Source organism: Mustela lutreola, chromosome 1, assembly GCF_030435805.1.
Source record: "Mustela lutreola isolate mMusLut2 chromosome 1, mMusLut2.pri, whole genome shotgun sequence".
In the NCBI taxonomy this organism is placed as follows: Eukaryota; Metazoa; Chordata; class Mammalia; order Carnivora; family Mustelidae; genus Mustela; species Mustela lutreola.
In genome coordinates this window covers 95,415,874-95,487,962 of record NC_081290.1, presented here as the reverse complement: position 1 = coordinate 95,487,962, position 72,089 = coordinate 95,415,874, and the positions used below count along the sequence as shown (strand labels likewise).

At 36.4% G+C, this 72,089-nt stretch overlaps 1 long non-coding RNA gene across 1 annotated transcript; it reads right to left on the bottom strand.

The window, feature by feature from the left end:
- Positions 1–53,133: 53,133 nt before the first annotated feature.
- Positions 53,134–69,743, bottom strand: LOC131819568 (uncharacterized). Its single transcript, XR_009349241.1, has 3 exons — positions 69,660–69,743; positions 61,973–62,028; positions 53,134–53,553 (listed from the first exon to the last, which is right to left on the bottom strand). It is a non-coding gene; the product is annotated as an uncharacterized LOC131819568 (long non-coding RNA).
- Positions 69,744–72,089: the final 2,346 nt, after the last annotated feature.

The following is a 72,089-nucleotide window of genomic DNA, read 5'->3' as shown; positions in this document are numbered from 1 at the left end:
AGTTTTGGAAAAAGTTTCAACAATGATAAAGGGTGACCTAACCTTCCATAATGTAGATTTTTCTACTTAACCCTTAGCTAACCAAACAACTAAGTTGACACCATATTTTCCGAGCTTTCAAATTCTATACAATTTTATTGTACTTTTCAAGTTCAATAGTAGTGGATCTGAGACTCAGTGTGGAAAGGATCAATAGAACAAAGAACATAAAGTTGATTGTGCCTGCACCAATTAAGTTCGCACCTTACAAGGTAGGGTCATTCTTCACCCTTCAGACAGAATTCATTTAAATGGGCAGAAAAGTAGAATTATATACTTACTAAATATTTCTATGGGAGAAGAAACCAAGAATCCTCATTGTTATCATTGATAAACGATAACTCTGCCTGAAAGCCTCAATTGTCAGGAAAATTCTGTATTTTTCAGTGGAGTAGAATGACTCATGAACAGTAAATACCCTTGATACCTTAAAAAATAATTTCCTGTTATCCTCACTCTTTCACCCTTCAAAGGTCCCAACCCCCATAATTTTTTGTTGATATGTAATTGATATATATTAGTTTCAGGTGTGCAATATTCAATATTTATATATAGTGTGAAATGATCACAATAAATCTAGTTAACATCCATCACTACACAGTTATAGATCTTTTTCTTGTGATGAGAACATTTAAGTTCTACTTTCTTAGCTTTCAAATATACAATACAGTATTATTAATTATTGTCCCCATGCTGTGTATCATCAGGACTTCTCTGTTTTAGAACTGAAACTTCAAACCTTTGACCAGTTTCACACAATGGGTGTTTCTCAGTCATTTTCTTCACTTATAAGATTAAAAAGTCACAACCAGAGATGTCAGCCCAGCTATTTTCCATTCATCTCCTCTGTCCCATAATTATTTATTATATATACTGTACTTCTTGTTATTGTTTTTCCCCTAAGTGGAATACTTGTATTTTATAGATAGGGTTTCTTTTCCAATTTGTTCTTTAGTTTACTAAGGTGATTCAGAGTTTTAAAATGCTAACCACATCATAGAACAGAATGAGACTCACATCATAAAAATAGTGCCAAAAGCATCATGAGGACTCAAAGAATGGAAATGTCATTTCTATCTGTGTAGATCAGAGCAGGCTTTACAGAATAAAATCTGAGCCAGAGGAGATAAGATTTGTCAGGCAACAAAGACCCAGAGGAGAAAACATTATAGTAAGAATGTAGGCAAGTACAAAGGTATGAGAATGCTGGGTGTTTAGAAGAAAGATTAAGTTATTCAGTTTGCCTTAAATATAAAATGAATAGGTTAAGGAGGTTCAGTGGAAGATTATTGATTTTTTATCAAAAATATAAAAATATAATGATGTATTTCCCTCATTGCTCATCTGAAAGAAGAAAATACATAAAATGCAATTTCTGGTTAAGTTTCTGAGATGAGCCCTCAAGAAAATTGTATTCATTTTGAGATAATAAGTTCTGATTACATGGAATAAGGCAAATATTTTGACACTTTCTTTTAGAGTATACGGAAAAGTATATAGAATTCTTCAGTGACACGTAGGAAAGCAATAAAATATTTAGCAATCCACTTGTGTTTGGGTACCTACAGTATTCATATAATTTGCATCTCTTGCTGATAGTGGTTTATTCAGTTTAGGTATCTAGTTTAAGGATCAGAAGACAATTAACAATTAATAACAAGCTCAAATAGCTTACCTGATATCCTTCTATGGTATTAGCTGCTTGTTTCAGCCACTTTACATCAATACTGCTAAATCAAAACAAAGGTTACTAAACAAGTAAATTACAAGGGTACTTTTAAAAATCTGCAATATCTGGGGGTTTTCCTTGTTGTGTAATTCTTTTTAAGGTTACAGAATGAGTAATTCTTAAATACTCCAGTTCCATAAATGATGTGAATATCACTTGGATTAAGTTATTTTTAATAATTGGAAAGGGAAATGTTTATCAAGACATACTGAAATTAGTGCTTTACTTTACTATTTTAAAATTACTATCTTAATTTTGTCATTTTTTTGCTTGTTTTGACATATTTAGAAACACTGTGATAAATGATGGAAATGGTATCATTATGTTTAATATATCCTAGGACTTCCTTATCTAATTCCCCAAATGATTAATCATCTGGACTTAAATATATGTTCATTAATGTTTTTTCTTCCATTTTCCTATGCAAAATTTATTGCAAACAAACAAACAGAACTTGCTTTCACTGGGTTTTAAATTCCAAAGGAAGCAAAACACATGCTAATTCACAAATGAAAATGTGCTCATATTAAGATAATGTGTGCCAAACAATCAAGTAAAAAACCTCTAAAACAAAAGATGTCTTCAAGTTCTGTTTCTGCTACTCTTTTTTTAGAGATGATGCAAGAAGAGCATGTGCCAGCTATACTGTATATAAGAGCTTTCTTACAGAACACCATTGCAGGGGCCCCTGGGTGGCTCAGTCAGTTGAGCGTCTGCCTTCAGCTCAGCTCATGACCCCAGGGTTCGGAGATCAAGCCCCATGTCAGACTGCTTGCTCAGTGTGGGGCCTGCTTTTCATTCTCCCTCTGCAGCTTCCCCCTGCTTGTGCTTGCCCCCTCTCTGTCGAATTGGTAGATAGATGAGAGATAGAGAAGAATACCATTACAGTTGGGTTGATATCATCTTGACAATTCATCAGTATCTGAGTTTTGAGTATAACATGAATTAGAGATAATTTTGGCTTAAAGAGAACTGGCCATAAGAATATTTTAGTTTGGAATATTGCTATTGTTTTCACTTACCGTAATATAAAAAAAATGAGCCAACAATAATTAAGCAGCTGCCTTTCTGAATGAATCTTAGTAATAAATGTTCTACTGAAAAGGAAGTGCCCGGTTTTGATGCAACAAACTTTAGGTATTTTTATGGAAATGAGAAAATAATGAAAACAAAAAATCTGAACCATTCATTTATTTATTTACTTCAAAATATTAAGCATCTACTATGTACCTAGCATTGTGCTAGGTTACAAGCTGTAAATTTAAGACCATGCTGACTTTGGGGGCTCTTGGGTGGCTCAGTTCATTAAGCATCTGCCTCTTGGTTTCAGCTCTGGTCATGCTCTCACGGGTTGTGGGATGGAGCTCCCTGGTCATGCTCCTTGCTCAGAGGGGAATGTGCTTCAAAGATTCTCTCCCCCTGCCTCTCTGGCTCTCCCCAGCTCATGCGTGCCTCTAAAAAAATAAATAAATTTTGAAAAAAAAGAGAACATGCCAACTTTGTTTTATGAAATAGTAACTATTGTTATCTTTTTACTTATAGGATGGAATACTTAAGAAAAATAGCCTGTAAGTAAAAATGGTTGACCTATAATCAAATTTCTCTTAGGCATTTAAATTCATTAACTTAATTTAGTTACAATCAAAATCATCACTTTGGTCTACATGTTTGATCATTTCAAAGAGCAAAAAATGGTTGTTTCATGTCAGAGATATTCTTGTTAAAAAAAAGTTATCATTAATAAAATGCTGTCAATTGAATAATGCCTAAAATCTTAACATTTCAGCAAATAGATCATAAGTACCCTAAAAATAAAGTAGTTACAGATAAATATGTCTAAAAGAAATAGTTGATCAGAGTTCACCTTCTTCTGCATACTCAAGCATTGTTTAAAGTAAAATAGATGTTTGTCGGGACGCCTGGGTGGCTCAGTTGGTTGGGCAGCTGTCTTCGGCTCAGGTCATGATCCCGGCGTCCTGGGATCGAGTCCCGCATCGGGCTCCTTGCTCCGCAGGGAGCCTGCTTCTCCCTCTGACTCTGCCTTCCACTCTGTCTGCCTGTGCTTGCTCTCGCTCGCTCTCTCTCTGACAAATAAATAAATAAAATTAAAAAAAAAAAAATAGATGTTTGTCTATACAGATGAGATGTCACCTCTAATTTGTGACAAGTAAGACTGAGAGCCATATTAATTTTTAAAGCCAAATTAAAAGAACAAATATGGACCACCTAATCAAATCAAATCAAATAGGAAATTTCTTTATAAAAGAATTGATTACCTATGAAACAAGTTAAATAGCTTTTTGTATAAATAAATGCTAATAAATGTAGATTAATAACTCAATATGATTTTGAAGAATGAGTTAAGAGATTGGACTTTTAGACCGTTTTGGCGCATATTCTTATGATTCCACTTAATTCCTGTATGTCCTCAGGTACGTTATTTACCCTCTTATGCCTTAGTTTTATGAACACCCCAGCAGCCTAGATTCAAGCATTCTGAAGGAGGAAATGGCACTTACATACGTACTGGTTGCTGGTTTAGGACCTATATTGCATCCTGTAGGAGCATATCTCAAGTTTATAGAGAATATTCCTCCACATATATTTAACAGAGCCTTCCTTGTTACCAATATTATATTATTCTTTCCATTTTCCTGTCTCCCAGCTGAGTGAAATTGCTGAACATAAGTAGGCCATTCTGTCTAATCCAGTAAGTTAATACTAGGTATGGGAAATATAGCAAGTCTACCAAATTCTATGGATATGAGCCCATTGCTACATTTTGCTATAAAAGGTTGGTTTAGCTCTATCTGATGTTGAGACACCATGGCAAATGGATGAGGCTTTCTGTAAGCAGATGGTGTTGCTGGCAGAAGGTCTATGGATAGAGATTGCCTATTAAAGCTAGAATCCATGCCTGTCTCAGTAAAGGCAATTTTATGTCCCTTCTGTATTAGAAAAGATCCCATAAAATCCATCTGCCATCAGAGGTCTAGCTGGTTCCCGTGGGAAATGGTGATACTCAAAGCTCTCAGGGGTAGTCTCTGCTGTTTGCAGGCTGTGCGCTTAGCCCCAACTGTAGTCACATCAACTTTGGAAAAGGAGAGTGCACGTTCTTGAGCCTATGAACAGCATCCGTCTCTGTAACGATAAGCACTTCTTCCCTAATGTTAGAGCTCATTAAGCAAGTAAAAGGGTGGCTGGGGGAAAGAGACTGACAAACATTCAAGATAGATCATTGAGATCTTCAGACCCATGCATTTTTCAGAACTCAAGACTTAATGGGGTTCTTCAGCAGCTCTCTATAGCTCTCTCTCTGCCACTTCCTACTCTCCTGTCTCCTTCTAAGTGAATTCTAGACTTCTTGCCTCCTCTCCTGCCTGACTCCCAGCTTTTTCAACTCAGAGAGGTTTCCAGGAGTCTCCTCCTGGCTTCACATGGTCTCTTCTGTGGTCTCGAAATTCTCTCTAGGCAGTTATCTAGAGTGATTAACTACTTGCCACTGAAAGAAGGAAGGAAGGAAGGAAGGAAGGAAGGAAGGAAGGAAGGATTAATTCTTGGATCAAAGAGAAAATTATAAAAGTCACAAACTATGACAAAATAATAATTAAAATATTGTGTATCCAAACAATAATGTGATCTAAGCTCTAGTTAGAGGTAAATTATTAGCTCTAAATTGCTTTTCTATCAATGATGAAAAAATAAAATGAATAAATTTTATGTTTAATATAAGAAATCAGAAAGGAAATAATAATAAAACCTAATAGAGAAAAAATATAAATAATGATTAAAATAGAAATGAAATAAATAAATACAGTTCTTAAATTAAAAAAAAATACAACTCAGGATTTAAAAACCATGCATTAACAAAATGAAAAATAATTACTAAAAAAAATTTTTTTTGGCTAGTGGCCTGGCATTTTACTAATTTCCCATATTTTGTAGTTCTGTCTTTTCTTAGTAAGTTCACAAATGCAATCAACTACTTTTTAGTAGTGAACTTTTTTATCTGTCCCTGTTATTAATTTCTAAATATTTATTTTTTTAACCTTGAATATTTACTATAGTACATTTCTATAACAGAGACCATGTCATTTTTTAATCCCACCAATATGTTATTTTTTGTTCTCCATTTGACTTTTTGCCCTACAAGTCAAGTCTCCATCTTAAAGTCAGACTTTGAAGTAGACTGGTTAGAGTTTGTGCTTTAGTGTGACTGATTGTAGCTAGGACTTTGGTTCTGACAATCATTGCCAACTTGAACAAGACCCTTTATATTTTTGAGACTTAGTTTTCTGACAGTTTAAGTAGAAGTGCTAATACTTATCAACCAACCTTGTAATTAGGTCTAAATAAAACAGGCTCTACCAAAGAGCCTGACTCACAGTAAATTGGGATTAAATATTAGTTTCTTTTTTCTTTACCTTTATTTACCTTGGTGATTTTTTTTTTTTGATGCCACTACTTTGAGTCCTTATTTATATTTTTTCTCCATATGAAACAGGTACTTGTACTATTAGTCCCTCTCTTCTGAACAAGCTTACCTCATATCTCAACTAACTAATGCATCTTTTTAACCTAGCTTTCCTCCCTCCCCCCATTATGGTTATCTCTCTATAAAATAGCACTTAGATTTTTTTGCTTTTTAAACCAGACCAGAGATCAGTATGCAGAATTAATACAATATGTAATCAAGCATGATTATGCATTTTTAAATAAAAATATATCCAGTGTTCACTTTACTTGTTAAAGATTAGAGTCATTGGATGACAAATTACATTCGGAAAGGCAATGATCAGAGAAATAAAGAAAACGAGATTTGCAGTCAAGTAGATTGTGATTTTAATATAAGCATAACCAAACCATCTTTTGCTGCATTATACCAATTATTTTACCTCTGTGATCCTCAGGCTTTTCTTTTAGAAGAAAAGGAAATACCACTTATCTTTTGAAGTTATTGGGAGGACTAAATAAGTTAATGCATGAGGAACATGATTATAATTCCTATAACAAAGACAAGATACTTTGATCCCCTTTATATTTATATGAACAGGAAAGCCAGGTTCAAGAGTTATTTATTCTTTCCTCACTCTTCCAACCAAGAATTTACTTGGAACTACCATGTGCCAGGCCTTGTAATCAAGCTCTTAGAATTCAGTTGTGAGTAATTTCTGTTTCAGAGCTTATAGTGCAGTGGTGGGAGGAAGGAGGCAAGAAACTAGTCATTTACAATTTAAACATACTCTAAGAATCTGTTGCCTGCCTAGTTAAGGAACTATCTTTTTTTTTTTTTTTTCCCCAAAGATTTCATTCATGGAGTGCCTGGGTGGCTCAGTCCTTAAGCGTCTGCCTTCAGCGCGGGTCATATCCTAGGGTCCTGGGATGGAGCCCTACATTAGGCTCCCTGATCAGCGGGAAACCTGCTTGTGTTCCCTCTCTCCCTGTCTCTCTCTCTCTCTGTCAAATAAATAAATAAATAAATAATCTTTAAAAAAGAGATTTTATTCATTCATTTGTCAGAGAGGGAGAGAGAGCACGAGCAGGGAGAGCAGCAGGCAGAGGGAGACCTAATATAGACGCTTAATCGACTGAGCCAGCCAGGTGTCCCTATGCGTCTATATTAATAGAAATATTAAGTAAGCCACATATAATTTCAGCTTTTCTATTAGCCATTTTGAAAAAATAAAGAAAAAATTGATTAAGTGTATTTGATTAAACCAAATAATCATTTGAGGTGTAATCAATACAAAAATCATTAATAAAATATTTTACATTTTTCTTTTACTACTAGGTCTATGTTTATTTTATATTTACATCACATATTAATTCTTGCAGCTACATTTCAACTGCCCAGTAATCACATATAGCCAGAGGCTACAGTATTAGCACAGTTCTAGAAAATACCAAGATATATGAGATATGCTTCTGGCCTTCAATAAGTTTACTATGTTGTAGGAAAAAATTAAGAGATTTACTTAAGTAGCTATAATACCATGTATGCAGTATGTTATATCAGTGGTACAAATCAAATCAATTTATTATTTGTATATGTCAATAATTTCTGGAGATGATAATAATGATAATTATTTACCACTTACTATATGCCAGGAACTGTGTTACATATAATGCTCTTATCCTCATAAAACCCCTATGATATGTACTAATTTTACAGAAGAGAGAACTGAGGTCCACAGAGGGTAGGGATCTTCTGTGGAAGATAGAGCTTTCAGTGGAAGAGCCAAGAATTTAACTTCAACATTCTGATTCCAAAGGTAATGTGCTTATTTGAGACAGTCAGCCTTCAAGTTGTATACCTGAAGCTAATTTAACACCGTACATTAATTATACTAGAATTAAAACAAAAACAAAAAAACCAAAGCCCAATTAGAAAATACAACCCGAGTACCTTACACTACTCAAAGAATTTGAATTTAATTGTTGTACTTTTTAAAATGGCTTGTAAACCCTACCATATCACATAGAGTTGTATCTACAAGGACTGAGTTCAGTTCAGAGTAACTGAAACTCCACTCAAAGAATGGTTTAAACCAATAATAAGATTATTTTTAATGTAACAAAAAAATCCAGAGAAAAGCAGGGCTAGAGCTGATAAAGTGGCCTAGAAATGTCCATAGAAATCCAGGCTCCTTGTATATTTCTTCCTGGTTAACCTGAATTTGTGGTGCTTATCCTGTGGTCTGAAAATGACGCTTGTATCTCAAAGCATGCTTCTGTGTTCTTCATGTGCAGAGAGAACAGCAGAGTGAAATGACTCAAGAATTAGGCCAAGAGAATTGGCTCATTGAACAGCTTTCCCTGAAGTTCCATAGTATGAATTCTGCTTATATTTCTACCTAGAAATCTGTCACAATGGACACTTGTAGTTTTAAGGAAAGCAGGAAAGTGTGTGTGTGTGTGTGTGTGTGTTTTCCACTAGGTACAATACTTCTTTGTCCAAGTGGGGAAGAAGGAAAGAAAACCCTAGTAATATCTCTACACAGTATTCAGCTAACTTACCCTTATTAAATTTTATCAACCATTTGTGAGAGTGTGTGGTTATCTGTACTATTGTTTTATTATCCCTTTTTAAATTGTGATCCATAGTAAATAGTGCATTTTATTTTGCAACAGTTTTTATTTCATTTTCAAAGACTGATGTCACTGATTTAATTAATTGAGATGGTGTGACTGAAGAGAAAACGTAGGTCTTAAACACTCTAAACCTTGACTGTGCTTAGATTATCCTATTGGCAGCTAAGCACTAGGATAGAAATAAGAAAAATCTGCGTTTAGGAAGTTAACAATTTAACATTAGATCTGAAACCTTTGCACAAAAGAAGCAATAATAATCACTAAAGCCAAACTAACAAGGAGTTAGTTTATCTGTCGCTCATTTCCCATCTGTCCACATTAAATCACTTTTCCTGAAATTATACTTCAGGTCCACCTGCTTTTAATACTTGACACCCAGTTTTTTGCCAGGTTTTCTCTCTCTGTCCAACATAGGAATTAATGCAGTGATGAGATTCACTTTAACATCATGAAACTAGCCATGTTTTATGATTCCATTTTCATGAAGCTTGTATTGATAAAGTAGAAGTCCTTGCATGTGATAGACTAAGGAAACTAGTTCTTACAGCTAGAGATAGATAGCTGTTACAGGTAAACACAGACATATTGATAATTGGGCCCCCATTTTTACCTAACCTTTCAAACTCATCAGAGAAAGCAAGGTATTTAAAACATTTACTCCAGAAAAACAAGCAAACAAATCCAAATAAAAGGGCATTCTACAAAAAAAAAAAAAAAAAAAATTTACTCCAGCTATAAGACTATTATTAACTAATAATATGTATCAAATAATTATTGACTAGTACTGATCTAGTTTGGAGGGCCTTGTTTTCCATTACTTTGGAAAGAAGTTTATGCATTATATTTTTTTAAGATTTTATTTTTATTTATTTGTCAGAGAGAGAGCACACAGGCAGGCAGAGTGGCAGGCAGAGGCAGAGGGAGAAGCAGGCTCCCTGCATGGCAGGGAGCCTGATGTGGGACTCAATCCCCAGACATTGGGATCATGACCGGAGCTGAAGGCAGCCGCTTAACTGACTGAGCCACCCAGGCATCCCAAGTTTATGCATTATTCTACAATGATAGAGTAGAAGCAGAAGGTAAAATTTTTGTTCGTCGGGTCTTGTCAGGATTCTCAGTTAACATAAAGTAATTGCTTCTTCCTCAAGATCAACACTACCAGAATAAAAAGACTGTCAGAAACCTATGGAATAAAGAAGAAAAGAGTAACTGCAGAGGAGAGAGTGCTTCTTAGAATGATGTGTGTAGGAAAAGCATGTGGAAAGCGTGATAGGAACTGTGGCCTGGAAAATAAGGAGGCTGTAGCTGGTAATAGAAAGATAATTTAGGAAAAAAGCAGTTGACTTCCAACTTTGACTGTTCACCAGGCCTTCCCACTTTCCTTGTGGTACCTTGACAGTTAAAAATGCATAACCCTCACCTCAAGAATTAGAGCCAGACGCTCAATCATTTGGTACTTCCTTTGGGGTAAAATCTGGCCAATGATCCAGACCCCATTGGGGAGGGGTGTGGCAGTGAAAAGTGATGAGGCCAGAGCATTCACAATCTGTCCCACCTCTCTTCGTCCAACTACCCAGTGGTGCTTTTTCACAATTAAGAGAATGCCTTCATTTGTGCTGCTTTTCCCAGAGAGAGGCTGGGGGTAAAGGTTCTGGCCCAAGAGTCAGTGGTAGGAAAGACTGATCAGCTGTGGTTTCCTGGTGCCTGGGCTCTCCACCCTAAATCTTTTCCCCATTTTTTCTTCAGCACATGTGGATTATAATAGACTTAGGTCTTTCATCTTTTCCAAATATGCATTGCTGGACAGAGTAGCCAGTATACCCAGGGGAATATGAGTTGACCATTTAAAACAAAGAGGTGTGTAAGGAGTGTATATATATAAAAAAATAAAATAGGGACACCTGGATGGTTCAGTTGGTTAAGCTTCTGACTCTTGGTTTCAGCTCAGGTCATGATCTCAGGACTGTGGGCCTGAGCCCCATGTCAGGCTCTGAGCTCAGTGGGGAGTCTGCTGAAGATTCTCTCCCTCTCTCCCTCTGCCTCTGCCCCTCCCCCACTTTTGCTCGCTTGCTTTCTCTCTCTCTCTCTCTCAAATAAATCGATCTTAAAAAAATAAAATAACTTTTTACAGATAACAACAGAAACAGGTGCTTTTAAATACACAGAATTTAAAAGAGGCATAATAAACACTTAAGAGAATAGGCAGTAATGATATGAAACAAGAATAAACTCTAAGAACATCAAGTAGAAATATTAGATATGAAAGTATTAGATGGGCAATATTAGATATTAAAAATAAAGAAGAGAATATTTAAAAAATGGAATAGTTGTAAAGAAGAAGTAAGAAAGCTAGGAGATCAGGTTGAGTAATTTTCCTAGAAGAAATCAGGCAAGGAGATAGAAATGTTAACAAATATAGATCCTATATAAAGAAATATCAATAACCATTTCATAAGGATCACAGAAAGGAGAAAGTAAATAAAAGCAGAGAAGATAAGATATTTTTAAAAATTTCTTTAAAAAGAAATATCTCAGCACTAAAGAAAAATAAAAGATCTTGGATAAAAAAAGGACTATTGTTTACCAAAAGGAAACATAAAGAAAAATCATATTTAGACATAATGAAAATTAAAAACATTGAAAAAGTTTAAAATTCTCTGTAGTGAAAGAACAAATAACATATAACGGAAAAGATGTAGATGTCATATAGTAATAAAGAAAACAATAGAATAATACCTTTAGAGTACTAAAAGAAACTTTCAACCTCAAATTTATATCTACTGTCATTTGAAAGTGACAGCATTTGTCAAAACCTTAAGTATAGGGACACCTGAGTGTCTTAGTTGGTTAAGCAGCTGCCTTCAGCTCCGGTCATGATCCCAGTGTCCTGTGATTGAGTCCCACATTGTGCTCCCTGGGAGCCTGCTTTTCCCTCTCCCTCTGCCTGCTGCTCCCTCTGCTTGAGCTCTCTCTCTTGCTCTCTGTCAAGTAAATAAATAAAAATAAATAAAAATCTAAGAAAAAAAAAACCTTAAGTATACAAGTATACAAGGACTAAGAAGCTTTGCTTCACAAAAATCCCCATTAAAACCCTTTTGGGAAAATGTTCCCAATAGAAAGGAGAGGAAAGTCCCAGGAATACTCTGAGAAGTATGTGATTGAATTGACTAAATAACTAGATGAAATTCATAATTTAAAAAAAATAGTTAAGACCAAAAGAAAAAATCAAAATTCTGGGCAGTGATGAGCATTGGGAAGTGAGAGAACAAAGGACACAGAGAATATTCTTATATTTTTAGAGAGGGAATTTAGATTTGGAATACAAACAAAGCAGTAAGAGTTCAAAAGGAAACATAAAAAGTGAGACAAATTAAATGATAAACACAGATTAGCAAAGCCAATCTGAATATTTCAAAAATCAAAATACATGTTATTTAAGTAAACTTGCAAGTTAAAAAAAAAAAAATAGTGATCAACAACAGGGAAAATTAATGCAGCTCTATGCAGGGTGTGAGGCTGCCTTGTGGCCTGCCATAACAAAGTCCAAATCTCAGTGGCTTAATATAAAAAAAATGTACTGCTGGCTCGTGATAAAATCCAGAGTTGGTCTTAACAGAGTGGAGGGAGGGATGTGAGGAGAAAGGAGGAAGTGGAGCAGGAGGGAAATCAGGCTTCGTACAGTTTATTCTGGGCTCAGGCTCCATTGAGTTGTGTGGAATTCTCCATTAATTCTTCTGGGTGTGGCCAGGAAGCGAGAGAAGGCTAAAAGCATGGAGGATATCAAGGGAGATTTTAGAGGCGTTTGCAGAGGTTCCCATCCTATCTGCTTCCGTTGTTCAGAATTCATTTTTGTAGGCCTCTAACTTCAGAGGAAATTGAAGCATGGTGACTTTTTATGTTAAAGAGTAAAAGAAAATGTCTGAACACCTGTTTTCTCTTCCTGATCTCTTCTGGCCACAAATATGTGCTTCTCTTTTCCTTCTACACAGAGAACACCCTTCAGCCAAAACAGAGAATCCTATGTTGTTCCCAGTCACTGCATCTGTCCTAAAGCTGGGATATCAGGATGATGAACAGTTTTCTCCCTCAGATGCATCTGTAGCTTTTCTGGGTCCAGAAGTTATGAACTACAGTGACTGCCACCAAAACACAGGGGAGGAGAATGGGCAGAAAGTCACGGTAAAATTCTCATTTGACAAGTGGAAAATGTGTAAAACAAATATCCTGAAAGAGTAGATATGGCTCTAGTAATATCAGCCCAACCGAACCATGAGGGATGGTTACTATAATTACTACATTAATAGACAATGGTCACTTTGCCAATGTGGTGTAATATCACCATCAGATATACAGCTAATAAAATAGTCTCAGAACATATAAGGAAAGAGGAAGCCATTGCAAATCCATTTTCATATTGGAAGATTTCAGATACCTCTCAATTATTGATAGGTTAAGTAGTTAAGACATTATCAAAGATACAGAATATCTCAACAAAACTACACAATAAGAAACTTGACCTAATGGATAGATATCAAAACCTATATCTAGCCTTGAAAGAATATACGTCCTTCTCAAGCACACATGAAATTTTTTTTTAAATCATATTCTCAGACCAAAAAACCCATAAAATCAGCAAATTTCAATGAATATATAACATGCAATAAAGGTAGAATTTAATGACTGGATAAATTAAAATTCCGTACATTTAGAAGTTTAATAACACTTGCAAATAGACTAAATCTCTCATTCTAGAAAATAACAGCAAGAACAGAATAATAAAATACTCAAAAGCAAAGTTGTGGAGTGCAGCAAAAGCAGTGTATTGAGGAAAATTTATTGGTTTGAATTAAAGGAAAAAGGCAAAAAGTCCAATTTAAGGTATTATGAAAGAATAAAGGAAGAAAACCAAAGTAGGTGAGCCAGATATGCTTATCCTAGTATATCTATGAATTCTTTAGCTAGACTATGGAAGTGTGAGAAAGCCGGGCAATGCCTTTCAAGAGGTATTACAGTGTAGCTAATTAACTTTAACACATTATAGTTGAGTTATTTACCTTGTGAATTATAAGGTCAAACAGTCCTCCTAGAATTGCAGGAGAAAAACCTAAAGGGAAAGATTTCTTTTGTTATGCTGTCATGTGGGAATAAACTGGTACAGAAACGTAAGAGAAAAGGGATTTTTTTTTCCACCAGATTTTCCTTGCACAGCCAAATAAAAGCAAAAATTTGAAAATAACCATTATAAAATTCAACTAATGTACTTAACTATTTTCTTATGTGTTTAGCACATAGTAAGTGGTCAAACCTACTACAGTCCTATTACCTGGCTTCACTTTATGCAAACTCAATATAGAATGGTTGTAAAGCTTCTCAAAACACCTCTGCACAAGCATGATTTGGTTATTACATTGCACTGTAAAAGTTTGTGCATCTCACGAATTGGCTGAAAGCTACTGAAAAAAAGTAATTGTCCTATTCATCCCATTAAAAAAAAAAGAAACTTGTGTTTACCCTAGTGCTTCTATATTAAGAAAATAATAAGTACATAAATATGAATTATGAGTGCATGACCTCTAACTACATAAATTTGAATGAACAACTTTTGCTTGTTAAAATCACTCTCAAATTTCAACATTCTCATTTTACTGAAATTAAAATAATATACCATGATTGTATCAATTCGATTAAATTTAGTTTAAATACTTCTTTCTTCAGTAAATTCTGAAAGTTAAAGATCATTTTAAGCCCAGCTGAATTCATTTTATAGAAGGTAAGGAAAAGAAGAAGTAAATAATTTGCAAATAATTATGTATCTGGACTGCCACACCTAGTGGTTGGCTTTAATTTAGAGATAATAAAAAAATCTTACATGGTTTATTCTCATTCTTTAAATATTAATAAATTTGGCCTATCTCATAGTAAAGTAAAATTTTAATTTCTAAGTTCTTGCTAGGAGTTAAGAAGGAGATAGATGTTTCTGGGTTTTAACAACTAGATGCTCCCTACTAGTTGTGGTATGAACCAGGAAATCTCTTAGACTGATCTAAAGAAGGGAGTAAAACTCATCTAGATAGTAATGTAAATTCTATCTTCATTGTGGTTAGGGAAAATCCCTAAAAGTAGTATTACCTGCGAAAGATATTTATCTTTCTTTTTGAGTATCACGGCTGTACCATCTCTAAAAATTAAATTAATGCTTATGGGAGAGAGGTATATATGTTTGTGTGCGTATGTTTGCTTATACCATTGTAAACACAACAAACCCACAATTCCGTGCTGTTGATACCACACCTGGGCTTTTCTGCTACTATGGACTACTGGAGGTTATCCTAGTGAGATCTGAAACCATGTATGTCATTATGACTTAGCCGTTTTGTTTGAGGGGGAGACTTTGCTCAGGAAAAGGTAAGACTAAACCAATAAATAATTTTACTCTTGGCTTTAAGAAACTCCAACAAATGATTTTATCAGAGATAACAGCCTACTGACCTGAGTAAAGAGATAATTTATCAAACAATTATTTATCACTTCAAAACCCTCAACTCCCTGTATCCACCAACCCTAAATTGTGCCAGTAATAATGCCAATCTTAATCAATTCCTTGCCTTGAACCATTCACACCTAGAGCCTATAAATGTCTTACTCCTGAGATACCACTAAGACTGTTTCCCTTACTACAGTGAATAAACTCCATTTGTCTTTATTACCAGGGTATTTGATGATACTTTGGAGAATTCAACATCGGGTATCTTGCCAAAGCCCTAGCTAATGTCATTTTATTTTCACCTAATCCTATGTACTGCTCTAATAAAGACAAGAAATAAAAGGCCCAAGGTAGATATCATTTATGTGGGTAATGGTGGTTATTTTCCTAAAATAATAAGAAAATTTATTCTCTGAAAATGAATTATCTGAGTTCTCTAATAAAAGAGGATCTTTTCTTCAGTGGCAGAACAGGGTGAACTTAAAATGGAAAAGGCTATGAATTGGCTTGCATCTACAGGTGGAAACATCATGATGCAGTTAGCCTTTTTTTTTTTTTAAGATTTTATTGATTTATTTGACAGAGATCACAGTTAGGCAGAGAGGCAGGAGAGAGAGAGAGAGAGAGTGAAGCAGGCTCCCTGCTGAGCAGAGAGTCCAATGTGGGGCTCGATCTCAGGACCCCGAGATCATGACCTGAGCGGAAGGCAGAGGGCTTAACCCACTGAGCCACCCAGGCGCCCCTGAGGAAGTCAGTTTCCTTTGTATGGTGATTTTCAAGTCCCTGTCAGCTCATACTCCTGCCCAAATACCATTTTATGTTTAGCCACTCCCTCCAGCAAACATTCCCCAGTGCCCAGATGCTTGGTTTTTATTTTTATTTTATTTTATTTTTTTTAAAAGATTTTATTTATTTATTTGACAGAAGGAGATCACAAGTAGGCAGAAAGGCGGGGGTAGGGGGGAGCAGGCTCCCCAATGAGCAGAGAGCCCCATGCGAAGCTCGATCCCAGGAAGCTGGGACCCTGACCTGAGCCAAAGGCAGAGGCTTTAACCCACTGAGCCACCCAGGCGCCCCCCGCTTTTTAAAAAATATTTTATTTATTTATTTGATGGCAGTGGTCGGGAGAGAGCATGAGCCAGGGGTAGAGGCAGAAGCAGAGTCCTCGATGAGTGGGGAGACTGCTGTCTGTGGGACTTCATTTCCTGAGTCAAAGGTAGATGTTTAACTGACTGAGCCACCCAGGTACCCCTGCAGTTACCCTTTTGCTTGGAATCTGGCAATAGTCATATTTTGTATACAGTTTTAAGTGGGGTTTCCTACTATATCCTAATCTTTTCACTTATGACCGTACCCTCAGGTCACAGCCACAGCTTGGCTTAGTGGTATTGTGAGGAATCCAGGGGACAGAGAGTAGGGGTAGTGTTGTCTCCCCTGTATACTGGCTGCTGAAGCCAAGGCAGCAATAACATCATAGCTTCCAAGGAGCTGGTGCCCAGGAATGCAGTGATCAGAGGTCCCGGGGCAAGCAGGGTTTGGGGGGGGGGGGGTGATGGGGAAGCAGCTGCCACAGTGTAGAGGCTCTGAAAAGGACAACAGATGACTCCTTCCCCTTTCTTAAATCTAATTGGGACAGGGTTTTCACCAAAGAAGAAACAGATATTTGGATTAGAGTCAGAAAGAGATAATTACAGATATTTCTTTTTCCCGTATCCAAAAAAAGAAGAAACAAAATTAGTGCAATCCCTGCTCTCAACCTCTGAGTCCCCACAGGTCTGTAGATGCCTGTAGGAGACCCATCAGCCACTCTCCTGCAAAGACAGAAGGAGGAGGTTAATGATTTTGGAAAGGCTGCTGGATGGCTCTAGAGTTTTAGCTACTAATGATAATTCATTAATTCCTCAGCCAGGGATAGATAGGCAGCTGCTATTTTGGCCAAACAATTATTTATTCTGATAACCGTGGAGCATGTGTGAAACATCTCAGCCCCAGAATTTATTTATTTTCTTCATTTCATAGCAAGATGATACATTATTCCAGAGAATTGTTCTCATTTTCTTTTAAGTGTAGATGTGCATATAAAGACGTGTGAAATGCAGTACTGTATTTTATTTATTTAGTTTTTAGTTTTTCATTTTATTTATGTATTTGACAGGGAGAGATCACAAGTAGGCAGGCAGAGAGAGGGGGGTGGGAAGCAGACTCCCTGCTGAGCAGACTCCTTATGCAGGGCTTGATCCCAGGATCCTGAGATTATGACCTGAGCTGAAGGCAGAGGCTTTAACCCACTGAGCCACCCAGGTGCCCTAGTACAGTAGTTTATTAATGCAACTCTGCCTGGCCAGAAATAACACTAATTAGACAAGATACACATAATTTTTGCTGCCAAATTAGTTATTCATTATGATAATCCTCGTTTCAGTAGTAATCTAAATGTTGATATCCTACATAGTGTCTTTTGTGACTGACATATTAGAAATGCAAGAGCTCTCGGGAGAAGTTGTATCCCCTTATTTTCAATTACAAGATTATTTATATATTTTGAATGGGAGAAATGCATATGATACAATGAAGAAAGTGCCAGTCAGTGAGGGAAGGAATCAAAGTCCCTGCCTTTGCTTAGCTATAAAGTCTAATGACTTTGGGAAAATCATTTAATTTCTGTGAACAATTATTCCCATTTTGAAACACTCAAGCATCTGATCTAGATCAAGGACTGGCAGACGTTTTCCAAAATAATATTTCTGGCTTTACAGGTCATTTGGTCTCTGTTGCAACTTCTCAACTCTGCTACTATAGTGCAAAATGTATGAATGGGCACAAAATTCCAATAAAACTTTATTTATGGACACTGAAATCTGAATTTCATATAATTTTCATATGTCATGAATTATTTTCTTCAGATTTTTTCAACCTTTTTAAAAATGTAAAAACCATTCCTAGCTTGTGTGCAAACAAAAACAGGCTACAGACTGGATTTGACCCATGTGTCGTGGTTTACTGCCCCGATCTAAATTCTTTTTAAGAACAAGATTCCCTTTGGCTTTCTTGAGATTGGTATGGAAAAGGGACAGGTCAATCCTGAGGTTAAGAATTAAGGTGAGAATAAAGAAGCTTTTGGAGAAGTTACAGAAGACAGCGTGATGAAGTATTATTTTTGCAAAGGTGTAGCAAGCTGTTGGCTGAAGGGAGAGGAGACAGAGAAATATTTGCAAGGGGAGGGTTGACAGAGAAAAGGGATAATCCAAAATAGTTAACTTGTCTGACTGGTGACCAGGATAACTATTATATCTCTGGCCTAAACTGAAACAGGAGTAAAGCTAGAAAAAAAATTAGTGGTAAATAGAAATGACAGTAGATAGTACATTATATTTGTATGCATGCATATTTGCATGTGTTAGCAGCCATGAATACACAGAGCTATATAGAAAACATGAGTGAGCATTGGGAAAATGTAACATGCCTCATACGTAACCATAAAGAGGAACAAGGACATGAACGTAAGATGAGTAAAAGTAGAAACGTTCTAAGTGAGCTTGTAAAGGAGTTGCCTTATTGTACTGTGATTTCACTGGCTTAAGAAATGTTACGTGGCGGGACACCTGGGTGGCTCAGTTGGTTGAGCAGCTGCCTTCAGCTCGGGTCATGGTCCCGGCGTCCTGGGATGGAGTCCCACATTGGGCTCCTTGCTCAGCGGGGAGCCTGCTTCTCCCTCTGCCTCTGCCTGCCATTCTGTCTGCCTGTGCTCGCTCTCTCTCCCTCTCTCTCTCTGATAAATAAATAAAATCTTAAAAAAAAAAAAAAAAAGAAAGAAAGAAATGTTACGTGGCAATAAAGAGTATGGCAAGAGTAGACTGGCCTATTGTATAATGATTTATGCATATGTCAATAGGAGGTAAAAAATAATAATAATATAGGGCACCTGGGTGGCTCAGTTGGTTAAGTATCCAACTCTTAACTGCAGCATTTCAGCTCAGGTCATGATCTCATGGTCATGAGACTGGGCCCCGCATCAGGCTCTGTACTGGGTGTGGAGCCTACTTAAGATTCTATCCCTCTTCCTCTGCCCCATCCCACTGATCTCTGTCCTCCATCCTTCAAAAAAAGAAAGAAAATGAAAAATAATATTATTTATATGTACAACACCAAAGCAGACATTGATTTCATCTACTGGTTATAAAGGAGTCAACTCCTATTACCACTATCTGGTCAAGGTATTACCGTATGCTTTTAACACAGTATGAATTTTTTTTAATAAACTTACTGGAATGGCATGAGTCTGTGACTTGGTGTATTCATCCTGGACAATGACTTCAAGGGCATCAGTCTGATCAGTGTGGATACAGATACTTATTTCTCTATCCAGTAGCAATCTGATGACATTCCAAATAGATGTCTTGCTTTGGCCACATACAAAAATAAATTATTTCACAAAGAACTGAAATAGTTCTAGCTAATTTAACAAAACTATGTTCACTATGACATTATTTTAAGGATGAAGAAAACATAAACATGTTAGAAAGATTTTTATAAACATGTTTCATAAATGGAGGTAATAAAGAGCATTGGAATGTGTACCCTGAAGGGAGTTGTTTAAAGTAATAAATAAGTAGGGTTTAACCAAGTGCTGATTCAATGATGAAATATTAGCAATCTGCATGAGAGTCATAAAATTAATTCAACCCTCTCTTTACTCATCAAATATACTCAAATGTGTAATAAGAATTAATAAGATGCCATTAAGAAAAAATAAATTTTTACAACTTCACGAGGAGAATTGCTGACATTAGGTTTGTCTTAATGTAGAATTCTAAAAACGGTCTCTTTAAAGTATTCATCAAGGAGAAGAGTCACTGACTAGACAATAACAGGTACTGTATTCAGTAAGGGCGTTTTCCCATTTTACAACTCGGCTAATAAGATTTAGTGGTATGATACACTGGGAGTCTGGCTTTTGTTCTTATCTCAGCCTCATCTGGATTTAAAATGTATGGAAGCTCAATTATGGGAATGCTTGCCAAGGCACACCTTGTTCTTTAGCTTGCACTGAGTAAAGGAGCACCTATTAAGCTGTCCAGACATTAATACTACAGTGTATACTGAAATCATTAAATTCCTGCCTGTGGTTTGTGTTACAACAATGGATGCCCCTAGAATTCTTGCTACCCTGTAACATAATGTTAATTATGTCTGGTCAACAGACAGAAACTCAGTTTGTTGTTGTTGTCATTGTTGTTGTTGTTAAAGATTTTCTTTATCTATTTGATGGAAAGAGACAGAGCCCGAGAGGGAATGAGAAAGGGAAGCAGCGGGAGTGGGAGATGGAGAAGTAGGCTTCCCGCTGAGCAGGACTCTGAGGTCATGACCAGAGCAGAGCCAAAGGCAGAGGCTTAACAACTGAGCCACCCAGGCACCCCAGACAGAAACTTGTATTTAAGTTTGTTTTCCCTCTTCTCATCTCTTAGGAATACCTATGGCAGGTATTGATGATTCCTGTGATATTCGATGAAAAACTATGTCACATTAGAGGAGAATGATTTAGAACATCTCAATCCTTAGAACATCTATCAAAAACTATCATACACTATATTTAATGTTAACTAACTTGAATTTAAATAAAACAAACAAGGGTCACCTGGGTGGCTCAGTGGGATAAGCCTCTGCCTTCCAGTCAGGTCAGGTCCTGGGATTGAGCCCCACATCGCGTCCAGCTTTCTGCTCAGCGGGGAGCCTGCTTACCTCTCTCTGCCTGCCTCTCTGCCTACTTGTGATCTATCAAATAAATAAATAAAATCTTCAAATAGGTAGATAGATAGATAGATAAAAAAGCAAACCAGTGTGATACTGCAGCTTCTTCATTTTACAGGTAACCAAGTTGGTCTATAATATCTCTGTCACATTTTAGTATCAGGGTTATGCCATATCTTCGTTAAAAAAAAAAAAAAATTCAGGATGCCTGGGTGGCTCAGTCAGTTAAGCAGCTGCCTTCAGCTCAGGTCATGATCTCAGGGTCCTGGGATCAAGTCCCGTATCGGGCTCCTTATTCAGCACGGAGCCTACTTCTCTCTCTCCCTCTGCCTGCCACTCTGCCTACTTGTGGTCTCTCTTCCTCTCTCTCTCTGTCTCTGTCAAATAAGTCAATAAAACCTTAAAAAAAATTTGCAATATGCTATCTCCACCTCTATTTTCTGAAAATGATTAATTAGCCACTATTTCTTCTTTAAATGATTTACAGATTTCAGCAACGAAGCCATATGAGCTAGTATTTTCTTTGTGGGAAGTTTCTGTAATGGATTCATTTCCTTTAAAAGATACAGAACTATTCATATTTTCTATTTCTTCTTTTGTTGGGTTTGGTAATTTGTATTTGTCAAGGAACTTCTTTATTCCAACTAAATTACCAAATTTGTTTGTTAAAGTTCTTTATAATATTCCCCTATCTTCTTAATATCTCTGAGCTCTGTAATGGTGTCACCTCTTTCATTCCTATATAGGTGATTTGTTCTTATTTCCTTTATTTCTTGATCAGTCCCTATAGGAGTTTATTAATTTTATTAATTACTCAAAGAAATGTTGTGACTTTGTTCACTTACTCTGCTATTGGTTAGTTTTCTATTTCTATTTGTATAACTTCTTCATATAAAGATGTGTTCCATTGATATTTTAAACTTTTTTTGGGGGGCGCCTGGGTGGCTCAGTGGGTTAAGCCGCTGCCTTCGGCTCAGGTCATGATCTCAGAGTCCTGGGATCGAGTCCCGCATCGGGCTCTCTGCTCAGCAGAGAGCCTGCTTCCCTCTCTCTCTCTGCCTGCCTCTCCATCTACTTGTGATTTCTCTCTGTCAAATAAATAAATAAAATCTTTAAAAAAAAAAAAAAAACTCTTCTTCAAAAAAAAAAAAGAACTTTTTTTTTGTTGTTGAGGTGAAATTCCTATAACAAAATAAAAAAATTTCTATAACAAAAAAATGATTCTGAAGTGTGTAGTTCAGTGGCATTTAGGGTATTATCAGTGTTGTGTGATCACCACCTTTCTCAAATTGAAGAATTGTTTCTTCACTCCAAAAGAAGCCCCTGTATCTATAAAGCAGTTGCTTTCCCGTTTCCTCTTTTCTCAAAGGCTCTGGCTACCACCATTCTGCTTTCTGTCTCTGTGGTTTTGCCTATTCTGGATATTTCATATAAATAAAACCATACACCTTTTGTGTCAGGCTTTTTATTTAGCATATAATTTTCAAGCTTCATCTACTTTTTGATCACATATTAATATTTTATTCCTTTTAATGGCTGAATAATATTCTATTATATATATAATAGATATATTTGCCCACTGACAGACATTTGGGTTGTTTCCACCCTGTAGCTATTGTGAATAATGCTGTTGTGGATAATGTCTTTCAGTTCTTTGGGGTATATACCTAGGAGTAGAATTGCTGGGTCATATGGTAATTCATGTTTATCTTTTTGAGGATCTACTACATTGTTTTCTACATTGACTGCATCCTTTGTATTCCTGCCAATAATACATAAAGATTCCAATTTCTCTACACCCTTACATTTCCTGTTCTCTGTTTTGTTGAGTAATAGTCATTCTAATGAGTGTGAAGTAGTATCTCTTTGTGGTTTTGATTTGCACTTACCTAATGACTAATGATGTTGAGCATCTTTTCATGTGTTGCTTAGCCATTTGTGTTTCCTCTTGGGAAAAATGTTTATTGAGATCCTTTGCCCATTTTTAAATTGAACTGTCTTTTATTGTTGAGTTGTAAGAGTTCTTTATTTTGGATACTAAACCCTTATTAGATATATGATTTACAAGTTTTTTTTCCACTCTGTAGGTCATCTTTTTACTATACTGTTAATATTCTTTGAGGTGCAAAAATTTATATGAAGTACAGTTTATCTATATTTTTTGTTTCTTTTGTTGTTATATCCAAAAATCTACTGGCAAATCTTGGGTCATGAAGATATACCCTTGTATCTAACTTTGAGAGTTTTATAACTTTAGTTCTTCTATTTAGGTGACTGATAAATTTTGGGTTGATTTTTGTGTGCTGTCAGGTAGCTGTCCAACTTAAATCTTTTTCAAGTGTATATCCAGTTGTCCCAGCAGCTGGAAAAACTACTTGTTGAAGAGACTATTAGTTCCCCATTTACACACATGTCAAAAATCAGTTTGCTATAGTTATATGACAATTTCTGGGCTCTCAGTTCTATTCCACTTGTCTATGCCTACTCTTATGTGAGTATCACACTGTTTTAATCACTGTAGCTTTGTAGTAAGATTTAAAATCAGAAGTGTGACCCCCTCTAACTTTGTTCTTCTTTTCAAGAGGTTTTGGCTATATAAGACCCCTTGCAATTCTTTAGGAATTTGAGAATCAACTTTTCCATTACTGGGAAAAAAGAAAAAAGCCATTGGAATTTTAACAGGAATTATATTGAATCTGTAGGTTGCTTAGGAAATATTACCATATTAACAATATTGAGTCTTAAAATCTATGAACACAGGAAGTCCATCTATTTGTTTATTTATTATCCATGTCTTTCATTTCTTTCAGCAATATTTTGTATTTTTCAGTATACAAGACTTGCTTGGTGAAATTTATCCCCTAGGTATTCTATTCTTTTTTATGCTATTGTAAATGGAATTGTCTTTATCATTTCTTTTGGATTATTCATTGTTAGTTTACAGAAATGCAAATGACTTTTGGGACAACTTTGGTAAGTTCATTTATAAGCTCTAACAATTTTTGAGTTTATGTATATATGTGGATTCTTTAGAATATCCTATGTATAAGATTATGTTATCTGTGAATAGTGATAGTTATACCAATTTGGATACCTTTTATCTCTTTTTCTCACATAATTAGTGTGGTTAGAACTTCCAGTACAATTCTGAAGAGAAGTGGTAAAAGCCGACATACTTGTCTAATTCCTGACCTTAGTGGGATGACTCTTAGTCTTTCACTATTAAGTATGATATTAGTGGGGCACCTGGGTGGCTCAGTGGGTTAAAGCCTCTGCCTTTGGCTCAGATCAGGGTCCCAGGGTCCTGGAATCAAGCCCCGCATCAGGCTCTCTGCTCAGCGGGGAGTCTGCTTCCTCCTCTCTCTGCCTGCCTCTCTACCTACTTATGGTCTTTGTCTGTCAAATAAATGAAAATAAAATCTTAAAAAAAAAATAACAAAACAGAGCTCTCCCTTTAAAAAAAGTATGATATTAGCTGTGAGTTCTTCACATGTTAACCTTTTTCACGTGCTTAACATTTTACATGTTAAGGAAGTTCCCTTTTACTCATGTATAAGTGTGTTTTAATTTGAAAGGATTGTTGGATCCTGTCAAATCCTTTTTCTGCATCAAGAAGATCATAGAGTTTCTTTCTTCATTATTTTAATGATGTTTACATTGGTTGATTTTTCATGATGAACTACCCTTGCTTTCCTGAGATAAAATCCTACTTGGTCATATTACATAATCTTCTTAATAATGCTGTTGTATTCAATTTGCTTAGTTTGGTAGTATTTTGTTAAGAATAGCTTTTTGTTATGAATATCCATAAGAATTATTTATAGTTTTTCTTTCCTTGTGGTATCTTTGTCTGGCTTTAGTATCAGGGTAGTGCTGTCCTCATAAAATGAGTTAGGACATATTCTGTTTTTAGAAGACTTTGGGTGGGATTGTTATTAATTTTTTTTTTAAATGATTGGTAGCTTCACTAGTAAACTATCTCGTCCTGGACTTGTTTTGTTGGAAAGTGTTTTGTTCTCTGATCCACTCTTGTTATTTGTTTTAGAATATTTAGAGTTCTATTTATTGTATTAGTTTTGGAGTTTGTGGGTTTGCAAAAATCTGTCCATTTCATCAGGGCTATCTCATTTGTTGTCATATAAATGTTCATAATATTCTCTCATAATTCTTTTTACTCCTATATTGTCAGGGGCAATATCCCCACTTTCATTTCTGATTTTAATAATTTGAGTCTTCTCTCTTTGTCAATCTAGCTTAGATTTTTATCAAATTTGTTAACTTAAAAAAAAACTTGATTTTGTTGGTTCTTTTTGCTTTTTTTCTATTCTCTATTTCATTCATCTGTTAATCTTACAAAGAATTGTTATTTATGATGAGCTGTTTTACCTGCTGGTTTCAAATATTTTTTCCTTCACCTTGATCTTTTGACACTTTGGTTACAGTTTATCTCAGTGCAGAGCTCTGCATTTATCTGTCTTAGAGTTTGTTGAGTTTCTTGGATGTATAGATATAGTTCTTTTATCAAATTTGATAACTTTTCAGCCACTATTTCTTCAAATATTCTTTCTGATCTTTTCTCTATTTCCTCTCCTCTGGCTCTCCCATTATTTGTATGTTGGTAAGCCCGATGTTGTCACATAGTTCTCTTAGACTGTGGGCATTTTTCTTCATTCTTTTCTCTTTTCTTTCTATTTCACAGATTGAATAATTTTAGTCTACTTATCTTTAAGTTCACTGATTTTCTTTTCCTCTTCATATTCAAATCTGCTATTGATGAATTTTTATTTTAGTGGTTGCACTGTAAGCTCCACAATTTGTTCATTTTATGATTTCTATCTTTATTGAAATTCTTTTATTTTGTTCAGTCATTCTCCTGGTTTCATTGACCTTACAGCTTCTTTTGGCATTTTGAGCATCTTTAAGACTGTTGATTTAAGGGCACCTGGGTGGTGCTGTTGGTTAAGTGTCAGACTCTTGGTTTTGGCCTAGGTCATCATCTCAAGGTTGTGAAATCGCACCCCAAGGTGGACTCTGCACTCAGTGTGGAGTCTGCCTGAGATTCTCTCTCCCTCTCCCTCTGCCCCTCTGGCTTGTTATCTCTCTCAAAATAAATAAATATATTTTTTTCAAAGACTGTTGATTTAAAGTATTTTCAAGTAACTTTAATTCTGTGCTTCCTCAGGGACAATTTTTGTTAATTTCCCCTAGGGATGATTCATATTTCCTGTTTCTGTGAATGCTTCACAGTTTTGTTGGTTGTTGAAAGCTGAACATTTGAGTATTATAGTTAAATCTAAAAGTCATATTTTTTATCATCCTCAGGGTTTATTTTTATTGCTTGCTATGGATTATAGTTGTTTACTTAGTGAATTTTCTGAACTGTTTTTGTAAACTAGTTTTGTTTTGTATGGTAAACTATTTTTTGGTTCCATATGGTCTCCAAAGTTTCTGTTCCTTAAGCTTCTGGTCAGCTAGTGTTTTGACAGAAATGTCCTTGAATGCCTGGATCCCCACTGCCACAAAAGAAGAAGGAGGTGGAGGACGAGGAGAAAGGAAAAGGGAAAGGGGAGAAGGGAAGAGAAAGAAAGGGAAGGGAAGGGGGGAAAAAAAAAGGAAAAAGAAAGGAAAGAAAGAAAGAAAGAAAAAACTCTACCAGTACTAGCAAATTGGCTCTATGCTGTGGCACTCCTTCAAATATTTTCCAGGTCATTTATAACTCTGCCTTAGCAGTTCTTGCTGTGCTAAGCATAAACATCTGTCAAAGATAAAAGCTTAGGGTCTTCTCAGATCTCTTCTGAGTATCTTACCCTGGACATGTGTATGACTTTCTAAATTACTTGTATGTATTTTTGGGTGCTCTAATTTCCCAAAGAATTTCTCTTCCCACCTTTTCTTCCACGCATATCAGCAGTTAGTCCCAGCTATAATTTTTTTGCCCCATACAGCACTGGTAAGTTTTCATTTACTTCACAATGTTTTTTAGGAAGGTCTTCTCTAAAGATACTTTACTGCATTGAAAGAAGTCCCAGTTAGGCAAAACAAAGCAAATGCCTTGCATCATCCTTCAGGGAGACCAAAGCTGGCAGGATTTGGCAATAAGGTCTACTCTCATCACTCTGGAACCAGGGGTAAAGGTCCCAAACTGGAAACGTGTGCTGCCATCTTCAAGACTGCTATTGATCTGGGGAAGGAGTGGAGCAGGGTCAAGCAAAAATGCTACAAAGCTTTCCTGCCATTTTAAAGCTGCCTTTTCCTGATCAACATTTGCTTTGTTGCTATAAATCCTTTGACTATTTCTCAAAGTTCGTCCTGTTGATTCTGGCAGTTTTTGCTCTATTACTCAGTCCTTTTGTAGAGGGACAGGCCCTTGGAGCCACCTCCTCTGTCCTGTTTGCTGGCATCATTCTGTCTTCACTGATTTTTACATTTTCTGTCTCATAATAATTTAATACTACAAATTTCCCTTTTAGCATTTCTTTCACTATTCCCAACAAAAATTGTTGCATTGTATTTTCTTTGTCAATCAATTAGAAATATTTTCTAATTTTTCTTGTGACTTACTGGTTGATCCTTGGGTTATTTAAAAGTATGTTGTAAATTTTCTAAATATTAGATGTTTTCCTAGAAATATTCTTACTGCTGATTTTTCATTTAATTCCTTGGGGAGGGGTTGGTATGGGAATATATTCTCTAGGATTTCAATCTTTGGAGGGGTTTTTTTTTGAGACTTATTTTATTGGCTAAGCTACTGTCTATTTCAGTAAACAGTCCACATATAAGCCAAAACCAGTGTGAATTCTGCAGTTGTTGTGCTGTGATCTAATTGAATGTTAATTAAATCAAATGGTTGCTAATGTTTATCAAATTTATGTCCTTACTTGTAATTTGTTTGTTTGATCTGTTACTGAGAGAAGGTTGCTAAAAAGTTCCCCTAGGTTTATGGGTTTGTATAAGTCTCCTTTTACTTCTGTCACTTTTGTTTCATGAGTTTAAAGATCTGGTATAGTGGTTATGTCTTTCTAACTAGATGGCCGTTTTATCATTATGAAATATTCTGCTTTATCTCTGGTGTCACTCTGGGTTCTGCAGCCTACTATTTTTGATGTCAGTATGTCTCTACCATCCTCTTTATGAATAGTGTTTACATTGGTATATCTTTTCCAGCCTTTCAGCTGTGTTTTCATGGGTACAATGTGTCTATTGCAGATAGATAGCATGGAGTGGGGTCAGCCTTTTCTTCTAGCTTCTCAATATTTGCCTTATAATTGGAGATTTAAATTATTTGCCCTACTGCATTTGTTGATGAGGTAAGGAGACCATCCTGCTGGGTTGATAAAGCTCAGTCCTGCTTGGAGAGCCCAGGCCTGCTTCCTCCCTTTATTTGCAGGTGTTGAACCCTTCGAATATTTTGTAGCTCCAACTCTATCTCAGGACATGCCAGATAAAACTTTCTAGTCTTGTTTCAATGCCTCCTTCATCACTGTATCTACGGTGACTAAAAGTGAGGTTACACGTTTTTCTTCTTTAAAATATGAATTAAAACAAAGCAAGCTATAGTGAAATGAAACTAGTATTTCTTGGGTATCTAGTAATATAGTTGGATTCGTTCCTTATAACAGCTGTCTTTGAACTTTACTTGAACCGCTTTTTAGATCACATATTGGAAAACATATAAAACAAAAATTAAGTTTGAGTAAACATTTGAGGTTATGCATTATAATATACAAGCTTATTTTAAATGCAGATATTGTTTAATGGAGTTCAAAACCTGCCACCTTCAGATATGACATCTTGGCATATTGAATATTTTAAGCAGAATGAATTTGAGAAAAAGGCTGAAGCAAGAAGGTCTCTCTGACCTTGAGGTTCTTTTACCCTGAAGTATGCAGGGTGAGAGAGTTGTACTCCTTATACCCAGAGGAAAGGAGCCACCTTATCTCCAAGACAGAGGGACACCAAGAAGAATCTAAATGAACAGGCCTTGCTAAGTTTCCCCCAGTTTACTACACTTAGCTCATATTCTTTGCCTTATCATACCTTTCCACAGCTTTGCACTTTTCATCAAACCTTGCATAGAAACATTTGGGTTTAGCTGTTACTTTGAGTCTTTATTTCCTTATCAGAATTTCCATGTCACATAAAATGTATATTAAATCAATTTCTGTGCTTTCTCCTGTTCATCTGTCTTTTCACTTTGATGTTCAGACCCAGTCAAGGACCCTAAGAGGTTCAAGGAAAAATTTTGTCTCCCCTACAGCTAATTAGTGGATACTTGATATAATAGAAAGAGCATGTGATTTCTGTTCTCACCTAGGCATTTATCTTTTTTGATCTTCAAGTTTTTCATCCATAAAGGAGACAAGATTAAAGAGTGATACTGTCTATCTAACTCTATAGAATTATTATTCCATTTTGATAAGATAACATTTGTGAGTGTTTTTGCAAAGTTCAAACACCATGGAAATGAGTATAATTTCTAATGATTCTTTATATAGAATGAGAAAGAAAACTAAGGGGAATTGTATTTCTTTTTTTTTTTTTTAAGATTTGTTTATTTTAAACAAAAAGAGAGAGCATGTGGAGGGGGAGGGACAGAAGGAGACAGAGAATCCCTGCAGACTCCCCACTGAGCACAGAGCCCAACATGGGTCTTGATCTCATGACCCTGAGATCATGACCTGAGCCAAAATCGAGTCAGATGCTTAACTGGCTGAGCCACTCAGGTACCCTAAGAGAGATTGTATTTCTACTGATCCCCCGGTTATGAGTTCCTTGAGGAAAAATACTACATTTTTTTCTTTTTCTTTATTCTAACAATGTGGAGGATTACATTTATTAATTTTGAATGTTAACATTGCATTTTAGAAATAAACTCAAGCTGGTAATAAGGACATAGTATTCTCCTTTTGTACGACTTGATTCAGTTTTCTAATTTTTTTTTTAAGATTTTATTTATTTATTTGACAGACAGAAATCACAAGTAGACAGAGAGGCAGGCAGAGAGAGAAGGGAAGCAGGCTCCCCGCTGAGCAGAGAGCCCGATGCGGGGCTCGATCCCACAACCCTGGGATCATGACCTGAGCTGAAGGCAGAGGCTTTAGCCCACTGAACCACCCAGGCGCCCCAGTTTTCTAATATTTTGTAAAATATTTTACACCAATATTAACAACTGACACTTGTCTGCAAATTTCCTTTTTTTTTTTTTAAAATACTACATTTTAAAATCTTTATACTTCTAGTACCTAGTAGAGTGCCTTACATTTAGTAAACACGAATTATATATTCTGAGTATTCAGGGAAAAATTATCTCATCCATTTAGAATTATTTGTTTCATAAATGAGAGAACATATGAAACAAACCTTAAACACTGGACAGAACTTTTTTGACAGGTAAAGTTGTAGGCAGGTCTGTCCAGAGTTAAGGAATAGCATCACAGAAGTAGGAAAGAAAAGACTAGGTGGATATGAAAGCTTAATGAAGAATTTACCATGATGCTCTGAGGCATTTCCTAACCATTTATTTCTTCATTATTAGAGTCAATATAAGTGGGTGTAGAGTTGTTTAGAAATCTTCATGACAAATCTCCACAGAACATTTAAGTTTTACCCCATTGAGGTCTCTTTATCGAGGACTCAGCTCTCCTGATTTATCTTTTCTTAGAATGTAGAGCATACAAAAAGTCAAGGGTGTTGAAAAAGATTCACCTTTCCAGCTAATGAAACAAATATGAAATAAAACAAGAGTTGTATTTTTTTGAGGGGGAAAGCTATCAGATTGGCAAAGATTTTAAGAAATTATAATACATGAAACCTAAAGTTGATGAAGGCATTGAGAAATGGATATTTGAAAATATTGCTAGTGAGAGCAATGTTGCAGTCTTTAAAAAGATTTTTTTTCATCTTGGTAGTATTTATCCAGAGCTTTTTAATTTTGCATACATCTAGGAAATTATCCTAAAGGAATACCTATGCAAATCTAAAAATAGTGATTACAGAATTATGTGTAACAGTAGAAATTTGGAAGCAACCTAAATGCTCCAAAAAAGGAGACGATCAAATAAATTGCGACATTCATAAGATATAATACTATGTAGATATTAGTGCAATTATGAAAAAAATTCTAATTAATACAGAAAGAAAAATATTCATTATAAATCATTAAAATGGTTCAAAAAATTAAAATAGTTTAGTTGTCACATTTCTTTATGCGGATTTGGGAAGTATAACCAAAATCTTAACAGTGGTATTCTCTGGGTAGTGGGGATATTTGTATCTCTGAAACTTCCTATAATAAACAGTTATTATTATATAGTAAAGTTATATAATAAGTTATTATATAATAAAATATAATTTTTAAAACTACATTGCATAATCATGTAGGTGACAAAGATCTTTTGCTTGGCCAAACTTTAGTCAGATTCCTGAACCTTCTCCTAGGCCCATCTGTACACTTACTTATAAAATCTAATTATAGCAAAAAACCTACTCAGTCATTTTAATCAGGACCCCTTGATATCACCCTCAATATGTAACCAGATTCTTCCTCCTCTACCACCATCCAGGTGATGTCTCATCATCCTGGCCTGTCTTTGGCAAGAATTCTGTTAATTAGGTTTCTATAGAATTCCCTTTATCCATGATGTTTCCTCTTAGTAATTTTCCATGACCCCCACCCTGCAAGGTGGTTAGAAATTCCCACTTGCCCATGCTACCTTTGGAGTTGAACCCAGTCTTCTCTCTTCCCTATACCTATTGTAAGGGTCCTCAATAAAGTCTGCCTTACCATCCTAATAAGTGTCATTGAATATTTTTTTCTTAGATGTCCCTATCTTCTTTTCCCAGTCTCTAATTTATGTCTTCTTTATTTATAAGCAAGGCTGAGAAGTTGAGAGATTACAGTTTTGCTAAAGAATGAGACTCTCGGGGAAGATCAATGGTGATAAAGGTGGAAAAGTAGGTGGAGTATTAAAAAATAAGCTGGCAGGTTAGAGTTGACTGGCTATATTGATTGGTAAATGAGAAACTGTTGTTCTCAAATAAAATGGGCACATTTTATCCTAAGAGCCAGGGAACGAAGTTGAGAGCACTTTCTGCATTGTAATGCCTTCTCACATATTTCCTCTCTTTGGCTTTACAGAGAACAAGCAGTACAATTCAGCAAGGTCTCTCCAGATGGGATCCTGTTAGCACTCAGCTACCATGCACCAGAGTTGGATAAAATAGTAAGGTCAGTCACACAATTGCAAAGTATGCTAGTCTATGAGGAACATAAAAACAACAAGAAGGTGGTACCAAGAGTGTAGTTAGAGCTTTGCCGAGAACTCTAGCTGTAACATGGAAACATGTAATTCAATTCTTCATCTGCCAAACTTGAAATGGCAATAATATTTATTAGTATTATGGTTTGATTTATAAAATCTCTTTTTAGGTACCAACTGTCTCCTTATTAAATTAACATGAAAGAAGCACTTACATATTATTAATTTAAAATGATGCCAAATTATTTTTCTGCCTAAGGGCAATGATAGGTTATAGTCTATTCTTTTAACCAATTATAGATCATAAAAGGCGATTTGACATTCTTCTAACTGGAAGAGAGTAAGGAAATTCAATGACAACTCATGATTCTGTTAGAAAATATCAGGTCTAAAAATGAGAAAACAACCAAAATGCTTTGACTTATTATCAATTTTTACAGAGGAATGGGACACCTGGGTGGCTCAGTCAGCTAAGTGTCTTCCTTGGGCTCAGGTCAAGATCCCAGCATCCTGGGATGGGGCCTCTCATTGGCCTCGCGGATCAGCAGGGAGCCTGCTTCTCTCTCTGCCTGCTGCTCCCCCTGCTTGTGCTCGCTCTCTCTCACACACAAATAAATAAATAAAATCTAAAAACAACAACAACAACAATTTTTATAGAGCAAGACAAAGGGAATAGCATATATCACTTAAGCAATGCAGACTTCTTAAATGACCTATCGGAGAAATCAAAATAAATTTTTAGAAACCATTTGGCAAATTTTTTTAAAAAGCGTGCTCTCTATAAAAGATGGGTAGGAAGTTAAAAAAAAAAAAAAAAAGAATATGAGATCCAAAGGGACTCTGTTTGGTAAAGAATAATTATAGAATTGTTAAATATGTAATTTTAATGAGAGTAATTAAAACTATATTGGATATAAAAAAGAGGAAAGTTAATAATTCATAGAAAAGAAACAATAAACATGATCAACCATTCCGCAACTGTAGGAAAAAAGTTAAGTAGTACAAAACATGAAAGCTATCAATGAGAAGATGGTGGGCGCCTGGGTGGCTCAGTGGGTTAAGCCGCTGCCTTCGGCTCAGGTCATGATCTCGGTGTCCTTGGATCGAGTCCCGCATCGGGCTCTCTGCTCAGCAGGGAGCCTGCTTCCTCCTCTCTCTCTCTGCCTGCCTCTCTGCCTACCTGTGATATCTCTCTGTCAAATAAATAAATAAAATCTTTTAAAAAAAAAGAGAGAGAAGATGGTTAGCTATGAGAAAAAGTAAAGAGAAATATGTTTCATGATTTATAGGTATTTCTGAAGAAGAATCAAGTCCGAAAATACAAATAGAAACAATAATCATATATGTAATTTAAGAAAACTTCTTTCTTGAAAAGAATGCATTGATTGAAAGAGAATTCACACAATAATGAAAGGGAAACCTATTTTCTAATTAAATATTTAAATGACAAGGATTTAAAATAATCAAGGAGATTTTTATGTATTTATCTGTCAGAGAGAAAGAGATAGACAGTCAGGGAGAGCAGCAGGCAGAGCAGGCAGAGGGAGAAGCAGGCTCCCTGATGAGCAAAGGAGCCCAACGCGGGGCTCAATCCCAGGACCCTAGGATCATGAGCTGAACAGAAGGCAGATGCTCAACTGACTGAGCCACCCAGGTTCCCCTCAAGGAGTAGACACAAAGGAATACATTCAGACCTTTTTCAGTTTTATTTGGATATTAAAAACCAGGAGAATTTTTGTACACTTTAATAGAGTTACAACCCTGAGAGACATGTTTGTTCTGTTTACTTCTGTAGCCTTGGAAACTGGGATAGAGTCTGGCACATAGTAGACACTCAATAACTATTTTAATGAGTGATGGTTGAATGAATAAATAAAGGTTAGCTAGTTGTCCATCATGTTTATGAAGGCAAAGCATTGTTAAAAATTTAATTTACAACCATACATCCTCCTTGGACAACAAAAGAGACTTTTAGCATTGTATTTTAGCAGATGAAAATATGTAGTGTGATTAATACTTCAAGAATTGAAAAGTCATAGTATCAAGCAAACCGACAGTGCAGATGGTTACAAGAGGGTTGGACAAAATCACCACTGTTGATAGCTACTCTAGTGAGACCAGAAGCTGGTGCAGAGGTTGCTTCCTTCTAGTTGAAATATCAAAAGAAATAATCTAATTATGAGTTTTTTTCACTCATTATAAGCCTAAACTGTAATTGTCACATACACACAAATTCTGTAAAACTGACTCTGACTTCTTATAAGAGTCAATTCCGCTCTTCCTAGAGGAGCACCCCCTCCTTTATCCCCAACACACAGAAGGAGAACACACTAAATTGTGGTTCTCTTGCATCTAAAATGTTTGGGGTAAATTATTTATATTTTTTGTCTGTGATTTTTACTTTTATTTTATCAGGTATTTATATTGAATTTTTTTTTCAAAAATGAATACAAAATTATCATTGTGGTAATTTCTAGTTGTTGGTCCCTAGTGGTTAAACATTGATGGAATGTGTAAATGAAAATAAGAATTCAGTTTTGTACTGTTGAAAGATAGTAGATACTTCACCTGAGAGTCCAGTCAATTACTGAGGAGACAAACCTCTTCTTTTTTGTATATGTTATGTTTGATTTTTTTTTTTAAAGATTTTATTTATTTATTTGAGAGAGAGAACACAAGTAGGCAGAGAGAAAGAAGAGGAAGCAGGCTCCCCACTGAGCAGAGAGCCTGAGGTGGGGCTGGATCCCAGGAGCCTGAGATCATGACCTGAGCCAAAGGCAGAGGCTTAACCCACAGAGCCACCCAGGCACCCCTGTGTTATGTTTGATTTTGACAACTTTTGAATCATACAACAGCTCTGAACAAATTTTCTCTAAAGTTGGCTCTTAAAGTCCTCATTGTATCTTTCTGACTAAATGAACAATTCAAATTAGATCTTGATTCTTCATATAAGCTCCTGTTTCTTCTCCATGCCTCAAAAAGCCATCACTGACTTTCACAATGCAGGACACTTTTTAGAGTCTTAACTTGATTCAGCAGATTTGCCTGAAGGTGAATGAAGCGTGGAGATTTAGATGGAACTGTCTAATATAAGAACATGTTATTCTATCATTAGTAAGAAGAATTAAACCATTGGTTCTGCTGTTCCCCAGGTTTCAAAGCCAATTTTCTTCCCCCTCCCCAGGTAACTTGCAAAAGTGAGGAGTCAAATTATTAATTCAGAACAGGAGACACCATATTGTTACACAATCAACTCTCTGTCTTCTAAATGATGGACTCAATGAGGATGGACCAAGAGAGGTCACCTTCAGATGTATTATTATAATGAAAATTACTGGCCTGGAATTAGTGGAACAAGATTATGCCAGAGACCCCTTCCTTTTTGAAATATGACTTTTTAAATACGACAAGAACTACAAAATAAGATAAATGTTTTTCAGTAGAGGAAAGTAGATTCTTCTGATCCACTATTTTGGGCTGTTTATCCCTGCTTCCTTAGACAGAGTTTTAACTCCGTGTAACAATGGAAAGCCTGAGAGGGCTGTAGGATATTATTGTAACTAAGTAGTTACTATATGGGACATGAAATAATTCTTTCTCTAGCAGCAATAATTAGCCACTCAGAGTTTGCATTCAGGCAACTAAGTTACCTGAAAATTTGGTCTGGTACAGAAAACAGCTAAGAGAATACAAACAACACCCATAAAGACGGCTAGCTATTATGGGAATAACATTGCAAGCTAAAAATAATTTGGATAGAAGATAAAATGGTTTCCGAAGTGGTTCATCAATCTCAATGCAAATTTTGCACATAGGAGAGTGCACTGTGAATCCATCAGACTCCAACAGTGCCTTTCACTAGACTTCACTTCACCTTGTCAAGGAAATAGTTAAAAAACATGTAAACCCTCAACTAAAATGCCAGGCTATTAAAGCCATTTAAAAAATTGTCAAGTTTGCATTGCGCAAGAATCAGAGTGAGTGGAAACGGGCCCTTGATGAACCATATTTCAGTCTTGAATAGTAAAATTCAGTGCTGTATCCTAATAACACATTTTAAAACTTTAGTAACTTGATATGATCATTAAGCAAATGAATACATGCTTTTCTAGTTTAGAAATTAGAGAAATTTCAGAAATTTTAGTTTACAAAGTAGAGTCCTCCACTTTGTTGATAATATGGTTCATCTATTTTTTCAAAATATATTTGAGTACCTATTAAATGCATTGTAAAGTTACCTAGGCAGACTGTGACATTTACTTGGAGTCAGATATTTAAGTCAAATGTTTATTTTGCTACTCAACAATTTTATTAAATGTTATTATCTCTAGTAATTTGTTCATAAGCTATTTGGGTTTTCTATGCAAAAAAAAAATAATAAAATGTGTACATAATGACAATTTCATTTATTTTCAATCATTTATTTTACTACTATTTGTTGTTTCATTTTACTATAATTTATTTGCAAAAATTGGCAGAAATGTCTTTGGCATCAATTTATTTCTTCATTTCCTTTTTGTCATTTTTGATATATTTTTTATTTTTTATTTTTTAAAGATTTTATTTATTTATTCAACAGAGAGAGATCACAAGTAGGCAGAGAGGCAGGCAAAGAGAGAGAGAGGAGGAAGCAGGCTCCCCACCAAGCAGAGAGTCCAATGTGGGACTCCATCCCAGGACCCCGAGACCATGACCGGAGCCAAAGGCAGAGGCCCAACCCACTGACCCACCTAGGTGCCCCTCATTTTTTATATTTTTAATGAAGTATAGAAACATATAAAAGTGCATGGAACTACATGTATAACTCAAATTACCACAAAGAGAATATCTGTGTAGCCATCATCATGATCAAGAAGTAGAACATTACAAGAACACTAGAAGCTCCCAATAGGTCTCCTCTCAGTTTTGACCTCTTCATTTCCTGAGATTTATTCTTCCATTTAATCCAATTTATTCTGTTTCATTTTACTGTTCTCTATTCTATGGATATAACATAATTGTTTTTCTGTTGATGGGCATTTGGATTGTTTCCAATTTTTACTTATACAAGAAAGATAGCTACATATGTGTTTTTTGGTGCACATGTGCAAGTATATATATATTTTAACATATACCTGTAAAGTGAAATGGCTGGCATTCACAGATACTGATACTCCATTTTCCAAAATGGCTGTACCAATTTACAGTTCCATCAGCAATGTAAAAGAATTCCTACTTCTTCATATTCATACCAGAATTTGGTATCATCAGTATTTTTAGCTTTTGCCATTTTGGTGATTAGATAGTTGTATCTAATTATTTTAAAAAATCATTTTCTGGGCACCTGGGTGGCTCAGTGGGTTAAGCCGCTGCCTTCGGCTCAGATCATGATCTTAGGGTCCTGGGATCGAGTCCTGCATCAAGCTCTCTGCTCAGCAGGGAGCCTGCTTCCTCCTCTCTCTCTGCCTGCCTCTCTGCCTACTTGTGATCTCTCTCTGTCAAAGAAATAAATAAAATCTTTTAAATAAATAAATAAATAAATAAATAGTCATTTTCCTGAATACTAATGAGGTTCGTCCTCTTTTCATATCTTTTTATGTCAGCTGAGTATCTTAAAGCTCTATTTTACCTTTCACATTTCAATTTGCAATCAACCTGTAATAGATTTTTATATATAATGTCAAGTAGAGGCAAGATTCTAATTATTTCAGCACTACATTCTTCAGTTCTACCTTTATATAAATCAAGTATGTTCAGTGACTGAGTTAATATCTAGATTCTATTATGGTTCATGGTCTTTTTTTCTGTTCTTGTACCAGTATCCATATTGTATTCCTTATATAGATTTACAAATAAGAATTGATACCATTAAATTCCTCCTACTATGTTCTGAAGTTTTTACATTCCTGTTTAAGTTTCATAGTCATATGACAATTTAAAAAAATGTCTTACTGGGCGCCTGGGTGGCTCAGTGGGTTAAGCCACTGCCTTCGGCTCAGGTCATGGTCTCAGGGTTCTGGGATCGAGTCCCGCATCAGGCTCTCTGCTCAGCGGGGAGCCTGCTTCCCTCTCTTTCTCTCTGCCTGCCTCTCTACCTACTTGTGATCTCTGTCAAATAAATAAAGAAATAATTTTTTAAAAATGTTTTACTGAGTTCCTGAGATTGTGTTGAATCTCTAGGTCAATTTGCAGTGAATTGATAACTTTAAGTTTGATTCTTCCAATCCATGAATATAGTATATTTTTCTATTTACTTAATTTTTCTGTTGTTTCTCTGAACATTTTATTGTTTTCTACTGTATTTTTGTATTTTCTATATATTTTCTTACACATCATTTTTTCCCAGTCTGTTCTTAAGTACCTGATGGCTTTATGATATTATTAATTTTTAAAATGTTTTCTGCATATGGAATGTAAGAATTGATTTTTGAATATTCATTGACCTTTATCCAGCAATCTTGCCAGGCTATTAATTTAACAGTTTTCTCTATACATTTTCTAAACTTCTAATTATATCATTTGCAAGTAATGGCAATTTTCTTTTTTCCAATGTTTTTATTTATATAAGTAGTTAGTGCCTTATTATATAATTAGGATCTCCAGGGCAATGTTGAAAAGCAAGGTGTTAGAAATTTTCATCTCTTCAAATGTTGCTTCCACCCATTCCCTCTTTCTACTCCTTTTGGAATTCCAATTTACCTGTAGAACTTCTCTATAATCTATTTATCTTACCTTCTCTTTTGTGTTTTTCTAAACTTTTGTCACTTTCTGATTCAATTTTAATGTTTTATTTTAACTTATATTAGAAGTCCATAACTTTCTCTCCAGTTGTGTCTGACTATTAACCCACCAATTGAGTTCTTAATTTTAATTATTACATTTTTTAGTTCCAAAATTTGTCCCTAATTCTTTCTTTTATAATTCTAGCTCTTTGCCAAAATTATCCACTTACATTTTTATCTGAGAACATATTAAGAATTATTTAAAAGTATGTATTTGAAAGCAACTGAAATTAGCACCCTGATCCTTGGAGTCTAACTCTTTTGGTATTTACTAAAACCTGTGAATTTAGTAGCACAATTCTCCCACTGACAGGATCTGAATATCAATTTTTTGGCCTCAGTCCCTTGGGGATGTTGATTTCTTGAGTTACTCATCCTCTCAGTTTTTTCTCCCAGGATTTGAAAATCCCCTCAGGGAAAAATTGGCCACATTTACTTTGCTACATTTCCTTCTTTCTCCTATACCTTATTTCCACAGTTTCTCATTGTTTCTTGATTGTCATTATTGTTGTTGTTTCATGTTTTCTTTTTTTTTTGCAGCTTTCGTTGTTGTTGTTGTTTTTATTTGTTCTTTTAGCTGTTCCAATGGCTTCAAACCTGTTTCTTGTGTTAGTCTACTTTGTCCAGTTCTTTTCAGTTCAAGGGTGGAGCCTAATTATTTAATAGTTCTCTGCTGAAATTTAAAATTTCTTTATTTTTCATTTCTATTCTAACTGTGAAAGAAAATTTTGAGAAACTTTCAACCAAAGAGAACATAGAGGAACATCTACTGAATATCTATTATGTACCCCACCATCAGTTTGTATTTTCATTAATCATCCCCAAATTCTACGAAATCATCACTTTTTATCTCTTTTCAAAGTTAAAAAAACAAACAAAACACAATAACCCTAAGAAAAAGTGGCTAGAAGATTTCCCCCATGAATTCTTATATATTAATGGGATTCAGGTTAAATGAAGAAGTTAATTCAGGTGGCATGGGCAGATATTGAACCAACTGAGCCACCTAGACACCACATGTATAACTTTTGACTCCCCCAAAATTTAACTACTAGTAACCTACTATTGACTGTAACCTTACTGATAACATAAACAGTCAATTAGCACATTTTTATGTTATATGTATTATATACCTCAATATCCATTCTTACAATAATCTCTAACTTTTTCTTAATTTTTTTTTTTGTATTTCTAGGCTAGGCACTTCATTTGCAAGTGTTTTTTCAAATTGTCAAAAATCTCAAAAAAATTTTTCCAACATATTTATTGAAAAATACCCACATAAATGTGGACCTGTGTAGTTCAAACTGTGTTGTTCCAGGGTCAACTGTATTTGCTTGCAGTCATATTCTAACTAGGTTCCCTTATTCCTCATTTTAAAAATCATCATTTTGAATTTTCTCATTCCTTAATCTCATTTCTTGCTTCCTGATGTTCATCCAGACTCTTAATATGCTTCCTTCCCTGCCACACTCCCATTTTTTTTTTTTTTTTCAAAATTTCATCAGCTGGGGACGCCTGGGTGGCTCAGTTGGTTGGACGACTGCCTTCGGCTCAGGTCATGATCCTGGAGTCCTGGGATCGAGTCCCGCATCAGGCTCCCAGCTCCACGGGGAGTCTGCTTCTCCCTTTGACTTTCTCCTCACTCATGCTCTCTCTCACTGTCTCTCTCTCAAATAAATAAATAAAATCTTTAAAAAAAATTTTTTCATCAGCTGGAATGATTGCAACCTTAAGTATAACTTAGTCAATAGTTTTTTAGCTTCATGCTTTCCAGCTTTCAGTTTTCAACTTCTGTATTTCTCTTCATTTTTTTAAAAGATTCATTTATGTATTTTAGAGAGAGAAAGTAAGTGTGAGTGAGGGGAGGAGAGGCAGAAGGAGAGAGAATCTCATGCTGATTCCATGCTGGATGTGAGCCCGATGCGGGCTGAGGGGGTGCCAGTCTCAGGACTCTGAGATCAGGACCGGAGCTGAAATCAAGAGTCAGATGCCTGACCAACTGAGCCACCGAGGCACCCCTTTCTCTTCATTATTAATTGCTGTCCAATAAATGGCGATTGTGTATTAGCATGCAAAACACAAATGAGGAAGAGCAGTCAGTCTTTCTGGGAAAAGAAACCAAAAAAAGAAATTCTAAACAGTATTTCCCAAAGTGAAGTTTAGAAACTTCTGTGCCCCACCTAGATAGGCTCATGGAAAAAGGGGGAATATAGAAATAGCTGTACCTAAGATAGAGAAAGACTAAGGAGAATGACATAGAGAGTAGAAGAAAAGGGGTACTAGATACTTATGTTAGAGAAGAGTCACTGTATGGGGCTTGTGACAGGGGAAATTATATTACCATCACCTCTAGATTAAGCACAATTTCTTAGTCTTCTTTCTGTCCTACCCTTCCTAACTAAACACATTTTAAAAATATAGTAAATGTTTATTTGAGTTATACAATAATAAATGAACAGGAAGAAAATTATATCAGTAGGAAAAAACAACTTCATATGATCTCATAGCAAATGCTTTCCATGTGCATTATCTAATCTTCTCTTCATTTAGCATTAAAAGTAATGGGAAGGTCAGTGTCCTGGGGGAAGGTTATTATTTAATATTTATTATTTAATATTATTATTTATATTTATTTAATATTAAGAATGTGTATCATTTTATTTTGCATAAATTTTAGTTTGAATGTTGACTGAATATTTAGGTGATTGTTAAATTCGATGCTAACTTACAGGGCTTTGATTATTCCAACACTTCTAAGACTTGTCTGGTGGTTTCTGAAACAAAAGAACAGCTGGACTTACAAGTTACCACTGAGTTTACTTGAGAATCTTATCAAAGAACACAATTTTACTAATAAAATTTCCAGCCCACTCAGTTAAAAACACCAGATGGCACTGTTAAAGAGATGTGTGGGAAGACTGAGAGCATAAGTGTGTTAAGGATAAAAAGGATAAAATGTTTAAACCTTGACTTCAATCCATGTCTTTGGGTAATCCTTTCTACTAGAAAAATCTAGAGCTCAGTAAAATATTACCTGACAAGTTATATATTAGCAACAGGCTCAATTTTTACTTTAAAAGCAGTTAATTTTAAAAAGGTTACTTTATTTTTATTGTATTTTCTGAATTCATATTATTTATATCTGTGCAACTATGAATAGTAGAGTGAGCTTAAATATTTTAATTGCCTTATTTTGATTAAGAAATAATGTGAATGGTGTTGGGGGGAATGCCTGAATGGCTCAGTTTGTTAAGCGACTGACTCTTGATTTCAGTCATGCTCTCAGGGTGGGGGGAATCAAGCCCCAGATCAGCTCCATGCTCCATGGGGAGTCTCTGGGGGATTCTCTCTCTCTCCCTCCCCCTCTAGCCCTCCCCCTGCTTTCTCTCTTTTCAATAAATATATTGTGTCTTTTTTTTTTTTTAAGATTTTATTTATTTATTTGTCAGAGAGACAGAGAGAGAGAGAAAGAGAGAGTACAGGCAGAGGGAGAAGCACGCTCCCCACTGAGCAGGAAACCCAGTGCAGGACTTGATCCCGGGACCCTGGGATCATGACTGGCAGACGCTTAACTGACTGAGCCACCCAGGCGTCCCTCAAATAAATTTATTTGAAATAAATAAGTCCTAAGAAAGAAAGGGAGGGAGGGAGGAAGGAAGGAAAAAACAAAGGATAGGAAAGGAAAAAGAAAAGGAAAGGACAGGAAGATGTGGGAGAAGTATTAAAGAAAGCAACTTAGGAGACAACAAACCAAATACAAATTTAAATATATAGTCACTGACTCATTTCTGATTCTAATCTTCATTAGAGTTAATTTTCGTTGTCTTCTGAATGACATTGCAACTTTTTTTTTTTAAAGATTTTATTTATTTATTTGACAGAGAGATCACAAGTAGGCAGAGAGGCAGGCAGAGAGAGAGGGAAGCAGGCTCCCCACTGAGCAGAGAGCCCGATGTGGGGCTTGATCCCAGGACACTGAGATCACAACCTGAGCTGAAGGCAGAGGCATAACCCACTGAACCACCCAGGTGCCCCAACATTCCAACTTTTCTAATAGGATGGACTTCTCATTTTTTTAAACATTCTCAAATATGGATTCTGATGGCTACTTCTGATTTAGAAAAGCATTAAGAGTAGTCATTCGTTTCCAGTGGTTATAAGTAGCCCATGATAACAAGAGGTTTATTCATTAATTAACTGGAAAATGTAGCTATACCTACATCTTAAAAAGGCAATATATATCAAATGTGTATATAATACAATATATATAAATAATAGGATAAGATATATATGATAATGAATAAATTATAGAGTAACAAAATGTAAAGCCTTTCCAGCTAAGCAAAATAAATAAACATAAATAGTGCTTTTATAGCCATCTTGATTAAAAAAGTATTGCTACTACTGGCCCACCCCAAACTCTAAGTTTACCTATCTTCTAGTCAGCTGTGTTTCAATGCATTTAAAGAGATTCAAGTGAGAATGTGTTTGGTATAGCAAAACCATTTCAATGATAGGAAAAACTAGCCAAATAAGCATCCTAGTGATGGCGTGTTGTCAAAAACCTAGTAAGTTAGGAAATCCAGCTGCTCAGTGGCAGTGGTAGAAGCATCATAGACAATGCGCAGCATTCAGAAGCAGTATGTTTTATTAGTAGGGAAATACCAGGAAATTACACGTTGCTGACTCTAAATGAGTTGGTAAAGACAGAAACAAGTCTATCTTCCTCTTCTCTGTGTTTTTCTCTCCTTCCCTCTTCAGACCAGAGGATGAATAAAAATTAGACAGCAATTGGACTAATTGCAGAAAGAGATGGAGGTAAGCCCCCAAACTCGCTGACTTTCAGACCTCTCCAGAAAGCTCCCACTCATTTTCAGAGTGCAAGAGCTGCTAATTTGGCAAATCAGATGAATCGCCCAGTTTTTGACTGTCCCTCAGCCTTTCTGAGTCTCTCGCCAACTTTTCCTTTGTGGCTTTACCTCCCTCTCTTCTTTCTCTTCAGATGGCGGAGGATCTAAAACCACAAAGACTGCATTTTACCCCTTTTTCCCAGCAAGCGAAATCACAACAAATGGTGGACACAGGGGTTATCAGTAAGGTCAAACTGATGAAAATTCACTGGAGGGTGTGATGGTCCGTTTCTGCCATCCTACAGCTATATTATTTCTACTCATCTCATTCTATTTTTTCCTACATACCTAGTTAACAAGAGACAAAATCACCATCCAAACCAAATAATTTCATTGCCTGATTTTCTCACTCTTGATAGTTGCAGAAGACTCTAAAAGCAATAAATGTGGTGGTGGTGGTGATGGTATTTGTACAAAGACTAGGCACAATAAACTGGGAAATTTGAAATTTTGAAATTTATGACAGGGTGGTTAAATATGAATAGGGATTTTACTCTGCCAAGTTGAGCAATTGTGAATTCTGTTTTATAGCCATTTACTCTAAGCAACAGATAAAACCAAAAAATATGTCCGAGACATTGCATAAATGAAGGACCTCATTGTATTAAAGACATTTCACTATATTAAAGGGACCTCACTATAATAAAGCACAGATTGACTCTTATTCAAGATGCAAAAATAAAATTCTCCTATTCAAAGAAAGTAACAGACAGGTCTTGGGGTATCCATATTTTATATGGTATCGAGGTATCGATAATAAATGCTATCCAAAAGGAATTTCACAAAGAATTAATTTACATTTCATTTTTCTTCAATATGTAAAACAATGAAGAAATTTTCAGGACATAAAAATAGAAATCCATTTATTTCCTAATTTGCTTGTTTATTCATTGGAACATGATATTTATGAGTCCTATTATGTTATTGGTAGCACCTGGTAGTTTAGATAGCCTGAGGGCTCATCTGAAGCTACCTCTTCACCCTTTCACTATGGAAACTAGATTTCTCTGTGCAAATCAACATAATATGGGAATATATAAACTAATGTCAAAGAGAAAAGTTCTTCCTCAGGCTTGTTACATTTTTTTGAAAGTTTAACAAATTTAAAGATTTGGAGTGCCTATCAAAGGACAGTTGGTTGTAAGTCATGGCATTATAGAAGGACGTGGACATGAAGGGAAACATCAGTCATTTACATCCAAAAACTGTCCAAAAAAATGGGTTCATGGTCTGAGAACTTGAGTTATCCAGTCTAGTAGTAGTAAATCTATCTTCTGTGGAAAAAGATGCACTGGCCCAATGCTTTTAAGCATTCATTTCAAATAACCAATTTCCCAAATTTCAAATAACCAAAATTCCCAATCATAAAGAACAATTTGTGATTTTTCTTTCAACATGCAGAAATTCTGTTTGCAATGTCACTATTTCGGTAATTTGCTAACGGGGATGAAATCCACTGGTTGTTGAACTTGATTTTTGGCTTTTAGACTTATCATGGTACATTAATAAAATTGACATTCTGATTTCTCTGTATTTGTCTCATAGACTTACTTCAGTTATTCAGACTGTTTAAGTCTGATCAAGTCTGGAATACCTAAAGTGCCATTTTTAGACTGCTTTGGGGAACACAACTGTCCCAAGAATTGTAAAGAGGTATTTCTAAAATTTAGATTCCATCCTCAAATACATTTGGAACTAGATTCATATTCACAGTTTACTTACTCACTAGCTATATGACCTGCTTCAAATTCTTAAACCTTTTATAATACGAAAAGAAATCCTTATTTTATATATTATATATATATATATATGGATAGATATATATTATATATCTATATATATTTTGTATATGAATTGGAAAACTATATTTTAAAAAAGGAAAGTACTGAGCCAGTGCATAGCACTTAGTAAGTGTTTAGTAGGTGGTAAATAGTGAGCATAGCAGCAGTTTCAGAAAATAGTCCCTAAATTTCTGTACTATTTATGTCATTATGTCATTATATCAGAAGTCATTGAAATTATCATCACATCAGCTTACGTAACATTTTATTCATTTGTACTTACAGTTCCTTATGTAAGCTGGAAACTAATATTAAACTAATTTCTAGAAAATTCTTCTAACAACAGGTTTAAATTCACCATCAAAAGACCTTCAGGCAATTCATCAGAGAAATGAATGATGGTGAATGTGATCTTACAAAGCATATTAATAAATATATGAAAGAAACATGACTCATCGAGAAGAGTAAACATAGCTCTATTGACTAAATTATAACAATCAACCAGATGATAATAAAACATTATGTGAATTCATATAATAGCTTTTATTGGAGCAACTGTACATTTAACCAGTGATGATAAAAGCAAAATATTTACAGAAAATATTGGCGATAGCAAGGATTATAGTTTCTTTTTTTCTTTCTTTCTTTTTTTGAGAATGAGGAGAGAGCACAAATGGGCAGGGCAGAGGGAGACTCTTTTATTTATTTATTTTTTAAAAGATTTTATTTATTTATTTGACAGAGAGAAATCACAAGTAGATGGAGAGGCAGGCAGAGAGAGGAAGGGAAGCAGGCTCCCTGCTGAGCAGAGAGCCTGATGCGGGGCTTGATCCCAGGACCCTGAGATCATGACCTGAGCCAAAGGCAGAGGTTTTAACCCACTGAGCCACCCAGGCGCCCCCAGAGGGAGACTCTTAAGCAGACTCTTCACTGAGAACAGAACCCAGCATGTGGGTCAATCTCCCAACTCTAAGGTCAAGATTCCAAGATTATGACCTGAGCCAAAAACCAAGAGCAGGTTGCACTTAGCCAATTGGGCCACCCAGGTGCTCCAGATTATAGATTCTATAAATTAGAGAAGTTCTAAAACATCCAATCAAAACATTTATTTTAAATTAAAATGCCCTAATAAAGAGCCCGTTTGGGTCCAAACGATGACTGATCACTCAAGATGTATCAATAGGCCCTATGACTTTTTACATGAATCATAAATACAGTTACACAGTTTAAACAAGAATGTTCAGCACAGAAGAAACTTCCTCACACCTTATGAGATTACCACTCATCTTATTTTTTTAATACCCTTCATTTTTTCACATCGATACGTATAAAGGTAGAGTGTAATGTGTTGAATTGATCTGAATTTTTAACTTTTGTAACTAAAGTTTAAAAACAACAATAAAATGTAACTTTACTTTAAACAAACTCTATAAAAAATGCTTTTTTTTATCTTGATCTGTATATTCTACAAGTTAGTTAGAAACCGTCAAAACCACCATTTAGTTACAAATGACTGAAGTACCTGAACAAACAATTGTCACACGAAGAAATAAAATTAGCAATCAGGAAAAATTGACAACTGTATTAGATATCAAAAGAACTGAAAATAGAGGAGGCTGGGTGGCTCAGTTGTTAAGTGTCTGCCTTCAGTTTGGGTCATGATCCCCAGGTCCTGGGACTGAGCCCGGAATCAGGCTCCCTGCTCAGTGGGAAGCCTGTTTCTCCCTCTCCAACTCCTCCCCGCTTGTGTTCCCTTTCTCGTTGTTTCTCTCTCTGTCAAATAAATAAATAAAATCTTAAAAAAAAAAAAAACCCACTGAAAATAAACATAATAAGATATTAACTTTGTTCATTAAATCAGCAAAAATAATAGAAACTCCTAGGGTAATAATATTCAATGCTGGTGAGGTAGACTAAAAAGAATATTGATTTTGGTGTCTGCCAGTTTGAATCCTAGATCGCTGGATCTTTCTATTGCTATGTGATCTTTAATACATTTTTTGCCTGTCTGAGCTTCTTTTTTCTTATCTTCAAATGTGGGGATAGAAATATTTTCTTCCTAGAGTTGTGGTAAGAAATTAAGAAGGATGATTTCTGTTCTTTTTCTCACGAGTGAATATCAATAGTATGTGCATATAATTGACACTCATTTGATATTTATTAAATGAGTAATTGGATAAACAAGCAAAGAAATAGGAATAGAAGCTATAAGCACAATAGGCAAAGAGATATCCTATAATTGTTTATTCCTTTTTTTTTTTTTTGCAGATGTTTCAACAAAACTTTTTATAATGCTGATGTCAACATAAACTGATTCAGTGCTTTTGGAAATTAACATGGAAACTTGTTATACATGACATACAATTTTTCAAATGCAACCATTTTTTTCTAGTAATTTATACTTCACATTTTTCCTAAATAAGATAAATGCTTTATGAAAAACATCTTCAAAATAGTGCTAAGTGTAATAGTGAAAAAATTTAAGCAACTTACAAGTTCATCAAATAAGAACTTGTTGACTAAAAGCTAAAACACACAATCACTAAAATATTTTATAGATCATTTAAAAGATATATGTGAAGATCCTATACCAAAATAGAGAATATATTTTATTGAGTTCTGTTTTCTTTTACCCTGGTAGCACCTTCATCATCTTTCTTCTAAGATTAATCCCTTTCAGGATCCTAGCATGGCTAACAGTTACAACTGAAGATACTTGGATATTTGTTCACAGCAAATGTAAAAGAGAGAGAGTACCTTCCAGAAGTTCTTCCAGAACAGTGAAGAAGAAATTTCCCCCAAACTCCTTGCCAATCACTGTTAGCATCTCAATATCGTGAATGTTGCTATTGCCTATCTCTGGGCCAAAAACTAAAAATGGGAGTGTGACTAATATTAGAACTGCCAGGCCCACTCTTAGAGCTTTCTAGGAGGCACTTAAACTTCAAGGCCAAGATGTAGTTAACTAAATAGTGGAAGTCACTTTGGAAGGAGATAGGTGATAATGGATTCTGACTCGTGAATAGCATGTCCACTATAACATCCCCAAAGGGAAAACATTTATATATTTTTAATGTCAGTGCACATATAAGAGAAAAAAGTATTAGCCAAAGAATACTTTCCAGTAACAATTTGTTTTCGGAAGTCATTGCTGCTGGATAGATAGGACTCAAGAAGTTCTAAGATATGCTTGTAAATGGGAATTTTCCTGCCTGGCACATCTCAGGGAGACCGTCAGGACCTCATTAGCTGTCCTTCAAGCTGTGCTTTCTTTGCCCTCCTGTTCTGTAAGAGGCGGGTCCATTTTCTCTGAGCAGAGTTTTCTCTCTGATGGCATGGCCTGGACACTCTCAAGCTTTTAACGGATGGAGTCTTTGAGCAGAAAGCTTACTAGATGATGTTCTTTCTTAAATTGAATTTGCTCCACCAAAAAATGTTCCCTGGCCTCATGTAGCAGCAGTACTGTGTGCTCTTCAAATTTTCAACACTCACCAAGCACGCAGGAGACAAGAACTTTCTCCAGCCTCCCATACATTCTGGCCATAATTAAGTGGACATTAGTTTCCAGGTCATTCAATAATTTTCATAAATCTATTTTAACTTTTTCATTAGTCTGTTCTATAATGTAATAGTTAAAAAACTAAGATCCCCCATTTTATCTAAAATTAAGTTTAAAACAATTGTTTTTAATAGGCAGAAAGGGTGTTAAGGTCTAGAGAATCTAAGAATAAAGTTTTTTGCCCTATATGTATTTCAGTTTTAGAGAAGTTTTACTCCTAGAATATAGGTATAAAGTTTAAATATCATTGATCAAGTCCAATTCAATTATAGTGCTTCCTACATATATCACTCTAAAATATTTTTACATTAAAGCAGAAAGTCCTCAAGTTATATAACTGTATTGTCTATACAACATTTTTTTTTCATGCTGATACAATGTCTTGTCCTAATCTGTAATTCTGGATCTTGTTTATTCATAACCAATAGAATTAGCATAAACTAATAAATAAGTACATGAAGTATAGGGCTCCCCCAACTTAATCACTTGAATGATATTCATTTCTAGTGATATAAAATGTCCTACTCTAGGGGTGCCTTGGTGGCTCAGTCATTGGGGGTCTGCCTTCGGCTTGGGTCATGATATCGGGTTCCTGGGACTGAGCCCTACATGGAGCTCCCTACTCAGAGGGAGGCCTGCTTCTCTCCCACTTCTCCTGCTTGTGCTCTCTCTTTCTGGCGGTCTCTCTCTCTGTGTCAAATAAATAAATAAAATCTTTAAAAAAATAAAATGAAAAAATAAAATGTCCTACTCTAGGGAAAAAAAAAAATGCCTCAAATGGATTTATACTAGGTTGCTATTTGTATCAGTTTATGGTGAAGACTATAGCAAAGTGGTAAAAAAAAAAAAAAAAAAAATTCAACAGCTCAGAGATAAATGTTTCCCTCTCACAGGTAGAAGTCCTGGGAGGGTCATTGGATTCCACTGCCTGACCTCACCCCAGAGACCCTGACAAGTGGGACTGCTCTCCTACCCTCCAGGGTATTGTCCTCTTCTGCAGGTAAGTCTGGTTATCACCACAGTTTCCCCGAGGGGAAGGAGGAAGAGCAGAAAGGCCACCCAGGTAGTATGATAAGGTATGGCCTGGAGGTGGCACACGGGCTTTCTTTTTGCATTTAATCACGAGCTTTGAGTCACATGTTTACTCAGGCTACTAGAGCCAGAGAGAAAGAGAAACTCTGCCTGAGGGATCTACTATGCTTTTAGTTCATTGTTCCTTTGAGACAACGGAATAGTAGCTGATACTATTTGTAAATATTGGTATTTCACATTCATTTTGTTATATATCTGAATATGAGGAATCAACCCAACTTGAACTTTGTAAGTCTAAAAGAAAAAAAAATGAACACTGGATTATTATTTATTAATTTATTGATCTTTTTCTTAGCTGTGAGAGTTTCTTTGAAGAATAAAACTGAGTTCTGAGGAAGGAAAATAAAATTATTTATTAAGAAATAATTCAAAATTTCTTTAAGTTTAAAAATGGAATCCCCTGAGTTTCGTGTGTGTGTGTGTGTATGTTTTAAGATTTTATTTATTTATTTGACAGATCATAAGTAGGCAAAGAGAAAGGCAGAGAGGTGGGGGAAGTAGACTCCCTGCCGAACAGAAAGCCCAATGCGGGGCTCAATCTCAGGACCTTGAGATCATGACACAAGCCAAAGGTAGGGGTTTAACACACTGAACCACCCAGGCACCTCAAATAAACTCCCGGGAGTTGTAAGCAGAGCTGAATGAGTAAGTTGTTGTATCGCTCAGATACCCACCACTACTCCTATGGGGACTGTGGATCCAGTCAGGTGCCCTGATAGCTTCAAGGCAAATACTTCGGACTCACAAAGCATTTCAGTTTTCCTGTTCTCCCAACTCATTGCTTTATAAGTCCCCATTCCTCAAATATAATTTAGTTGAGAAATTTAAATTACTGTGTCTGTGAAAAACACATTTTATTGAATTTATAATTCAACGTGAACTCTATCAGATGCTTTTGCTCACTAAAAGGCAAAACAGAAGGAATAAAAAAAGGAAAATATATTGAATGGAAAATTCTGAAGAAAAATTTTATTTGATTTTAAATTTGGTTGGGAAAGGGGATACATGCGTGCAGGAGAGTATTAGTAGAATCAGGGAGGGTGGCAACCACACCTCTGCAAGGTGAATATCTTTTTTTTTTCTTTTTAAAGATTTTATTTGAGAGAGAGCGTGAATGAGCGCGCAGGCACGGGCTGGGGGAGGGGCAGAGCGAGAAACAGAGACCTGGAGCCCTACCTGAGCTGGAGCCCAGGACCCTGAAATCATGACCTGAGCCCAAGGCAAATGCTTAATTAACTGAGCCACCCAGGCACCCTGAAGAATTATCTTTTTAAGCAATAGCAAACCGAGATTCAAATACCACTATAGTTAGCTGAAACCTTTTTAACCTTAGAGGAAAACTGTATGTAAATTTAGGGGGAAGACTGATTAATCAGGATTCTCTTGGCATAGATTTTCCAGTTATATAGATAAAGAGATTATCTAAAGGTGTATTGGACCTCTATCAGCAACTCTATCCTTTTTTAATGTGGCCTAAAAGTGTGGAAAAACTAAACACATTATATTTTATTTCCATAGTCCTTCACCTCATTAAGCTTTGCTAACATCATTTCATTGACAAAATATGTTGTTTTATTACAAAATACTAGGAAACAGTTCTTACTTTTGTAGTTCAGAAGGTCAATCAGGATCAAGTTAGTGAACTACCCTTCCAGAGGAAAATTACTGTCCTTCTAAGTCATAAACATGATCAAATCATGAGGAAAGGAAGCTGTAGTCATTCTCTGCTACTAGTGAAATGTTACATTTCACACAGTTCCTATACTGTGAATCTATTTCTCTGTAACTACAATGTAGGTAATGATTTGCTGCTGGTTTTTACGTTTATGATACCATCAAGTCACGGAGCTACTGTTATTAGGCCGCCCAGCTTTCATTAAGCCGATCAACCCTTTCACTGTATGATGCTTTTATTGTCCAATTCATTCGGGTGCATTTGTGGCCATACATACAAGCTAGGGGAAGTATGTAAGAACCCACAGTATCTTTTTTTTTTTTTTTTTTTAAGATTTTATTTATTTATTTGACAGAGATCATGAAATGCCAACTGAATATTACTCCCACCTTAAAAGACCACCAGAGACGTGAGTCAAAGCCAAGCAGCAAGGGTCGTTTATTGCAGGTTCGAACCTGGATCTCCGCCGCTCGCTGCCAATAACTCCGAGAGGTCCGGAGCTGGGTCGGTGCAGGATTTTTATAGACAGATACAAACAAGTTTCGGGTGGGGCTGAGCTGATTGATTGACAGTTTGAACAGGCATACTTGGTGTCAGGTCAGTGGATTGGGTCCGGGGACCCCGCGTGAAAGCAGACAAAGCAATCTTACAGAAGCAGAACTGGCCGGTTAGCCCACGCAGGCGGAAAAAAGCACTATCAGGATATTGAAGGCCTGGTTACTATCAAGTAAAGACAATTGTGAGTCTCCTGGTGGAATGTTACATTCCTGCTATCAAGCATCCTTGTTAATGAGATTTAGGTTTAGAAGAAATTTAACTTTATTTACTTTTCCTTCTACCTCCGCCTCCTTCGGTTTTTCGTGGAGGGGAGGGTGACATTAGGGCTATTGATAAAGTAACTTCTTTGTTGTAAATCTCAAGGACATTTGCAAACCAAGGGAGACTCCTACCTTGCTGGACTGTGATCTCTGCAAGTTAACTATCTTTTTATGGCAGTCAGGGAGCCTCCTGCTCCTTCAATCACAAGTAGGCAGAGAGGCAGGCGGCAGAGAGAGGAGGAAACAGGCTCCCTGCTGAGCAGAGAGCCCAATGCGGGGCTCAATCCCAGGACCCTGGGATCATGACCTAACCCGAAGGCAGAGGCTTTAACCCACTGAGCCACCCAGGCGCCCCAAGAACCCACAGTATCTTAACTGACCTTCAAAGAGTACATACTCATTTTAACAATCTATTTGGACAAAGGTATGGTGCAGTGCATTTCCTTTTCCAAGGCAAAGGAAAAAGAGGGAAGTTGTTCCCAGTCTGGAATGGCTTCTGAGAATCCAGGGTCTTCCTGATTGTAGGCCACATCATATGTTGTAAGGCCAACTGTCAAGTTCTGCTCAGAACCCCCATATCTTGATTGTGCTCCAAGCTGTTCCCCTGGGAAACACAGATAGTCCTAAGCAAAGTTTCAAAGTAAAATTGGTATGCATTTTTTTTTCATTTGTCACTTCTCTCATTCTCTCTTTCATAATATTTTATACCCCAGAAACTAAAAGGAGTAACAAACAAAGGCAGCTAATTTTGATGACTGTGTCATTCACTAGGACATTCTAAAGGCAACTGTGATGAACACAAATCTATTGGTTAGCTCAAAGTAATCAAATTTAGAGGCTAGATTTTAGACAGAAGTACAAGCAGGTAAGGAAACATCCCAGAGAAGGAGTCCTTTTCCTGATCTCTCAAATCCAGCCAGGCGAACAGACCCTGACTTCATCTAGGCATGCATTTGACCTTGTTGGGAGAGTTACTGACTGACTTAAGGTGTGCCTGCTACCTCATATCATTGCTATGTTATCTAATTTAAGCAAGCTACTGGGACAGAGAAACTCCATTAATCTCTGGAACATCTTCCTGAAGCGGTAGTCAGGGAAAGGATCCTGTTCTCCAAGAGAATTCTTTTGGTAAGTCTATTGAAATATTGACTTAGGGTCATGTTGAAATAGGCAATAGCCAAGGTGGCCAAAGCAATTGCCTGTTTATGGCTTTTATAATTAAGACATGTATTTAAGCAAGGGCTTGAATCTAAGGTGCACGTTTAGGCGCTGCGTACTTAACATCATTCTAAGATCATCACTTCTAAAAATACTGTTGATTAATAGAGCTCTTTTGGATCTTTTAAAGATAATGTTTATCAATGTAGTAGAGCTTAATGAGTAAGAGCTCAACTCTGATTTGGAGTCAGACTGCCTGGCCTCCAAGTTCACGTTCCCATTTACTTTGAGCAAGTTATTTCACTTTTCTGTGTCTGTTTCCTAATTGGCGAAATGCTGATAAAAGTAATACGGACCTTGTAGGATGGTGGGATAAAAGGGAGTACTTACCAAGTGTCTATCAATAGAATAAATATTTATTAATCATGGTTGCTATTATTATACTTTATGTAAAACCAACTTTTTGTTAGATTTCTGTAACTAAAACCCCGGGTTTCTGAGGTAATATGTTTATAAAATATGAACTATATCATCATTCCTTTTTTTTTTTTAATTTCCTTCCTTTATAGTCATAGTTAGTGCAGATGTACTATTTCAGAAATCTTTCAAGATTCTAATTGCTCTAGGGGCCATTCACCTTTGTGCTTGTCACTCTGTTTTCTGAAATTTTCCACTTTCTCTCTCACCAGCATTCTGCAAAGTTGTGAGATGGGTGAAGTCAGTAGACATCAACTCTAACCCCATTATCTCATATTCCAGCGGTAAGTGTTTCTCCTTGATGTCTTTGTTCTCTATTAAAGTATCCCACCCAAGAACCTTCTGGTTTTGTGTGGACTTTTCATTTTATTCTTTCAGTTATTATAAACATGTAGCTGGTAAGTATTTCTTAGAACCTGGAGCTGTCATGTTCAAAATTTCAACCCCTTTATATTCCAGAGGACCAGTTAAAGCTCCCAAAGAATTGAGACTGTCTCTTAAATTCTCAGATATTTTCTTGCTAGTACTATAATGAAATTAAACTTCAGATTCTGTGGTTTTGTTTGTTTCTCTTTTTAATGCACAACCTGTCTTTTGTTCCTGTCCTTGCAAAGAGTTCTTAGTGGCATTAACAAGTGAGAACTGACAGCATTCCTCTGTTATCTCTCCTAATAGATACAGTATTAGCCTAAAAGAATGCACATTAATTTCAACATCATGGTAGGCAAGAAAATGACAGGTTTGCACGCTAGGAGCATTTCAGGAGCATATATATTATTATATATAGGCACGACTTTTTCTGTCAATGTTGCTAAGCAAATTACTTATAAAGATAAAACATGTTCTTTTAGGTTAATTCTACCTGGCATGATATTTTACACACACTTTACAAAGACTCTGCTAAGACAGACTAGCTTTAACCTGCCATATTTTTTCGCTGTAATTAACTCTTATGAATGATGTTGCTAACAAATACTGTATGTTGAGAACAAATCATTTTATCATTTTAGAGTCACTTAACTTTTACATAAGCTTCTATAAAGACATAGTACCTAGATTCTTATTTCTCTTCACCTAACTTCCTGGCAACAGTAAACAATTACCTGAAAGGGGCAAAAAAAATGGAATGAGAAATATAATCACTTCTCCATTCTTCAGAAAGAACAAGGATTCCAATAAGCATGTATTGAGTGCCTATTTTTCTCTAACACCCGTGGGTGGAACTAGTAATACACATTTTAATAAATCATTGATAAATTCTCCTTATTTTGAAGCAGTTTGTAACCTATTAAGAGAAACAGAAAAATCAAAAAGTACAGATAGCCATATGTGGAAAGTACTTTTGTAATCATATAAGAATAGAAGTACATCCAAGGTATCATAAGAATTCAAATGAGGGGTGTTTAATTCAGACCCTAGGTGTTAGAGAAGATTTTCGAGAATGGGTGACTTTCACTAAATTTTTGTGTATGTGTGTTAAAAATTAGCTAGGCAGGAAAAGTGGGATCTCATTCCGGGAGCAGGAAAACAGAACATGAGTAATTGTCCAAGGGGTCGGGGGAAGGGTCCAGTGATTCCAATATCCTTTAGATGCTCTGAGATGGGTTGGGAAATGGAGACAGTAGAATGGGGACCAAAGATTTATCAGGCTTTTGTAGATCCATGGGTTGACTGTATAATAGTGTTTTCACCCATTGCACAAGATGAGCTGAACTGTGGGTCCTTTACTCCGTAATCTGTTCCCACTTCTGCCTTACTAACCTCCGTATCCATGAGCCTGAGTCTCTCCACAGCTCTTCACTTTCTAAAATGCCATCTCTCGTAAAATGTCCTCCTTTGGCCCTATTAGTGGCATTTTGGAATTATCTCAAGCTACGAAAAAAACCATAATCAACTTAGGGGTGAGGTAAATCCCCAAGATTTTTATCGTGTTTCTATTCTTTGCACTATGTGTATCTTTATAAATAACACTGTTCTTTCTTGTCATGTTGGAAATGTGAGCCCACTGTGACTAAGGTCATATTTACTACAGACCCCATATTTCGTTGGCTCTCCCTGGATGTTAAATATTAATGGAAGGAGATGAAGCAGTACAAGAACAAGAAAGTAATTCAAATAGATCCCAGCTGGTTCTAGCTGTGTTAGAAACATAAGGGAGAAAAGTGAACACTTCTTTTCAAAATACAAAACTGAAAATATTTCTAGGAGAGCATGGGCTATTTAAAATCATCAGATAGTGGGACGTGTGGGTGGCTCAGTGGGTTAAAGCCTCTGCCTTCAGCTCAGGTCATGATGTCAGGGTCCTGGGATTGAGCCCTACATCTGGCTCTCTGCTCAGCAGGGAGCCTGCTTCCTGGTCTTGCTCTGCCTGCCTCTCTGCCTACTTGTTTTTTTTTTTTTTTTTTTTTTTAAGATTTTATTTATTTATTTGTCAGAGAGAGCGAGCACAGGCAGACAGAGTGGCAGGCAGAGGCAGAGGCAGAGGGAGAAGCAGGCTCCCTGCTGAGCAAGGAGCCCGATGCGGGACTCGATCCACGGACTCCAGGATCACGACCCGAGCAGGCAGCTGTTCAGGCAGCTGTTCAGGCAGCTGTTCAACCAACTGAGCCACCCAGGCGTCCCATGCCTACTTGTGATCTCTGTCTGTCAAATAAATGAATAAAATCTTAAAAAAAAAAAAGGAGAGAGAGAAACTCTCCCTCTTTGCCTGCCTCTCTGCCTACTTGTGATCTCCGTCTGTCAAATAAGTAAAATCTTTAAAAAAATAATAATAAAATAAAATCATCAGATAGTGGGACACGCCTAGGTGGCTCAGTTGTTAAGCATGTGCCTTAGGCTTGGGTCATGATCCCAGAGTCCTGGGATGGAGTCCCAGGTCCGGCTCCTTGCTCAGCAGACAGCCTGCATCTTCCTCTGCCTGCTCTTCTCCCTCCTTGTGCTCCCTCTCTTGTTCTCTCTCTCTCTGACAAATAAATAAAATCTTTAAAAAAATGATATAAAAAAATTAAGTTCCTTTAAAAATATGCAACAAAAAAGTAGTTTCCAGATGTCCTTACATTCATAATTAAAATGTAAAATATGTTTACCATGTAATTTGGATTTTTAAACATTTCTTTATGATCACATTAAAATATGAAGTTTCACTCATTGTTTTAGATAATCATTTAGTCAGGTAATGAATATCATGGTACAGGAAAAATATATATATATATACATTTTAATTTTAGCTTTTCTGAAGCCCCATTGTTCACTTTCGGCTGCCTTACTGAGAGTCCTTGCACTAAACGCCTCTGGTTGCATTCCGTACGAGACAAAGGCATATTTTAGGGATGTACCTCTTACAAAGAGGTATTGATGGACCAGGAATCAGAGTTTGGACAAATGAACATTTCATTATAACACAGCCTAATTGTTAAAGCTCTTCTTATTGAAAAGAATAAAAATTTCATTAGTCATCACAGTAGCTCAGCACAAACTCCTCCTCCTCTTCCCCACAATGCACAGAAAGAATTGCAAGTTCTAAGCTTAAACATTTGGAACCTTGGGCGCTTCCTTACTTTTGCTCCAAATGTACTAAGAAGTATTTCAGTAACAGTGATGAAATAACTTGGTGATACTTGAAGCCAAATTTTATAGATGGAATTGTTTAAACAAGAAAGAAAGAGAAAAAGAAAGAAAGAAAGAAAGAAAGAAAGAAAGAAAGAAAGAAAGAAAGAAATCTCAGTGATCTCACACAAATGCAGTTCAAGTTAAGAGCTGCCTGGAGGGCCTGCTCTCCCGTGCTTAGGTCCCTGGGATGATTTTATGGGATTATGAAGAATCCTGAGACTTAAATAAGATAAAGATAAAAATGCTTTATAAATTACAATTTGTAGATACAAGGAAATAAATTTGCATTGGTAATCCTCATCTCCATACAGCTTTTGAGTTTAGTGTCTTTCCAGCTTCTCCAGGAGAGAGATGTGTTGATTATTGTCCTAAATGTAAAAACTGACACAAGAGAGGACCAAGACACAGTGAAGACTCACTAATCTAGGAATCAGAAGTCCTGCCATTACTTCGACAGTAGTGTTGGATGTGAAGATGTGAAGGCTAGACTAGATGAGGACCACAAGCGCCTGACACCATTAGCCCCACATTTGAGCAGAAATTGCCAATTAATGATAGAAGGGTTTCTGGCTCAGAGTCTTTGCCAACATAGCACCTCAGTTGAAGTTGGTTCTTTGAGTTTAAGCCTGTGTGGCCCGGGGGGACTAGATAATCTTTTCTTTTTTTCCTTCTAGGTCTAAGAAGCTATAGTTGTCATCTGTGATTGTAGATAAATCAGATTCTCTGCTCAAAGTTTTCCAGTGACTCAAATTTTCATTAAGAGTAAAAGCTAAATTGCTTAAATGAATTACTATTCAATCTCAACCTTTATTGCCTCTCCTCCCTCCTTCCCACCTCTCTCTCTCTCCCCCAGTCAGCTTCAGTACACTGGTTCACTGCTCCTTCCTCGAATATACCAGGCATTCCCTCCCCTCAGCAATTTTGCAGTGACTGTTCCATCTGCCTCCAGTACTCTCCTCCTACCTGTCTGTGGGCTCACTCCCTTATATCTTCCCCAAGTCTTTACTAATTTCAACCTTTCACTTGTTTACACAGGAGTTGGCAAACTACAACACACGGGCCAGATCTGGACTCGGGCTGTGTTTGCACAGTCTACAAGGTAAGAATGGAACTTACAGTTTTGGTTGAAAAATATATAAATTAGATTAAAAATTATACTCTGTGACACATGAAAATCACATGAAATTCAAATTTTGATGTTCATAAATAGTTTTATTGAAATGCAGGCACTTTTGTAATAAAATGGCAGAGTTAGTTATAGTAGGGACTTTATGGTCCACAAAGGCTAAAATATGTACCAGTTGGTCTTTTACACAAAAAGTTTGCTGGCCCCTAAGAAAGACATCAGTTTGTTAAAAATTTCTAAAAACACTTGTAATCCTGTTTCTCTCTCTTTCTCTCAACTTTTTTTTTTTTTTTTTTTAAGATTTTATTCATTTATATGACAGACAGAGATCACAAGTAGGCAGAGGCAGGCAGAGAGAGACCAGGAAGCAGGCTCCCTGCTGAGCAGAGAGCCGGATGCGGGGCTACATGCCAGGACCCTGAGATCATGACCTGAGCCAAAGGCAGAGGCTTTAACCCACTGAGCTGCCCAGGCACCCCTCTCTTTTTTAAAGTAACATTTTTAAAAGTAACATTTATTGGGGTGCCTGGGCGGCTCAGTGGATTAAAGCCTCTGCCTTTGGCTCAGGTCATGATCTCAGGGTCCTAGGATCAAGCCCTGCATCCGGCTCTGAGCAGGGAGCCTGCTTCCTCCTCTCTCTGCTTGCCTCTCTGCCTACCTGTGATCTCTGTCTGTCAAATAAATAAAATCTTAAAAAAAAAAAAAAGTAACATTTATCACATGATATCATAGTATGCAAATTCTTTGTATATTATGTCCATCCAGGAGAGCAGAAATTCCATAAAGTCCAAGAATTTTGTTCATTTTATTTCTTGATATATTCTCAGTACCCTGAAGAGTGTCTGTACATAGTAGGTATTCAATAAATATATTTTCAGAATGAATGAATTCTATGAAAGATACCTACCTAAAGTAGAAATAAATTAGATGGGGCGATCAGAGAAAACTTCAGGGCAAGATAATATTTGAGTGTTAAAGGGTACTGTGGACTTAGAACAGAGAACAGTTTTTCCTAGAAATGGTACTAAACAAAGAAAATTTGTGTAGTCAGTGTATTGTAGAGCCCATGAAGTAGAGAAAAGTGGGTTGAGCCCATGTTGCAGATGGCCTGGAATTCTGATAAAGACACGAGTTTAATCCTATAAAAGTTGTTTATTTTAGAAAGATTTGGCTGACTATGATATAGCATACAGTATGGGGTAGAGGGGTAACATATATATAAGAAATGCAATATCCCAGGTTCAGATTTCTAAAGGTTTAGCATGATCCCATGACCTTGAGATCATGACCTTAGCCTAAATCAAGAGTCCACACTTAACCAACTGAGCCACTCAGGAGTCCCTGTCATTCCCATTTTAAAGATGAAGCAAGCAGCAAGTGATTATTTGGCATTGGATGCAGATATCATTCCCAAAGCCATCGCTGTAATCTAACCGGTCACATTACCAGTTCTTATTGGACTAAAACAATTTTAAATGTACCTAACAGCTCATTTGAATACCATTATCTCCAGCTTTGCTAAATAATTACTAATTCTTCTCACAACAAATAACTAGTATGTAGCATGAATCCATTCTTAATATCAAAACAAATCAAGTTTTGCTATACACTTAACCTACTATAATTTTTCTTATACTTTAATATGATATAAAATAGCTTCATAGCTTTTGTGAGTATAAAAAATAGACATTGAAAAAAATAAAATACCCAAAATATGGAGAGGAAAGCACAGCTTAAAATCATATCTTAAATACTCGTAAAATTTTACATAAATGAAATCAAATTATGTATGATTTTTTTTCTTTTATTAGACTTAAAGTTATTTTACCATGATTACAAAAAAAAAAAATTAGGCACTGTCATATATCATTGAGTTTATTATCTCTGTTCAATGTAAAAAATAAATAAGAAATTTTAAAAACATGTAAAAGTATAACAAATTATTTTAAAAATCTAACCGAGTTATGGGGCACCTGAGTGGCTCAGTTGGTTGAGCATCCCACTCTTAGGTTTGGCTCAGGTCCTGATCTCATGGGTGGTGAAACTGAGCCCGGCATCAGGCTCCATGTTCAGCATGGAGTCTGCTTAAAATGCCCACCTTCTTCCCCTCCCACTACTCATAAACACTCTCACTCTCTTAAATAAATAAATCTTTAAAAAAATAAAATGATAATGGCAGTCCTTTTCAAAGAATTATTTAATGGAGTTAATATGATAAAATTAAGTACCTATCTAGTGAGTACCTATCATTCTAGGAATGATAGCTGTTATTGTTGAGAATTGGATAAATGCTAAGATAAAGAATCAAAGTTTGAGAATCAAGCTACACATATTTAATCCTTCACTTACTTTGTTCCATGTAAAGCTATGAACTGTGCTAGGTGCCTGGAAATACATGTACTGTCCAGGTCCTCCCCTGTTTTTATGGAGTTGCCAGTATGCTTCATCAGATGTCATAGATGGCATGGCTGAAGTTCCTACTAGGTAGAGAATTTAAACCAGGCCACCTCCTTGGTGACAGTTCAGCAAATAAAACCTTGTGCTTTTGGATACCCTGATGCTTCTCACTATAAATATATGTAAAAGCAGCTATATTTGGAATTCATTCATTCATCCATCCATTCATTCATTCATTCCTTCATTCGACAGTTACCTCTTGAGCATTTTCGAACGTTCTTAAGATTTCTTCTCCCATAGATGTTCCAGTATCTTGAAGGGAGGAAAAGAAACCAAGAAACAAATAAATGGGCAATACAAATACATTTAGTAATAGGTACTAGAAATAAAATCAAATATAGTGTTATAAATGACGGGGATGCTTGAACTTAGGCAGTTGAGTAAGGCTTCTCTGTCAAGGGGTATCTGATCCAGAACCTGAATGATGAAACTCCAGCCATGTAGAGAGAGAGAAAATTCTAGGCTCAGGGAATAGCTACTACAAATCATCCAAGGCAGGAACAAACTTAGCTGGTTCAATAACTACAGCTGTTTAATTGTATGGGGGGAGAAATGGGACTAACGGGACAGCTGTGGTCAGAGAAATATTCACAACTATAAGCTTGAATATGAGCTCCTTAGTGCAACAGAAAGTTACAAAGAATGCTAACATTCCCAAATGCACAGGTTTAACTCAAAGTTCTAGAAAACTTGACGTCATCTACTCTACCAAATCATGTAGTTTTAATATTTATTCAGTCAACAAATATTTGAAAACACCTACCAAGTACAAAGCCTTCAAGAAGTGTAACTCATAGGAAAGCTCAGATGTATATATTTAGTGTCAGCAGTTAAGCTCTAATCAGACAGGGAAAGATCACTTTTAGCTGGGCAAATCTGAGATTTCGTGGTCATATTGGCATTTGAATTAGGATAGTAGCTAGAATTAAGATATATAAAACATGACACTGAAGGCATTCTAGGAAATAGCATGAATAAAGGCATAGAGATAAGTTGTTCAGGCAGTAAATAATACAGCATTTGGAGTTGGTATTATGTAACATCTTTGAATTCAAAGCTGAACTTGACCTTGTCATATTTTCTTATTTAAAGATTTTTTAAATAATTTTATTTGAGAGAGAGAGTGTGTGTGTGTGAGCTGGGGGAGAGGAAATAAAGAGGGAAAGAATCTCAAGGAGAATCTGAGCTGAGCTAGAACCCCGGTGCAGGGCTCCAACCCACGACCATAAGATCATGACCTGAGCCAAAACTGAAGTGGATGCTTAATGAACTGAGCCACCCAAACACCCCTACCTTATCACATATTTTTTTTTTCTCACAATTCCCTTAGCAAGCAATTATATGTATTGTCAGAACTCTGAGCTCCATCACAGGTCTTCTGTAGATTGAGCAGTAGGGTGAGATGAAATGGCGGGTCATTCTTCCTAACCTCATCATATAGCTGAGCTGGATCTTCTGCTCAGGAGAAAAAGCCAGAAGAGTGAGGGGTCATCAGCTACATTGTTCCACAGTGGTCTGGGAGATTTCCAAGGCTACAGATCACCAGGCAACCCAGTGGCCACCAAGCCCAGTAAACCAAGAATTGATGTTAAAGGCATGAAAACTGGCTGATTTGTATGAATTTGTTTAATCTGTTCTCAATAGGTAACCTGATTTACATCAGGTGATCTATTTAAGACACACCTGGATTCAGAAATGAAGTCATTAGGTTATGAACTTTATTTTTCAAAGACTCAACCTCACCCATTAGTCCATTTATGATGTAGACTTCCTAAATATTACCACCTGTCTGTATTATGCCTCCTCAACAGTTTACAGATGATGTTTTGCAAAGTTGCCTTGTGTTTCCTGCCTAATATGTCAGGCTGTAGTGGATTTTTATTGGAACATTTCAGGTTGGTTAATGGGAGCTCAAGCAACTGATGAGGACAAACTGCTGATCCCTGATGGATCGGGTGAGGTTGAAGATAGCTGCTAGGAGATGAAAAGACCTGAAGACAGAACAAGACTCTACTGATAATAGAGTTACAGTTCCCAAGTACAAACTCCTTCAGATGCATCTGTTTAGGAGACTTGTAGTCTCCTACCCTCTTGAACTTGTCAGCCACCATATGTCAAATAACTAATACAAATGGGATTGATCTTTGGGTAAATTGGACAACAGAAATATTACAAGATTTAATCTTTGGGCGGCAGTAGTAATGGGCAGAATGTTTCATGAGCATTAGTTCCCTAGAATTTTCTTTGATTCTGTCAGTGGCAGCAGTGTTCTTCCATTTATTGATTCAAGGAATATTTGTTGAAGACCCACTCTAATAGCCACTGTGCTCTAGAAGTTATGGATCCAAAGTGAACAAAGCAGAGTCCCTGTATCACTGAACTAGGAAAGCTGTACAGCTATGATACAAATGATAAGAAAACTGCAGAGGACAGAGAAATACCAAACCCAGGCTTTGGGTCTCAGAGCCGGCTTCTTGGAGGAAGTGCTCTATATGCTGAGATACAGATTAGTAGGTGGCAGTGAATGAGCTGGTGGAGAAGGAAGAGTCCCACACGTGTGAAACCAGCTTTTTTTAGGAAAGCTATGGCTGGAGTACCAAGACTGGGGTCCCTGTAACCAATCTAAATGATGTCACTTTCTAATACCCTCTCAGGATGTCCTCTCCTTTTCTTACATAGGACTTAATAGAGTGTGTAATTCTATACTTACATGATTAAAAAATGTTCTATCTTTCCATTGCCCATTCTGTTCACCCAACTTTTGGGCATATATTAGGCAGTCAATCAATATTTCTTTAATCAAAAAATGTCTGGGTCTGAAGGAAGGAATAGCAGAAAAGACAGTAGATAGGTAGCCAGGAATCAAACTAAGCAAGACTTTCTTGACCATATATTTTTTAAAGATTTTATTTATTTATTTGACAGAAAGAGTGAAAGAGCACAAGCAAAGGGAGCAGAGGAGGGAAAGGGAGAAGCTCCCTGCTGAGCAGGGACCACCCCTTCCACCCCATGTGGGGCTCAGTCTCGGGACCCTGGGATCATGACCTGAGCCGAAGGCAGAAACTTAACTGACTGAGCCACCCAGGCGCCCCTTTCTTGACCATATTAAGGAGTTCTAAAATAGTACAAGACAGAGAAAGTGCTTTAAGCCTCAGTTTGCATTTTAGAAAGCTTGTTTTAACTACAGTGTAAAGAATAGATTGGAAGGGCACCCCGGGTGGCTCAGGTCATAGTCCCAGGGTCCTTGGATTGAGCTCCACGTGGGGCTCCTTGCTTGGTGGGGAGCCTGCGTGCTTCTCCCTTTGCACCTCCATCCTCACTTGTTCTCCTCTCTCTGCGCGCTCTCTCTCTCTCTCTCTCAAATAAATAAATAAATAAATAAACAAATAAACAAATCTTTTTTAAAAGAATAGAATAGAAAAGAGCAGAAGTCAGTCTCTGGGTTATCCGAGCCAACTGGAATTACACGATTGGGGGTGGGCTTGAGGGATAGTTGGGGAGATAGATTGATAAGACTTAGCCTTTGGTTAGATAAGGAGCAGAAGAATAATGGAGTTCTCCAAGATGACTCTTCGGTTCTGCATTGGACAGCTAAGTGGAATGTGAAGAAAAGCAGTGTTTTTTCTTTGTTTTGCTGATGAAGGGGTAAGTGGTGGGTTCACTTCTGAGCATATGAAGTTTAAGATACCTGTGGTGTCATCTAATAGTTCTCTGGGAGGAAGTTGGATATATATATCTCTGATGCTCGGGAGAGAAATCTTGGTTGGATATAGGGACTTGTGAGCCATCAAAACATAGGTAGTTAAAGTTGTCTTTTGTTGATGTGGCTGAAAGAACTCTATAAAACCTGCTTCCAGTGACAAGCTCTGAAAGGTCTCTCTTCAAAGCTGACTCCAAGCAGTACATAAACTGGTAAATAAATCATGGAAGAAGGTTTATAACTTTGGGGGGAAATCACATGGTCTCTTCAGCTTTGTAAAGGTCAATATGATGGGAGAGCCAACAAAGAGACAGCCATAGGTCTCTACACCCCGGTTCCAGCAACGTTCACACTGTCAGCTCCTTGTTGGGTAACAATTCTGAGTGACTAGTTTATTTTGAGCTTTTTGGAGTAAGAGACACAGTTAGCAGAGAATGGTCTAGGTATTGTTCTCCTAAAATACTGAATTAATCTCATTACACTGTTTATCCATATAATTGCCTTCCACCTGCAATTTAGATTGCTTTTCTTATTTGCTGCTTCTCGGTGCTGACCTGTCATTTCAGTTGTGCTGTGAACCCAGGTAGCAGAAGAGGATGATAGGTGCTTCCGACGTATTTTGTGTGATTCTTGTGTTATACCAGCAATGTTTTTAAAGGCGGTTTAATGAGTAGGTGTTGGACTTGGTTACAGCACAGCACCTGCGCATGCATCATCTTTCATCCTACCTATTTGTGGCATTTATATCACATGCACACCCTCTGCAGGTATTTAGTTAATAACCCTTATTTACCTTACTGCATTAACATCAACAACAAATCCTGTGCACGGTATAAACATGGAATAGTGGAGAAAAAGATGAACTAATGTGTGTTGGGCATAGGAAGGAGGGCTATTTTACAAAAACCTTCCTGAAGAAGTTTAAAAAAAAAATGTATTTGCTGTTTTACTAGGAATACTTGACAGAGGGAATCTGCCAATCAAAAACAAAACACAGGGGTGCCTGGGTGGCTCAATGGGTTAAGCCTCTGTCTTCTGCTCAGGTCATGGTCTCAGGGTCCTGGGATTGAGTCATGCATCGGGCTCTCTGCTCAGCAGAGAGCCTGCTTCCCCTTCTCTCTTTGCCTGCTTCTCTGCCTACTTGTGATCTCTCTTTCTGTGTCAAATAAATAAAAAAATCTTTTTTTAAAAAAAGCAAAACACAATTTAAAAAAACACAATCAAAGGAAAACATGAATGAATGTTTTCATGGAGGTATGCAGGCGGCAGGGTGCTGATGGTATGTAATATTTCAGGCAGCAGTGGATCTCAAATGCCATGGTAAGGGTTTTGGAATTACTTTAGACAGTGGGGAGTTAGGAAAGTGTTTAACACAGAGAAGTATGATCCAGCTTTCATTTAAAAAAGAATACCTTGACAGCATTTCTGATCATGGATTCGAGGTAAAGAATTGCTATGCCATTTTTCATGGCATTCATGTCTACAGAAATTCAGAATCCACGATACTGCTGAAGTCCTGATTTCTGAAATCTAAATACTCCTGTTCTCTTAAGTCTCCCAGTAAACACAACCCTCATTATTTTTCAGGACAATAGCCCCTTAATCTTTCTTCTTTGCCCAAGCCTATTCTTCCTTCTTGGCGTCACTCCTATATCCCTATTCAGCTTGCAATGCATGGATCAACATTTCAGTTGCACACTCACAAACACCTCAGATTCCCTTTGCCCTTGACCTTGAGCCCAGCCTTTCTGCCAATCCTTAGTTCAAGATCTATTCAACCAAATGCACTTGTCCTTTGGCTATGAATAATCTTTATGAAAGTTATGTGATTAGGTTATCTTCATGCTGAGTCTTCACTGTTATCTTCCAGTCCTTTTATTCCCAGTTAACTCCCTGTTTTCTAGTTGCTTATACTTGGAAGATTATAAAAATTTTAGAACCCCAACCCAGATAAGAGACACAGAATCACCAAGGAAATATCTATTTTAAAACAATATTCTAGTTGATTCTTATCTGATAAATTTAAGAAACAGTGCATAATTAAATAGCATAATTAAATAACTCCATAATTAAATAGCAACTCCTCTGAATTTATTTCATAACCTTAAATCTGTAGCTGAACCCTCCTGACCAATTTGCCTAAGTGAAACACCAAAGAATAAAACAACTTCATTATTCTATATTCTCTAACATTCCTTTATTCATTTTCCCTTCCTGTCCATGTTTCTTTCAAAACCTCACCCATCTGTTACACTCCAGTGTTGAAGCGTCTCTTCCCGACACTCCAGTGTTGAAGCCTAACCTCCCAATTTGACTGTATTTGGAGACAGGACCTTTACAGAATAATTAAGGTTTAATGAAGTCTTTTACAAGTAAAGATAACAGAGCTGTCTCTCTTTCTCTCCTCCTCTCCCTCCTCTTTTTCTGTGACCTGATGTACTTTTCCCAACCCTGTCTCACATAGGAAAGAACCTTTCTAACCTACAAGACCAATCTGATAAATCACCCTTTTTGAGGAGCCTTATCTGTAACTCCCATAGCTCATTTCCTCTTGAGTCCCCCAAACACTGGGAATAAATGTAATGATACATGTATATGTTTGGTAGACAAGCAGTACTCCTGTCTTTAAATTCCCAATGTGGGAGCCTGGGTGACTCAGTTGATGAAGCATCTGCTTTCAGCTTGGCTCATCTCAAGGTTGGGGTCCCTGCTCAGTGGGAAGTCTGCTTCTTCCTCTCCCTCTTCCCCCCTTCCCTCTATCCCTCTCCCTTGGTCCCTCCCCCTGCTCATTTTCTCTATTTCACTCTGTCAAATAAATAAATAAAATCTTAAAAAAAATGTATAAATAAATGAATGAAAACAAACTACCTTCTCGATTCTGTCTTGTACCACATAATCCTGTGTCCCATTCAAATCAAACTAGCATGAACATTTGTTTCTTAATCCTTCTCTTTATGCTCATTCCTCAACCTGAATCATATTGACCATCTCTAGCCTATCTCCAAAGGTGACACCTTCTTTACTCTTTAAATTAAATCAAATACAGATATCTTTGCCCTGGAAGATAATGAAAAGATATGTTTTAATTAACCTAAATCACTAGTGTTGGCTTTATGGTAGAAATGATAGAAAGTAGAGTATGTGCTATGGTGAGTGTTGTGAATATTGTGTAAGACTGATGAATCACAGACCTGTACCCATGGACACAAATAGTACATTATATGTTAATTTTAAAAAAGAGAAAGAAATGGTAGAAAGATGTAAAATCAGTTTTAAATGTTTTGATACTTTAATACTACTACCACCACCACAGTTTTTGAGCATTAATATGCACCAAACACTATTCTAAGTGTTTTTCATGTGTCAATAATTTAATCTGCGCAGCAACCCTATGAAGTAGACATTTTGTTACCGTCATTTTACAGATCAGGAAATTAAGAGCTACATGGTCAATAACTTGTCTGGTAAAATGATCCAGACTCTAGAGAACTAAGATTTAGATCGAGGAATCTTAATTCTAGAGCTTGAACTTTTGACTGGGTCTGTATAATCCTGTCTCATACTCAATCAAACCTCAAGCGATATACAGATGATAACTGAATGAGATATCATTTGATAACTTTATAGGACTCTTACTCATTTAAAGATAAGTATCATGACAATTATGAAATCTATTGGAATAAAGTATCTTATCCAATGATTGATGGAAAAGGGAACAAAAAATTACTTTTTGGCCTTTTTACTACTTCACTTACAGGTGAAGTAATTCTGTAAGACGATTGCATAACATGATAGAGGAAAATTTTAGGTAAGATTTCTTGAAATGAATGATTGTGTTAATAATTACACTATTTTAAATTGTTCTGTGCAAAGAAGTAGATGAAAACAACATAATACCCAATTTTAGTGTAAATGCCATCTGACTGCCATGGACTCTGTCCTGCCATGTGCTCTACAATGAATCACGTAGCTCTGTTTTTCTTACTTGAACTACTTACTGCAAAACTTTTCTTGCTATAGCATCCTGTGTTGTTATTTGGCCTTCAATTCATGAGAACACACCTATGAACACAGCCATGAATGTAGGTACTAGAATAAAAGTTTGTCTTGCAAAAGATACAGAATGCACTAAAATTAATTTTAATTTCCCATAGAGAATTCTAGGATACCAAAGAATACGTACCACTTGGAATATTCTTAGCTAGATTGAAAAACAGGCCATTCTCACAAACACGAACTCTGTTCACGAGGTCCGTATGTCAGAGAGGCTACAGTGGAAGTCAGATTAGCAGGAATAAGGAAACAGGGTCTAAAAGAAAGGGAAATGTCTTTTTTTTAAAAAATGTAATCCTAGTGTAGTTATCATACACTGTTATGTGAAATCTCTTTATTAAAGGCTAGAACACAGCTTAATAAGTTGCTCATTTTTCTTTCTGACTCAGGCCCTGCGTTTACCACTAAAAGACTCAAGGGAATGGAAAGATAGAAAAGCTCTTCAAAGGACACAAAAGGAAGACTTTAAATTTTATTTTTTCAGTATAAGGAAGACTTTTTAAACTCTTCTGAATCACGACAAAAGCCTCATCCACTTAGCCCAGTATTATGTCTGAGTTTTTACTTCTCAGAGGTGAATGAGGAAGGATGTCACATCCCCTAAACTACTACAGTTCAGAGTCTTCAAAACAAGTAGCCTAAAGATGAATGGGGTGGAAGAGAAAACCGCCACTGTGGGGGGTTTAGGAGTCCTGGGCTGAGAGTCCAGAAATCAGGGATTAACTCTCTGTGAGTCTTGAGGCAAACCAGTGCATTTATTTGTTTGTTAGTTGCCTTTTCTTTCAAACAGGAGAGTTGGGCTAGGACAGAGGTCTCTACTGGTCAGTTCAGCTGTAAGGTCTTAAGATTCATTGAGGTGATTGCAGAACATGATGGAGGCACTGGTAGGTAAGATTTCCTGGAATCAAGCAACAGTGCTGTACTGGTGTCTGCATTGTAGGATATCACTGAAATATTTTAGCAAGTAATGGTCCGCCTTCTTGGATGGGGTTTAAGACACAACCTCTCAGTTCTGCTGTGCTCAGTGGAGCATACAATGTGTTCCTGTTTATGGAAGGTGGGGTGGAACGTTTTCTCCTTAAGAACAAGTTACTCTGCTTTGACTTTTAAAGGTCTTGATGAAGATGAATAGGAAATTTAAATCAGGGAAAGTAATTTTAACCCACACCCTAAAAATCACCTATCAGGGAAGTAATATTTCATTACATTAGTGAAGTAGCAGTAAATCTTTAATGACTTGTCATCTGTGTGTTTAGTCCTTATTTCACAATATAAGAGTAGAAATTTAGAGTGTATGTGTATGTGTATGTGTGTGTATGTTCACTGTAGTTGTTGGTGACACAAGTAAGCAGTCTGAGCTAAAAAATACAGGAATCCTCAGTTCCAAATAAAGAGAAACCAACCTTTTCATCACTGGTTGGTCAAATGTGGATAGTTCTTTTTTTAAATAACTCCAGATAACTCCTTGTAGATTAAATTTAATAACTTCCAAACTTTGTGTTTATAAGAATTACCTGGAGTTGTTGCTAAAAATTCTGATTCTTGGGGGTGCCTGGGTGGCTCAGTGGGTTAAAAAGCCTCTGCCTTTGGCTCAAGTCATGATCCCAGGGTCCTGGGATCCAGCCCCGCAACGGGCTCTCTGCTTGGCCAGGAGCCCGCTTCCATTCCTCTCTCTCTCTCTATCTCTCTGCCTGTCTCTCTGCTTACTTGTGATCTCTGTCTGTCAAATAAATAAAATTAAAAAATAAAAAATTCTGATTCTTGGTCACTACCAGAATCAGTCTCTAGCATAGTCACTCAAACATTGGTTATATGCTGAAATCACAGGGGAGCTTTAAAAAATACTTACGGCCATGAACTAAGTCAGACAGGGGAAAAAAAAAAAAAAAAAAATATATATATATATATATATATATATACACACACACACACACACACACATATATATATATATATATATATGCCTTCATAAACATGTAGAATCTAAAAAACGAAACAAAACAACAACTCCCCAAAACAAAAAACATAGAATGGATTGGTGGTTGTCAGAAGGGTGTGGGGGAGGGTGGAAGAGATAGGTAGGAGGTGGTGGGCAATATGAGTGAAGGTAGTCAAAAGTTCTTCCTGTTACAAAGTAAATATGTCATGGGGAGGTATTGTGATGTATGATATGATGACTGAAGTTAGTAACTCTGCCCTGTGTATTTCAGAGTTGCTAAGCAAATAAATCATAAAAGTTTTTGGGGTGCCTGGATGGCTCAGTCAGTTGGCATCTGCCTTCAACTCAGGTCAGGATCCTAGGGTCCTGAGATTGAGCCCTGCATCAGGCTCCCTGCTCAATGGGGATGCTGCTTCTCCCTCTCCCTACCCTCCCCATGGTGCGTTCTCTCTCTTTCTCAAATAAATAGATCAATCTTTTAAAAAGTTTCTATCACAAGAAGAAAAAAATTGTACTATGTGCGGAGATGAATGTTAATGAGACATTGTGCTAATTATTTTGCAATATATACAATTATTGAATCATGCTGTAAACTTGAGGCTAATATAATATTATGTATCA